This window comes from Mya arenaria, chromosome 6, assembly GCF_026914265.1.
Source record: "Mya arenaria isolate MELC-2E11 chromosome 6, ASM2691426v1".
In the NCBI taxonomy this organism is placed as follows: domain Eukaryota; kingdom Metazoa; phylum Mollusca; class Bivalvia; order Myida; family Myidae; genus Mya; species Mya arenaria.
This window is the reverse complement of record NC_069127.1, coordinates 58,891,081-58,952,028: the sequence shown is the minus strand read 5'-3', so window position 1 is coordinate 58,952,028 and position 60,948 is coordinate 58,891,081. Positions and strand designations below refer to the sequence as shown.

Genomic DNA, 60,948 nt, shown 5'->3' with positions numbered 1-60,948 from the left:
TCTAAAATGTCACTGAAACGTTACTATAATGGCGTTGCGATGTTTTCCAAATGAATTCAAAGTCAAAATGATTTAACATACGCAAAAATAGTTTTGATGACATATTTTGTAATTATGTGTTGGATTTTTCCATTGTCCTATGAGATGTATCCATTTAAACAATCCGAAAACAACATGCTCATAATAGTATGTAGAATTCCGTTTAGAATTATTCTGAAACATATTTCAGTATCGATATGTTTGTCAATATATTTCATGTATTACTTCGGTCAAAGTCACTTTGACCTCCAATATGATTCCCTTTTCGCTGTTAATATGTCCAATATTTCATAGAATTTTAGTGTTACAGAGCCTTATGTGTCTAACTCGGAGGCGATGGTAAATGATGAAAGCTTATCATTGCCTCGTGACAAAACTAACACTCCCCCATGCATGAGGGAAGCATCCATTTAATGGTTTGCGACTGTGTTCGATTTTTTTTATTAAATGTACCATGAAATTATTATTTTGGTGCAACTCTTTTTTTCTTTTTATCAAATCTCTGAGTAGATGCATCTTAAAGCGATAATTACAGCATGAAACAAAAGAGTGTTGCGTTTTTACCTTCAATTTTGACGGGGGGGGGGCAAATATACCCACGAGGACAAACTTACATCTGGGTTGGATTTTGATACGTTTAAAAGGCGGTCGAGAAAATATTTTTCTGAACAAAAATCGAATAATTTGCGGTGCAGAAACATTCACTATATTTTCTATCAAACATCAATTAGAAGATTGTTAGAAAACTTCAAATTGCATCTGTATATGCATTACGCTGTTTACATTATCTGAAACAAAGTATAACGTAGTAGGTTAAATGTGTGCATCTGATTGGATTGCCGTCGCTTATTGCATATTGAAAATGCTGTACAGGTGCGAGTCTCAAGTAAGACCATGAAAAAAGAGAGTTTAAACGTCATTCCCATTTTTAGAATGATTTGCAGAAGTTTGATTGCAGTATTTTTTTAAATCGGTAGTTTTTTCAATACATTGATCATGCAAGGATAAAATTCATTTTGAAAGCCCCCATATTGGTCTGGATAATTAGCACGTAAAACTTTTACAGAAATTTATTTGTTTCTTTTTTGTTAAATTTGAATTTGCATTTATGGGCAAGAAAAATCATGCTCTTGGTAAGTTTTAGTAAAAATTGCTACGTTGAAACTTCGCAGACATAACAACATTTGCAAACTAAACATGATGTCTGATATCTGTAAAATAACATATACAGCTTTGATTACAGACGGCTTTCAGGCATATATTGTATATTTTTGCATTTTCTACTTGGGAAGTGTCTACGGATAAATTTAGTTATGTAAGCAAAATGATTTTTTGTGATAACAACTCTCTGAATCATTTAACTGTGTTAAACCTTTTAAAACGACATTTAACATGCATGAGCCTAACTGTTAAACGAATTTATTACCGCCCCCCCCCATTATTTTCCGATGTTTGTATTTCGCTTATCGCCGGTCATACGAGATCGTTAAGCAATGTATTTGCCTTTTGTGAACTTGATTAATATACATGATATGGTAGCAGAAAGCATGTGAAAATATACGGGTATTTTGCGAATTATAGTTCATGTATTCGATAAAAAATAAGTTCAAAAACACGAATGAACTTGACTTAAATATAAAACTTTTTTTTTTCAATTTACATGTATACTACTATGCTATGATTCTCTATCCGAACATATCCGAACATATCCGAAGATATTGCATTTATCGGAAAATATTCGAAAATGCCATAAGGCAGGTTAGTTAACAATGGAAGTTAAGGTGTAAGTATTTGCAATTTACGCTAAAATAATAATAAAAAAATAATATACAGGGTTGAAATGACGCAATAGTTTCTATGATCTGTTTCTTTGATTGAAACCAGGAGACACACACATTTGAGCTATTGCCGAAAGTTTGGAAAACTTGTTGATTTACTTGAAAGAAACTCTCCAGGTAGAAACATGCGTTCTCCTATCACGTGAAACATAACAAGACTTATATTAAAATTTACAGGTATTTCATCAAGTACATTTGACGTATAACTTTTGGTTATCCACTGACGAAGAACAAAGAGAGACAAATACATTTGTAAACCATTAATTGATATTAAACACCTCTAGGTATTCATTTTGAGGTTATTTTTTTTTGAAAGTTTATTTGGAGAGTGCGACGTAAACAAAACTAGAAGCCTGGATCAAAGTGTTTAATATACTCTTAAGTTTATGTGTTAGGTGCCTGGAACAATAGAAAAATACTAATTAATATTCTGCTCGTGGTCTTAGTCTAGCCAACGGACAACTTGAAATGAGTCGACGGATTTGTATGCGTTCCAAAGACTGCTAAGAAAGATGGACATATACATAAACAAATAAAGGACTGACGTTGGAGATTTTTTAAGTAAAGAAAATGTCTCAAAAACGGTTTACCGGGGCTCGAATTGTGTTACTAGGGGCCAGTGGTGTCGGAAAAACAGGTAAGATAACGTTAATTTATTTATGAATATATCAGTACTTCCATTTCGTATCAAATGACTTTAATAAAGTAACAGAAATATATAAAACACATCTTACAACTATCTTTTATAATTATTGCTAATTAATGCATTTGATTGAATATTAAGCATCGATGAAAATATTATTTTACTTATTTCCAGCGTGATATTATTTTCTGTATAGACATGAATCTTATAAATATTAGATTTTTATCTGTTTAGATCATATCATTGGTTAAATTAATTATTATGCAACCAATTGTACAAAGGTGGTTTATTCTAAGAGGTGGTCAATGTAAGCCGAAAAGTTGATTCATTGGTAAATATTTATCCAATAATTTCTTTTAACCAATAAACATGCAAACTAACCGATTCGAATGGTAATTTGTGAACAACTTAAACATATTTTATACATTAGCTTCAGATAGTTTGTAGCTGGTTTAAAAGAAATGCCATCTTCTGAAATCAATACATTATTTTGGCCCTCATACGGAATTTGATTACATATACAACTTAATCTAATTGATATAAAGTCGTTGTTTTGAATATTTCGTCGGCAACTTATGCTGGACTTTGTACCTGGATGCAAGTAACATACTTGTTATATTTCCTGTCTTAGCAATTTGCCTTAGATAGTTTTCTAGAATAAATAAGCCATAAATGCACATGTTTAAATAGGAAAGTCAATGAATGATTACAGAAAGTTTTATACTGATACATATGTTTAAAAATGGTGTATTGGTAAAATGCTTCAAATAATATTGTTTCTAAACTGTATTGTTGGATTTAAAGACTACACACATTCAGAGCGTCAATGGCGCTAATACATCACGGTGCATGAGCAATGCAGTGCTTCACGTGTTTGTTAAAACAATTCAATACTCAACTCAATATGAATTAAGCCTATCAATGACAACTTTCTGTCCACTTTGCAACGGTTATCCATACTGTATTACACATCTTTGAGACATTTGCCAGACAAACCAAACTACATATAAGGTTTGTATCGCTATTGTACAAGTAATAGAAAAAATGTTCATAATTTGATTAATTTCTTCAATATGTTTGTATATATTAAATCATTTGAAAGATCCTTGAAAATAACTGCATACGAATAAGAATAGTTCACCCGTTTTTTAACTACTTGAACGCAAACGATGAAAATATCTCCGCCGAAAAAGACCCACAATGGATTAGATCATATTTAATTTATATACATATTCACTAACTCTGTACATTTTTCCATTTTCAGCTTTTGCAGTCCGATACATTACTAAGAGGTTTATTGGAGATTATGACAGGGATAAAGGTAATATATGATCCGTAAGATACATATACATATATAACCTAAATACCTTAGATACATTTAATGGATACAACAACTTGTTTTACTCGTCGAAACTGCGATTGCGGGATAATATCGTTGTTTATCGACCTGTGTAAACACAAGGAAATGACATAAATAGTAAATAAGACTGATATACTATTGGTTAACTGGTAAATGCCTATTAAGACGTGTAATGAATATCAACTATTATAAGTGTACGCTTCACGTCGAACTCGCTGTGTAAACACGTATCGAGGCGTCATACTATACATGTTTATACACATTATGGGACTTGATAAAGGTCGTCAGAAAAGTTAAGTGAAAGCTTAACAATATTAGTTTTTCTTGGTTGTGGTGATATAAAATCGCCGTTATACTTATAACGTACTTTCGTTATTTCAGTAAATATTCCTTTGGTCGTATATTCGTATTTTCGCGACAAAAGTGTAAACATACAACATGGAAGAAATTAATCACATTGATATAACAGCTTTTAAAAAACAGCGTTATGCTTATATGCAATGCTTATACGTACACTTTAGGAATTATGTCTAAGTCTGCAAGATATTATAAAAAAACATCCATACTTTATACCAATAATTTTGCTATGATAACGTGAAACGTTGATTAACAACTAACGCTCACTCGAAGGAACAAGAGTTCTTTGAATCTTCTCAGAAAAACAATACTACTTGCCATATAATTGCAGTTTTCATTAAAACCATATTAATGAGTTAGTGCTTTCAAAAACATATCTTTATTGTATTTCTTGAATTACTTTGGTAGACCTATTTAATATCACACACTATTTGCTGTCAAATAATATTGTTATATTGAGAAATCATTCTTATATCAATTGTTGTCAAAATATGGCCAAGATCGACCAAACTAATCAGGTGTAACATAGCTAACTAAGCTTGGGTTACATGGCATACTATTTGACTTGTAGTTTGCAAGACATCACCTAATCGTGTGCTACATGATTTCAATTATCCGGGGGCGATTATAAACCTTGGAAAGATTTTTAAAAGGATTACATTGCATTGTTGAAAGTCTGCCCTAGGTTCGAACTCATTCCTGGCATTTGGATGAAACGGTCCGCTGGCCTTTTTCGATTGTATACTGAGTATTCAATTTTATACTCATTACAGCTGTTTTAACGATTTGATAGTTCTACGGTGCGTGAATGTTTGACTGCAATAATTACGACATAAAACAGGATCAAACACTATAACCTTATACCTACATTTAACTTGTGAACTTGTTATAATAATGCTTATTATCACAATATTAATAAAGCTTTCTTCAAACGGGCTATCAAACAAACTTACATACATGCCATTCCACATCAATATCAATCTAATATTAGACTTTGCTTGAACTTGTCCTAAGACAGAAGGTTCTTATCGCTTTTTACGATATTTATCAATTAAACGTCGGTGGGTTAATCAACGCTTTTTTCTATCACGCGTTTAAATCTTTTATACAAACAAAAAAAACGGAACATAACCCAGAGAGAAGTACTCACCTGCTAAGCGAAAAGCGCTTACATATAATAAAGTTTTTAGTGTCTTAGTTTTCATTGTCTATAGAAAAGCACTCAAAAAGTGCACTTATAATAAAATGAAGTAGAACTGTTTATACTACAGTTGAGAAGACAACAAAATTCACATGTTGCCAACATTGAAGTGTCAACTGATTTATGATGTTTGAAGATACAACTTACATCTTTAATTGAAATGGGGCGCTGCTGTTGTCTTTACTTTCTTCTCCACTATGCATTAACAGAATTGACCTATTATGAATGCTTCGAACGAATGTAAAGAAACTAGCTGGAATCCAACATATCTGCCATACAATAAACATCTTTTTAGTATCCATTCACGCTTAACTGGATTAATATGATCGAGTTTTACCTTATACAAAACACATAGATTTTCTTTACTTTCTATTCAAACATTGGTAAATTTATTAGTGATACCCGCCCGCATTTGAGAAACCAAGAAACAAAGGATGTTAAACCCCACTAAAAATGGTATTTGTTTTAGGGGTACACTATAGGTTGAACCTTTTTTAATTTTAATACATTACAATGATTAACTTATTGGCATTTTTTTATCAAAAAAAATTCCCCATTACAAGAGCGCCAAAATATCCCTTACAGTTTTTTGTATGTAAACAAATCAAATGCTTATCATTATTTTGATCATTAAACAACATATGTTGTGCCCCTTTGAAACATTCAAGATTTCGAAGTGAATGCACGCAAACCTTATACATTCAAATACTTTTAATCACAAATGTTGTTTAAAAAACACAACTGAACTTTCTCATATACGTAGATTTGTTTTTAATATCATATCATTCCCGTGTTTGTTATGACGAACCATTTATGTCAAATATCGCCTTTAGCCGATAGTGCTGCCGCAATAAAAATGTACCTCTAAATTTAGATTTATTTATGAGATAAAGGTGTACATTTTGACACAGCGGAGTAGCTTTGTTCATGAAAAAGAGTTGTGCATCTGTGATAGCAGTACACTTCTCATATATGATATTGCAAAAGAGGTATAACACTAAATATACAAGTGCCCATTTTTATACATAACATATATTAGAATGAGACCAAAATGGTATGTCATAGCTTGTGAAGTTGTGAGTCGCTTGTTGGCTACTTTGTGACTCCGGTCCTTGCCCCTTGGTCTGAAAACTGACACCCACTACCTGTTATAACTTACAAATGTGATTATACTGAGTATAAACATATAAAGGTAGATCATAATGTCAAGTATAAAAAATATACTTATGAATATTGATTTAAGATAAAATGTGTTTTAAAAAGAAAATGATTGAACTAGCAATCGCTATTGACATTGATCAACCATTCGTATTTTTTGAAAAGAGAGCAAGCAAATTTGCCACGGCTACGACTCTTTCTTTTCTATAAACCTACAAACCAGATTGATTTTCTTTTTGAGCACAATTCATGATATAAAAGCTTCAAAAAGAATGTCTAAAAATCATAAATACCATTATAATTATCTTCGAGTGTTTAGCGTTCCTATGTTTAGTTTTATTTGACAAGATTGAGGAAATGACAGAGGAAACATCTCACAGAAACGATGACAGACACCACCTTGTAATAGCCCTGTCCGACGCATACACTATCCTCAGGTGGTGTTTCTACTTACATCTGTGAAAAGTTGTCAATACATTTGTTCAAGTTTGAGTGTCTGTTTTGCCCTAAAACAGAGCCTGCCTGCTTGTTCAGGTTTTTTGACTGGTTTTGTTTTGGTTTTATTGAAAAATCAATGTAGCAAAATTCTTGTACTGTTACCTATACCACTTTCTCCTCCACCCCATCACCAATATTTGTATAATTGCTTCTGCTGATACTACTGCTATTGTTATTGCTACTGCTTCTACATTACTACTGCTAAATATTTATTTTCAGAGATGGTGTACACACGTCATCTTCCTACACCAAGAGATGAAATTACCTTGGACATCCTTGACACTGGAGCAAGGGTAGGGTGAATTTCTATATGAAATTTTGTTACACCATTATATTTCTTCATTCATTCACAGATTAAAGTTAAATATGCATATTCTGAAGTGACATATTATGTAGCAAAACTCTACCAATAAAAACAAAACGTCCACTGGTGACAATAAAGAGACACCATGAAGAGTATAAACATTATTCACCAATATTAAAATATATGCTGTACCCTAGGCAGCTATTAGTTTTCACAAAATGTTAAGATTAAAACGTTATTTCCGTTGTATCTTTATTTTCAGCTGTCCTCGGAAACAATCGAAAAGCACACCAAATGGGGTGACGGTTACATTCTCATCTACTCACTCACTGATCGAGCAAGTTTGACCTACTTATCAGAGGTCAAGGACATTATTACAAAGGTTAAAGGTCGGGACTGTCCTTTGACATTGGTGGGAAACAAAAGTGACCTTATCTCTGCTCGTGAAGTCAATGACGAGGAATCGAGTGATTTTGGACAGAAATTTGATTGTCCTAAATTTGAAATATCCGTGGCGGAGACCTGTCAGGGGGTGCTGGAAGTTATGGATGAAATAATGTGTCAAATCAAGAGAGACTTTGTGAAAAATATGAATACTTCTAATCAACTGGCAATAGCTGATAATAAGCCCCGCTCAAAACTTTACAGCATGAAGAAAGCATTTAAGAAAAGAATAAATCGTAGCCATAGCGATACATTTTAGTGAAGGCAAACACATATTAAATAATGATAAAACGCTTGAATAAGTATTATAACAGTTTGGTGCCGTAAGTATTTATTAGATATATTGTATCTGCATTATTATATTCACTATGTGCACGTTCATATGTTGATTAGTGCAACCACTGCTTTAATTACAAAAACATCAACACATTTGAACAGGGTTTGAACTATAATCATTTTTTACTAAAAGTAAGCGCTGTATTTTTTTATCAAAGCTTTAGTGATGGAAAGATAAATAGTGAGAACAATACCCAATTGATATGTTTTACCTTTTTGATATACCCATGTTCACAAGAGCATAAAAGCCTTGATACAAAGATATATTTGTTTAGAAAACAAAATCGTTGAGTGAATTATTCGCTCAATATTTGTTTTTGTATTGTATCCATCATAGCAGATACTCAAAGATACTGGCTGCTGGCGTGATAAATAAAAAGTGTCAGTAATACTATATGATTATTTCCGGAAAATATAATGTATGTTTAATATCTATATGTAATCATCTTTTACTGGATTGTTTTCTTTCAATCAAAATAGAGTTTCAATACTAGGCTTACCGTTTTCAGTAATATTATTCCGAAGTCGATTAACAAATTCAAGTTCAAAGTTTATTGACAAACTCGGCACATAAATGGACATTACACCTATAGGATGGGATACAAAATACAAAAATAAATAAGTTTAAAGTGTCGTATTATAAAAATGAAAACATAAAACAAGTATATCGCAAATAATTTAATTTCCAGGGTGGGGTTTCCACATTACTGCAGCTTTTTTTTTTATATCTAACTGCATTGGACAGAAGGGAGACTTTAATATACTCGTAGAAGGCCTGATTGATTTACCTAGGAAATGAAATATTAGTATATTGTAAATGTAACGATTATACACATTAATATTTTAAACGCAATAGCAAAGACAACGACAAATCTTGAAATTAAGGATAAAACATGTAGTTGTCATGTCAGAACCGGTAGAAATATGTTGCATTTATATAAAAGTAGAACACTTTTTTTTAATAGCCTTTGATTTCAAATAACATCCTGTATCACGTAATTCGCCTACATAAAGCCATATTTAGCCGACATTATGTTTCAATTATTTTCACGTAGTACACCTATCCTACATTATATTCTCAGACAGAAAATCCGATAATACCTTAAGTTCAAGAGCTTTGTGGATAAGATCTTTTAAATTAGCTAATGATGTTTCTGCATTATCTACGTTAAACGGTTTTTCAGGGAGTATATTAATGTTTAATTTCATCATAACATCTTTTATTGGAAGATATTGAACAGTTCGAAATTATATCTCAATCGGAAAGATCTTGAATTTTTTTTGCATAATATAAATAAGTCTGCTAAGGTAAATTGATACTAAAATAAATATTTACATCGCATTCAAATAAACGCGATTTCGTCCTTTGTCGAATGTTAAAGATTTATGTTACAATTTGCAGTAACATTCAATTGATAATTTTTGTTGTACTTTCCCTAATATTTCAACTTTGCTAGGCTAAATAAATACCTTATGAAATTTTGCTACCGAATATTTGCGATACTGATTAAGGTATGATAAGTATGACAATTTACTTTCTAACAAATATTTTAACATAAAGTTTATTTTTTCAATATCTCGACAAAAAAAACCCTTAGGGTTTTGACTGACTACAACATTTAATAACATAGTAGCTATTTTACAATTTTTCTCCAAGTTAGGTCCAAATATGTACTATACATACTTCAATTCTTAACTTCAAACTAATAAGGTGTATCTTAAAGTCAAATGACTTAACATGTGCTACATGCCATAACAATTACGTTGTGTTACAAGACATCTTTTTATTTAACATGACTTTTATCATCTAGGGGCCATTTTATCTAGAATCATAGCAGCAATTACACACAGAGGATATTCTTTTTAATTAGCACAGCATTGTTAAATATCTCCTGGATGCAAAATCCGTCCTAGGACTCTGCATGAATTGGTCATTGTTAATGAACACGCTGAACGAACTACGAAAACAAGGTTGTGACATGGTTATACACGTTTCTGATTGTACAAAAGTATGCCCCGTTCGACTGATGTCCACACGTTTGAAATGTGGAGTCCAATTGGCATAAAGAACTGATTAATATTGGACTAATAAGCTAAAACTTATATTGAATATAAACATTGGTGACAAATGGTGGGAATAAGTCAAAATGCTGCTTCCAGACTCTAATCTTAACATTAAGTGGCACTTAGACATCAGGTTTATTGTATTTGAAACAATTAACTAATCTACTGATATCCGCGGAAAAATACCGCGGTTTTCTATCACGTGATTAAATGATTTATACATTTGAAAACGGACCACACAGAATTATGCACTTGTTTAACCAAAGAGTGACAACTCACACGCATGAAATAGAGGATATTTGTTTATTTCAGTGTAAGATCGTATTTTATTTCACGAGCGTCATAGAAAAAACATATATATATATTTAGTTTGTTCTATGATTACAAGTGATCTGGTTGTTGCGATATAAAAATTGCGCCGTAGTATCAAAGGTCATTGTTTTTGTTGTTTTTGTTGTTGTTAATAACACATTTGAGGAAACAGTAGATATATTGTTACCAACATTGATATTCCTACATGATTAATATTTTGAAACTACGACTGACATTCTTAATTGAAGCGTGGCTCTGTTGGTATTTTTCTGTCTACTCCTTTATGCATGATTATAAAAAATGCGTCGAAATAGAAAATGGCTGAGCGCCAATTTTTTTTCCCGTACACTTATTTGAATGTGATAAACAACACCCCATGCGTTTATTAATGCTTAATTTGATAAAATATTACTTAATTTTAACCTATCATCCCATGCGTTCGTTAGCGCTTAATTTAATTAAATATCATTTAATTTGAACGTATACAAGACACACTGACAGTTATTCATGTCTTCATTAACCTAACTGCAAACATGTGCCTTTTCCAATGTAGATATCCGGCCTTGTATCAGAAACCAAAAATAGAATGATAGTCAGCCTCACACGCTGTATGTTTTAAAACAAGGGTTCTGAAGTGAATGCACGCACACCTCACACATTTAAATGCAAATAATACACGTGTTACTATAAATAGTAACATTTTACTGTAGAAATTCGTTCCCGCATTAATGAATATCGTCTCCACCCGTGCGATTATCACGGCAAGTCACGTCAATTCAGGGCGATTATGGCATAATTGGCTCACGAAGACGAGAACGTGCACACTGTCGAAAATGAAAATGGCCACCGTGTTTCAGTAACGAGCACTACCAGAAACCGTACCGGATGTTTAAATTCGGTAAAGGCCATAAAGCAGAGTCAGAGACAAGAACATGTCTTGTTGAAACGTGTTTTTACTTTATTCGCTGAGAAATGTTAAATAGTCCAGCGAAATTGCTAGGGTCAGTCAAGCCGAGATTCTTATGAAACTGCTCCTAGGCTTGATCGACCCTAGCTGTGCTCATCTATTGAAATGAACATCACAATCAGCCGATATAAAACAGGAAATATTTGAAGAATTGAAAAATTGCAGGCTTATTATGAAATCACGAATGAAAAGGTTTGCTATTTTGATTTCCATTCACTCGATATTTCCGCAGCTAATGCCATTTAAAACCATTTTGTTATATCTCATTTTCAGACTTTATGATATGACATATCCTTCATTATTCCACAAAATCATGTTTTTAAATCCTTTTGAAATCATTGACAAATGACAAAACATATGTATTATACATATATATGGATTTAAAATCCATTTTCTGACAGTTATATGTACTGTTGCATTAATGAAACTCTGTCTGAGTAACATACATTGCCCCCAGTGAAAATAATTGCCCTTGGGCTAAAGCCCTCGGGCAATTATATCTTCCACTTGGGCAATTATCAACCAAAAGCCATGGTCAACCATGTATTATTCTATAAGTAATTAAATACGTCGTTGAAATAAATAGATAAAGTAAACGCTATAATAAACGTAGTAACGGTGAATGTAAAATGTTCTGAAACATTTGAATAAGCTCAATTGAGAGAGGTTGTTTAAAAATACATATGATATATATGTGTTGTGTATATTTTTGGAATTAATGGTTTCTGGTTTAATTTATTTAATTTTAAAATCCATTTCTGACAGTTATATGTACTGTTGCACTGATGAAACTCTGTCTGAGTATCATACATATACCGGAACATTAGCATTTTGGCAGATAAATTACAGAACATTGATCTTAATATTTTATGTTATTTTAAGATAGTTTAAAGGACAGGTTGTAAATCTGGTAAAGCCGAAGCAAGTTAGAGGATTAAATTGGCATAACGTAACTGCCATCTGAAAAAGAAAATCCAAACAAGACCAAGAAATTAATTTTATGTTGCATGCTTGGTCACTTTACAATGATGCACAACCTCCGATCAGGCTTCAATAAAATCGGTGTTAACCCCGTTATAGGAAGTAGACAGTAAGAGTGAGTGAGATTGACTGTTGATTGGTCTATAGTCAATGGTAAAAACGGCGAGTATTTCGCTAATCTGAATGGGAATGCGGTCTTCTTATACTGTATGTATTTTTTATAAACATAAATACATGAACATTAATACATTAATATACAAACACGCTTCATAAAAGTCATACCGGTAAAATTGAGTTATATGTAATGTCAATATATTCCCTTTATTTCCCTTGGCTTTGAAAGCATGTAGTTTTTACGTAATTTTACGTGATTTGTTACGATATAGGACTGGTGAATGGTGGGGGGGGGGGGTGTACTCGACGCGCGGCTAATGGCAAAGGTTTTATGATTGGTTTATGTCAATATAATTAAAAAAATATGTATATATTTCACCACAATGCACCATTTTGGTAAACGAAAACACAAATTGATATCCTAGATTTTCTAAGTTTTTGTTAAAATCTGTTTTTTGCTGGTATATTTTGTTTCTTTTAATCCTTGTCTTTTAGCCTGTAAATCGAAGATGCACAAAATGGGTTTGCTGTTTTATGTTGAAACCATAACAATGTTAGTCACAATGGTAGTCTAAACAACTACGTTGAAAGATGATTAATTGTTTGATTTTTAAAATTATATACTTTTAAGAATTTAAAGTCACCGTTATTGAGATTTATACAAAAACGCTATTACTAATAATTAAAAAACGGCAAAGGGACAAAGTCTTTCCATTCATGTTCTTCAACGAATATTTCTCGAAAACGAGAAAATGGGACCTCATCAACAACGCCGTTATTTTATATTCATTAGGCGTTCGTAAAAGCCCAATAAGCTTAATTACTCGTGCTTGATGATTTAGATGGCAAGCTATAATGAAATGATCGTAGCTTGCAATAATATTAACAAGCCGACAAGATATCTCACTTGATAGAGCTTACAGGAATATGTCAAATTGAGTGACACTGAATTAGAATCACCCAACATATTATGAAAATTAACATATACCGTTTTTCACGAGCGAATAATATATTTAATGGATTTACCATACGTCGTTTAAACATAAGTATAACGCAAACACCGTATATAAATATATAAAAGTTCTAAAATTTATTCTAAAAATAAATTATAATGTCCAATAAGTAACAATATCTTTCAATAATTGTTCAGTTCCGTATTTATATATTTTAGTAGTAAAACGGATGTATTAATGTGTTGATCTTAATTACAGAACAATTTTCTTTTGAATAGTGTTTTACTGTAACCGTTTTTTTTGTTAGTTTGTGTTTGATATAACAATAGCAACTTATAGCGAAGCACATATTTTACCATATACGTTTAGTATTTGTTTGTCAACGGTCATATTTTATGCGATATATTTTGGTACTTCAACGATTTGCTAAAAATGACAAGAACGATGATGATGATGATGATGATGATGATGATGATGATGATGATGATTCGTGCCCTTTGTTACATTGCCAAAAGATCGTAGTTTTTTAGTGCAATGTTTTTTTTAAATACACGTAGCTAAATCAGCCATAACTTTTCGCATAAAACCAATGTTGAAATGCTGTAAATAAGTTTCGATATGTAGATTTAGCGTGCACATATGGCACCAATCGTTAATAAACCTTCAAACACAATCATGTGCTTACTTAGACATATATTGTGTATTTCTATGTAATTCACACTCGAGCCCTTAGTTCACTACCACTGTGAAATGAAGAAGAGCGTTTGTTTTGGTCACACGAACAATGTTGTCCAATATGCCTTCAGATATATGTGTTCGCCGGTAGTGTAAATACTTGAACATGAAATTTAACTGATGTAAATATAATATCACAAAATTCGTAATAACTGTGCTTAAAATTGTTCTTCTTTAAAACGATTATAATAATTACGGGATATTTTGTAAAATAAACACAAACATATTTCAAAACCATGAACATTAACTTTGTACAATTTTCGGTTTTCCTAACAGCTTATCTGTTGTTTTTCTAAGGATATCCACCTTTATAATATTATTATATTATATTATTAATATTATTACAAATACAAGCTTTTTCGCGTAACTTAACATAAAATGAATAAAAAAGTTGTTGAAAGTGTTTGCTAATCGTAAATATAATAGTAAACCAATATTGATTGTTAAAATGTAACATTTATCAGAACATCATCATTCGCCAAATTTGTGGTAACAACTCTGGCAAGGTTGGTAAAAGTAAGAACTCATTTGGTTTAAATTTGATTACAAGCATTCAACCTCACATTAAGTTTGTTTTCATTAACATGTCCAAGCGCATCGTAAGATTTCGCGATTAGTTGCGAGTTTAAATGTAAAGAGTATATAGATAACATATATAATAAGCGTCTGGGTAATAAAACTAAAATTTAATGCAAATTACAAGAAAACCTGTGAGAAATAGTTTTCGCATACGTCTCTTGGTGATGCTTAAAAAAGTAATTTCTCGGTATATAACACAGTAATGCAACGTTTACGATATAAAACACGTATATCACCTGCACCGGTGAAAAATCACCCGCAATAATGGCCAAGCCAGACACAATAAATCATATTGTTACAGTAAAACTTAAATCCCAAGATAACAAAACCATACCAAGGGGTCGTTGTAGATTCAAGAAATGACTGAGCAAACATTTTGCATTTTAACTCCCCCCAATGAACAAATGTACCTTATAATCGACAGAATGAAATATTTTTAAAAACAGTAATTGGGACCTTTTGATAGATTTTCATGATTTGGGGTGAACACTGTGATAAAACAAATTTACTTAAAGATAAATTAACCAAATTTCAAAATAAACACGTTTCATAAAGAGTAAAGACGAGAGTGAAATTATAAGAATGAAAAAATAAGTAAGTATTTAAGACACAGTTGTTAAATTTCAATGGAATGGTTTCTTTATTGCATTGCAGCTATTATTAATCTAGCTACATTTAACAGAAAACCTATTTAAAGAAGGCCAGAATGTAGTTCTTAGTTAAGAAAATCTTACTCTATTGTAAATGTAACTTATAGACTGAGTTGTAAATTATTTCAAATTTTAACCAGCAATGGCATAGACAAAGCCAAATCCTCAAACAGAAGGGTAACTTTTCGCTTGAAAAGTATAAGCCAGGCAAACTACTTTGTTAAAACCCTGTTTCCAAAGCTATCATTTCAATATGTTGGGATCCAAAGACCATCTTTATAATACAATTTTCAAATGTTTACCATTAATTTAATACCAACATGTCAGAACCGGTATAAATCTGTTGCTTTAATATAAAGAAATTAAGCCGTATCTAGTAGCGTTTATATTTTAATTAACATTCCGTAACTCGACCATCTTACATAATATTCTCAGACAGAAAATCAGATAATACCTTGTGTTCAATAGTTCTGTAGATGAGATATGTTTCTTGATAAACTAAGTAAACAGTTTTTTTGGGAGTATTTTCATGTTTTAGTCATCATTACATCTTTAATTAGGTGATATCTCACGGTTGGAAATTAATTTAAAATTGAAAGATCTTAGAAATAAATTTGAACATTATAAGAATAACTCTGATACTTTGATCAATAATTACCATACACTCATAGAAACGCGATTCCTCTCAATCTTTTCGAAATCAAAATCATTTATGATTGCAATGTTAAGCTTTCGTTTTCGTTTTATTTTGATAATGCATTATGAATTACAGGTTTTACGTAATAACGTTGAAGCGCATGGTGGTAGAGATATTTTGTCTGTTTGAGATGTCAAGTTTTATGGATTTCTAAGTGTGTTTGAAATAGATTTGTTATCAAAATGTTCGCTTGATAAAGTCGTTTACTTATTATTATTTTCTTGTTTAACAAAATATTATTACAGGAAGAATCACTTTCCACTCCCCCGACCAAAGCTATGTTTGAATTATTGACTGATACTTAAACCATTATTATATCAATTCATATCAAAAGAGGAACAATATGCATATTAAATCTAGACTTCAAATTAATTAGGTGCAATATTGGTATATTGAGAGACCATGTTATTGTTATGCAAACAATAAAAAAGTGACATTTTCAGGGTTTGGGTTATCTACAAAAACAAAGTAAATCCTTTCTTATTCGAACATAATTTAATTTAAAAATATTGACAAGATATAGGTATTTTCCACAAGACCTTATAATGTGAACCTTAATTTGAACTGACTTACCTTGTAGTGCATGGCATTATAGTTATCGTGTGTGACATTACTTTAACTTGTGCTACATGGCTTAGATTTTTTAGGCCATTTTATCAAATATCTTAAAAGCGATTTAATTCCTAGGAGATGTTCTAAACAGTAGTACAACATTATTGAAATGTTGCTCTATGTACGAAATTTTTCCTATGATTTGTGATGAAACGACTCTCTGGACTGATTTTTTCCGTTTGGAACTGTTAACAGAAGCTGGAGAACCCCAGAAACCTAACAGGCAAACATGCTAACAAACAAATCACGCATACAACCCAAATCTTACCAATTTCAATCAAAGAACTGGTAATACTGCGATAACAAGGCTCTTACACAAGGTTTCATATATAAACGGACCAAGGCCGAAACGGACCCGGCATTACGCACTTGTTCAAACGAAAAGTGTCTAACGAAACAAGAGAAAAACTATGGACTTATAACGTGCGATGGTCAATTTAAGATGTAGATTGAACAAATTATTCATAGTGTTTTAAACCAGAAATCATACCTTCTGTAAGTAGTTACAGACACAAATCTTTCAATTTTCGTCTCATTGATACCACCCCTCAGTCTCTGATAACCCAGTCCATGAGGTAAGTGTGTTGCTATTCCAAGCTTTAACTATTTGGAAGATTATAAAAATAATATTCATAAATCAAACTGACGTATCTTTCTAAATGAACGGTTAATTCAAAAATCTTGTTTAAACATGAAATCAAAATTTACATCAGATGTTTATCTTTGAGATCTGAATACGTTCTGATAAATACTTTATAAAACTAGGTTTGCTCATTTGCACATAAGAAGGGAAAAACATTCTGATGAAATACATGTGATCGAAGTATGCCATTTCATTAGATTAAAAACATAGATGTTTTCCAATTGCTAACAATTTCGAACAAAGCAAAACGTCATGTAAATGTTCATTAAAGACATAAGTTACATTTAGAAGCCTACCTTGATTTTGAAAAAAAAAACACGAGTAATATTATACAAAACTTCAAAGGATACCCGAGGATCATATAGTAAATATAAAATCTTAACTGGACTCTGCACAGTACGGCTTAAGACAAGAAGGTCATTTATATTATTTACAATATTCAAATAATAAGGTTCGGGACGGGCGGGGACAAATCTGATTCTAGGGACCCGGTTTGGACTCCTACAAATACATAAGCTATGCGCCTTCTGGTTTAATACAAAAAAGGGTTTATCAGTTGTATTGGACAGTAATATTCTTAAAGATTAGATTTTTACTACATGTTAAGCTCTGGTAAGCATTTTTCACTAAACCGGTAACCGTATGATAAAGTTTGAGAACTTTATGCATGGAAACTTTAGACTAAATTTCAAAAAATGGTCAAGCGTTTAAAGTGTTTTTTAAAATTTATGTTAAATTTGATATCATCGAGACCAAAGCTTGACCCTTCACGTGGTGTTTTGTGGTGTAGATGAACGGCTTTCACACCGAAAAGTGCAATGCTGTTGTAATATACGATTGTCATTTATAAATACATAACTAGTTGTATAGTGTAAACTTTCATATACTTCAGAAATCTTAAGTACAAAGAGATCTTATTGCATCTCTCGGTCACATAATATGTAATATTTTATTTCGGTACGTTGTTTTCTATCATGTAGTACTAGTTTAACGCCGATGCACGAAAATAAGACGCCGGTACCCAATGACGGCTGATGAGGTTGTATTCATTTATTTGTAAAAAAAAACCGTTACGGCGTGTTTAAATTGATGCAGTTAATTTCTTTAGTTTAGCTTTGACTACACAGTTTTATGTGTCTTACAAACATAAGCATAGAAATGTTACGTCCATCGTGTATCACTTTTTTAAAGAAAATTATAAGCACAGTGCGCTTAGATATATTCGCTCTTTTATGTTTTTCATTTGGACTTGGATGTGTTGTTTTGCTAATGCAAAACAGGATAATAGCTTCATTAAACGTATATAATAGTAGAAATCCTGCACCAGTATGTAACTGCATTTCAATGCATCTCAATGCCGTCCCGCACGATTTACAGAAAAATAATTGGCTTTGCTTCAGCAAACTCCATTTTCCGTAAATCGCCGATTCGAACACTAACATACATTCAGTTATAATGTATCCATGAATTACCTAAATCTATAAAATCAAGCTTGAATTCTTGGACGAGTTTTGATACATCTGCGTGGGGTTAGGGGTGTTATTTTGAATGTTTCATTGCCATGTAATTCGGTTTTCAATTCGATAAACAATTAAAGATTTTGGTCGCTTTACACATTTGTTCAAAGGCATAGGTAACATATGGACGGTTTACAATGTCAGAATGATTTACATTTAATTACGCTGCAAGTAGATCGCGTACAAAATCAAATAATTCAGTTACAGAAAACACTTGACTCTGTACTGCTTTGTTATTTTCGCCCGACACATCAAACAGTACAGGTACAATATGTACAGGCAGACACAAACTAGCGGAATTTGACTTGTACTTTTTGAACTTAGGACTTGACATAATCGTTATCTCCAACTAGATGGACCTTTGCAAATAAACAATTGGCATTTTTCGAATAACCTTCTGGCAAATTCACGAAAAATAACGAAATATAACAATGTTTGCAACAAAAACACTTATGTGTAGATGGGTCAAGAGACGAAAAGGCGTATTATTTACACCTCTTGACTAAGCAATATTTGGCGCGTGAGCTCTTCACATGAGTATCTTTAAACCATATAACAAGAAAAATGTGAAACTCCAGCGATATTCGCAAATAACCAACTGAAAATGGTCAAGGAACTTAATATCAACATCAACATCGAACTACTATGCAGTTGAATATTCAAATCCCCAACTTGCAACTAGCAGGTTGTTGAAAAATTCGAACAACAAACTACCGAATAGCAGGAAGGTAACTGCTCGAACCCCCACCTATCAACCACAAACTACCAACTATCTCCCAATTTTACCGTCATAACAGATTGTATGAATTAATCTGGTGTAAATTCTTATCATATATCGATTAACTAGGAAAGGGCTTGGTGCGGTTTGTAATGTCAAATACCTTAGAACAACAGAAGGTTATGAGCTTCAAATTAGAATCCCATATTAGAGAAAGAATGTTCTTTAAGAACCGTGAATATTACGAAAATCGATGAAAGTCCATTTTCAAGGTAACCATACCATCCCCTCTCTTTCATTCTCAGTAGCATTCGATCAATTTTAATATTATCGTGCCCGAGGCCGAATTATATGTTTACCAAACATTGTGATTAAAACGTAATATTCATGTTATCGGTGAGAAAACGAATAGCAAAAAAGATCTCAGTGTTGACTGAAGTTGAGTGCCAAAGTGACACTCGTATAAATATTCGAAGTTCATCGTATAGTAAATACGTAATCCAATGAATACGTTGCTGTTAGAACGAGTTTAAAAACGTTTTAAAACAATATATTATGCAACGTTATCAGAAACACGATTCAAAATCACTAATTAACGTTTTAATATGTCATTGAACGTTATCATAATGGCGTTACAATGTTTTTAAATTGAAATGTTTTTAAAATTAATTCAAAGCCAAAATTATTTGACATATGGTATACTGGAAAACAGTTTTGATGACATATTATGACGTCGATGGTGAAAATTAGTCTTGTGAGATGTAATTCTCTAATCAAATCCGAAAACAACATGATCATGATATTATGTAGAATTGCCTTTAGGATTGTTTTTAAACATATTTCAGTATCGCTCTAATTATTGTATCCATATCAGACTTCTTCAGTAAAAGTCGATTTGTCCTCCAAAATGATTCCGTTTTCGCTGTTAATATGTCACATATTGAATAGTGTTTTAGTGTTACAGCGCCTTATGTGTCTTACGCGAATGCGATCTAAATAATGACAGCTAACAATTGGCTCGTGACAAAACTAACCATCCTCATCCTTGCGGCAAACCCAACTGCATGAGGTCAGTATAGCATTTAATGGTCTGCGACTGTGTCCGACTTTTATAATCATTTTGAATTAAATGAACCATGAAATTATTACTTGGGTGTAACTCCTTTTTGTTTTTTAAATAACCGAGTAGATATTGCATCTTAAAGCGATAATTACAACATGAAACAAAAGAGTGTTCCGTTTATACCTTCAATTTTTGACCGGAGGGGAGGGGGGGGGGGCAAATATACCCACGAGGAAAAACTTACATCTGGCTTGGTTTTTTTATGCGTTTATAAGGCAGTCGAGAAAATATATTCCTTAATAAAAATCTAATAATTTACGGTGCAGAAACATACCCTATATTTTTTATCAAACATTTATTAGAAGATAGTAATAGGTTCAATATATGCTGCTGATTTGAGTAAGATTTAGTAAAAATTGCTACGTTGAAATTTCGCAGACATAAAAACATTTGCAAACTAAACATAATGTGTGATATCTGTAAATTAACTAATACAGCTTTTATTACAGACAACTTTCAGGCATATATTGTATATATGTTTGCATTTTCTAATTGGAAACTGTCTAATGATAAATTACGTTATATAAACAAAAATGATTTTTTTTAAAAACAATTGTCTTACTCATTTAACTGTGTAAACCTTTTTAAACGGCATTGACCTTACGGTTAAAACGATTCCCCCCACCCGTTTTTTGCCGATGTTTGTATTTCGCTTGTCGAGGTCATACGAGATCGTTATGTAATGTATTTGCCTTTTTTGAAATTGATTAATATACACGTTGTGGTAGTGTATAGCATGTGAAATATTTGGGTAATATTGCGAATTATAGTTTATGTGTTCGCTAAAATACATCAGTTCCAAAAACATAAATTTACTTGACTAATTTAAATTAAGGTGGTATAAAATGAAAATTCAAAGCTTAATTCACACGACATTACTGATTAAAATGTAGGCCGAAAAGGACAAGGCCGAAATGATTACTAGGCCGAATCGACCCGGGCACCAGTGAATTCGAACGATGACAACGCAAAAAAAACATTCCGCGATTACGCATGCCGGAGATGGCAGAGTAACTACAATTAAGAAAGTTGTGTGACTTTTTTCCTAACCAATAATGTATCGCCATTTTGTCGTGTGATAAATCCGTCACAGTTCCGATATTAGCGTGTTTATTCGAACCGTTTACAAAATATTGCGAAAACCAATGGTAACAACAATAAACATATATCAATAAAACCCATTCAGTCGGATCTCTGATGCCACGCATCAACATTATACTGGTACAACTTTGAGGTTGTTCACAACATTATAAATATTTGTGTTTTCAATTGAATAAAGTTTAGATTTAAATGAAGTTTGTAACAAACGTCGACGTTAAAATAGCTGATCTCTGATGCCAATGACAAGAAGTCAGAAAGCTAGTCGAAATGTTTTTTCGTATGTCTCTTGGTTAAAGATTAAATGTGATATCTCGGTATATTACACAGCAATGCAAAATTTACGCTATAAATCTTGTTTATTACCGGTGAAAATTCACTTGCAATAATGGTTACGGCAGATACAATAAATTATATTTTTTCATTGTTCCAGTAAATCTTAAATTCAAAGATGATAAAGCCAAAACGAAATAGTGTGTGTTTTATATTTATCAGCTGAAATATTATTGATATATTTTGCATGGCACGGATTGGCGAAAATATTTCGTTTAAACTCTTTCCAAAAACACTCGTTTCTAAAAACCGACAAAGCAAAACTATGTAAACTGAATAGTTCACTTTGTTTGTTGTCTTTCGTGATTATAAGGTAGACACAGTGAATTGACAAACCTCTCTAATGTATATGAATTTATTTTAGATGAATAGTGTCTTTTACGCTACACTGTTTCATGTATCTCATTCACATTACCCTAAATATAATACCATTTGATTCCTACGTTTTGCCGCGTTGTATGGTAAAGCAAACTCACTGAAAACAAACCCATTAATCAGTAGAATATCATTTCAGTGATATTAAAAACAGAATAGTTTTTTAACTTATAACTAAACATTACTTAATAATATTGTTTTAATAAAACACTTGATAAGACATCATTTGATTCAGAAATAAACTGCGGAATTGATGTCATTTTCGAGGTATGAACGCAGTCGGGCTATTAAATTGTGTGGAGTCCGTTATGACTTCAATCACGCAATTCATTAATTACATTTACACAAAATGTTCATTATTTCATTGATTAACTGTTTAAAAGTACTTCAATTTATTTAATAAAACCCACATAAATTATTTGTAACCCATTCTTGAATTAGAACGACCCGACCGTTACCGGAAACATTTTATCGTATTACGTCTCAATAACGCGTGAAAATAATCGCTTCAAATCACTTTTAAACGTAAAAGTGAAACGCTAATGACAATAATGCATTTAACATATCATAAATTAACACTCTCTAACAGGTTGATTTAAGGTGTTCGTGCCCTGTTGGCACAGTACAAACAATAACAAGATTAAGGAGTCTATAGAAAACAATGTCATAATCTTGAATAACGAGTCCATTAAACTTAATAACGAAAGCCTATTCTATGAAGATTGGGTTGAAAGAGGGATTAAATTTATATGGCAACTATCTGATTTTCGGTCAAAAGCATGGTATGACTTTGAAACATTTCAATCAATAAATCAAGTGAATCAACACGACTATCTAAAATATTTGTCCCTAATACATAGCATTCCAAATGAAATAATGATATACTTATCTACAGACAATTATCAAATCCCTACCAATGACTCAAAATCAATATTGAACAAATTAAAGTGTTGTAAAATACCTAATAAGTTTCTATATGCAAAGACTATCCCATCAACTGACACATGTTTATCTATTAAACAGAAGTGGATACAAAAACTAGGTTTAAATGAAATAACAGATAAAGAGTTGGAAAATATAAATTTGAACACGTATAGATGTTCCAATGACACAAACATAAGAAGTTTTCAATATAAATATTTAAACAGAATCGTTCCTTGTAATGAATTCTTTTAAAAATGTAACATGAATGAAACAAGTTTGTGTGACTTTTGTCAATCCAATATAGAAACACTGGAACATCTTTTCTGGGAGTGCCCAAAAATACAACCGCTATGGAGTAGACTTAACCAATTCTTAAAAGATTATCATATTAATTTAAATTTAACGTTAAAAAATATTACCTTCGGAATAGCCAGCAATGAAAAACACACAGCGATTAATAATTTCTTAATTGTGCTGATGAATTTCAACATCTTTGGTTCAAAGTATAGAAAAACAACGCCTCAATTTAATCAGTACAGGAAATACGTGATAATTAGACATAATATGGAGAAACAAATTGCCTTGATAAATGATAAAATGAAGCAGCATGATAGTAAATGGTTTTACATTCTTTCTAATATTAATCAGTCTTAATAATCACCTGCCCAAATCCTTTTTTTGTGTTCATAATTCTCTCATTTTTTATAATAAAAGCACACACAGAACAAACTATGACAAACTTTGTTCTACATATTTCATATTTTTTCATATAATTTAGTCATCCAATGATTATGAAATATTTATTGTGAAATGAAAAATGCCCTTTTTTGGTAAATGTATAGCCAACAAGTTCGAATATCCACCTAATCAATTATCAATTTCTTCAAGATATTTACATATTGATGTTCTTCTGCACATCATATTTCTGTTATATTAATTTAAATAAAAAACGAGATTAACACTTTTCAATTTACATTTATTTTAATATGCGATGATTCGCAATCGGAACATATCCGAAAATGTTGCGTGCATCGGAAAATATTCGCAAATGCTTAATGACAGTTAATTTAAAGAATGAAAGATGAGGTGTAAATATTTAAGATTTCGCTAAAATAAGATAATTTACAGTGTTGAAATGAGGTCCTAGTAGCAATGATCTGTAACGTTGATTAAAACCAGCAGACACGCAGACCTAAGTTAATGCCGAAAATTTGGAAAACTTGTTGAACTATTTGAAAGAAACTCTCTAGGTAGGAACATGCGTTCTCTTATCAAGTGCTACAAAACAAGACTTATATTTTAATTTACAGGTATTTCATAAACTCAAAGATTTAGTTGACGTATTACTGCTGGTATTCTACTGACGAAGAGCAAAGACAGACAACGAAATTTGTAAACCATGAATTTATATTAAACATCTTTAGGTATTCATTTTGAGTTTTCTTTTATTTCGAAAGTTTATTTGAAAAGTATGACTGAGGGCAAACCTAGAAGGATTGGATCAAAGTGTTCACGGAAAAGAGATCAGACCTGTACAGAACCTCGATAGTTTCAGAAATTGCTCAAAGACTGGGATATTATGAATGCAATACTTATAATGTGAATAGGAATTAAATTGAAGGAAAGGTAGACCTCAATGGTTTTTGCATTCTATTTTTTTTACAGCCACTGGACATTTATTTTGTATGGATATATTGTACACGGCATTACTATACAGTTACGTTCATGTGCTAGGGTGCCTGAAATAATAGCAAGAACTAATTAATATTCTATTCGTCGTCAAAGTATAACCAACGGACGTTTTTAAATACATCGACGCATTTGTATGCCTTTTAAAGATTGCTAAGAAAGTAAGACTGATAATCCAAAAAGATAACGGACTGACTTTGGAAATTGTTTCAGTAAACGAAATGTCTCAAAAACGCTTTACCGGCGCTCGAATTGTGTTACTAGGGGCCAGTGGTGTCGGAAAAACAGGTAAGATAGCGTTCATTTATTTATAAATGTATCAGTAGTTTTAATATCCATTTCGTATAAAATAACTGAAATATTTACGTTGTGATAAAAATATACTAAAATGCAATCACAGTTATCTTTTATAATTATTGCTAATTGATGCATATGACTGAATATTAAGCTTCGATGAAAATATGTTTTGATTTATTTCCAGCGTGATTTTTTTTCCTGTATAGACATATAAACCCTTTTTTATCAATACTGTATTACCCATCCTTAAAGCATAGACAATAGGCACACAAAACGCCCTAGGTAAAGTCTTATCGCTATTGTATAAGTAATAGAAAATACATTGATTACTTTCTTCAATATGTGTGTGTATATTCAATTCTTTTAAAGATCCTTGAAAATAACTTGCATAGGAATAAGAAAAGTCCACTCATTTGTGTTTTAAATACTTGAAGGTAAATGATGAAGTATACGAAGTATGTCCTCCGAAAATATTCTTCAATTGCTTCGAATTACATTAACCGAAAAATTGATTCAAGATAATATTTAATTAAAATAAATATTCACTAACTATGTACGTAAATACAGTGTTTTTTTTCAATTTTCAGCTTTTGCAGTCCGATACATTACTAAGAGGTTAATTGGAGACTATGACGGGGATAAAGTTAATACATGATCCGTAAAATACATATAAAACTGAATTTGATAAATTTAATGGATACAAAAAATTGGTTTACTCTTCGACAAAGCGATTGCTCTATAGTATCAGTGTTTCACGACCTGTGGAGGTAAATCAATAGTAAATCAAACATAAATACTTTTAGGGAACTGGTCATGAGGCATTAAGACGTGTTTTAGGTAAAGTTCTCGTAGTTGGGGTCCCCGAGTAATAAAATAAATAAAATCTATTACGATAAGACACTTGTCAGACAGCTGGTATCACGTCGAACTCTTTGTGTAAACACGTTTTGAGGCGTCAGACTTAACATGTTTTTACACATTAGGCCACACCAAATTGATATTTCGTTCCGCGGATTTACCGCTCCTATTTTTTTGAAAATGTAATTTATTTATTTTTATTTTTTTTGTGCGCCCGCACCTCCATTTTGATCGCCAAGCAGATTTTTTTCAGGTAATAATTTATTAAAAGGCTAAAAATAATCAAGTATAATTTTTCTACGCTAGTTTTCGTGTTTTTGTAAAGGGAAGTTACCGATGGGTAGTGTTTTTATACTGTATATCGATCGGTTTAGCATGGGTTTCAATAAATTCAATCAAAATGGCCGCTTCCGGTATAAACAATGTGGCTCGAAGTTTGGAAATTAAATCTTATTTTTGACAATAAATATGTTTTGAGCATGCTTGAAGCCATTGTTGATCGTCTCATGCACTAAAGGATCATTATTTAAAGCAATCATTATGCAATAAAGCATGTGTATCTGAGACTGGTAATGATTATATTGCGTAATTAGTGACTCGTTTTGAATGGAAATCGGAATGATCAACTTAGTACTATTTTATTCAAGTCATAATACAAGGGACCAAACTTTTACCTCGTTACGACGATGCTGAAGATGTCACAGGTCAACTTAACTGGAATATGAGTCATTGTTTGGTCCAAATTGATGTATCAATCTCATTTTTGATCAAATTCTGATATAACAACAGTTATGAACAAATATCTTTTCACAGATAGCGATATAAACACTGGTCTGGATATACCTCAACATAAGTAAGCCTAAGTTTATCACCTAATATATATATTTTGTTTTTATTTGCAACATAATCCGGGATTGTAATGCACCAATTGTAACCACTGCCCCGCCCACCCCTCGCCCTTGTTCCAGGGGTATAAGGGGGACAGCAGAGGCAATGGGCTGTGTTTTTACCTTTCAGGTGCCCCCGCAGTGCCTAGTGAATGTGTTTTTGTCTTCATATTGAAAATAGTCGGGAATGGGCCTCACATAGGTATTCGGGGTTGCGGGGCCATTTGGCAGGGATTTTACCAGCAGTGTGTCCCTGCAGGTCGTGTATTTTACCCGGGTTTTGAGAGACTGGAAGTCAAAGTCCCCGCTATTCAGGACTTAGGGGGGGGGGGGGGCGTATACAATAAAAACATCTAAATAACCAAAAAAGTACTCTGAAAAATACCCTTGTTCTTTTTGCTTTAATAAGCACATGTCATTGCATTTCCTGTGATGATATAAACAAAATTTAGTCTATGTATATGGAGTCTGATGTTTGATGATGCCAGTAAGTGATCATTTTTTACAAATCCAAAATCAATCCTAAGTTATGTCTAAATACAGTTGCATATTATGTTAAACTGATTTAGGTAGATTTATATAAGTTGTTTCAAACTTTTTACTAAAAGCAGGGTTATCTATTATTATGAATGATCGTCATATTAAAGTATGTATTAATTATATAAGAAATTAGATTTATCCATATAATGTTTGTACTAAACACGGATGAATAAATAGTATGATTTCCGACATTTTCCCAATGTCCATTAGAGGTTCAGTTCAAGATGGCATTAAAATGAGTTTAAGAGCAATTATTTTGAACAATTTTTCTTATTTATATTGAATATAAGGAAAAAATATATGTTTCGCTCTTCGCTCGCCTCGGTTTTTATGCAAACTGACAAAAATTATTTTATTTTTTTTCGCTCTCTCGCTCCATTTTTTTTTGGCAAAAACCCGAGGAACTAAACATTAATTTGGTGTGGCCTTATGTCATCAAAAAAGTTAAATGAAGGCTTAACTATTTCATTTTTTTCTTGGTTGTGGCGATATAAAATCGCCGTTATACCAATTACGTGATTCCGTAATTTCAGTATAAAAATTGTTATTCGTTTTGTGGTATATTTGTATTTTCTCGGCGAAAGTGCAAACATACAGCATGGCAGAAATCAGTCACCGTACAATAGACTGCTTGTAGAAAGCGGCGTCATGTTTATACGTAAAGCTTATACGTAATGCTTATATATAATCGAAAACTAGAGTATCGGGATCTTTTCACTACCAGATACGATAAAAAATACATATATAGGATTTCATACAACACTTAAGTTGAATGTTCTTTCATAACACTAAAACCAACATCTGTTACAGCAAAATCTCGTTGACCGTTCAATTAATTTTACCAGGGTAAAATATTCAAGAAATAAGTATATGTGACTAGATACGACCAAAAGTGTTTCGGATGAAACCTTTAGTAAGAGAAAGAAAATAAGACAGAACAAACCCAATAAATAATTTGACTATTGACTGAAGAGATGAAAGAAACATATGTTAAGAAAAATATATCATTGAATAAAGTATTTGATCGTTTGTTGTTTTTGTATTTTATCCATCAATGCAGATACAGAAAGATAGCTGAAATAGTTTTTAGACACCGACCGGCTGCCGGCGTGATAAATCAAAAGTGTCGGTAATAATATTTTATTATTTCTTACATATGATAATTTATGTATAATTTCGATGTGTAACTCCTATGCTGGAGGTTTGAAATATTTCGTACAAGAACAGAAGCGTTTCGATATTCGGGTAACCGTTTTGAGGTGAATATTATTCCATGAGTAAAAGCGCACTATACAATGCCTATGACTTTTACAAGCAAACGCGACATACATCATATAAACATATAATAGTATTACAAGTAGTAAAACAACAGTGAAAAACGGAGTAAAGAATCTTAATTGTATTGCACTTTTGATGTAGAAACATTTAGCAGTCTTATCGCTGAGGCGGATCATAACAAAACATCAATATTTTAGAACGTCTGGATGTATTACCTCGAGAGTTATGTTTAAGTCAATTTCAAATTTGACGATTATAGAAAGAGTTGTAAATGTTTGCAAATTTAAGATAAGCAATGACAACTCTTCAAAATGAAGGGTTAATATTTCGTCGGAAAAGTATCAGCAGATGATAGTAGAACAGACATAGTTATTTATTTAATACTCTCATTTTATATCTGTCATTTCAATATCAATGGTTGAATCCAAAGCAGAATGCGCTGTCCTATGAAATATTTGTTTATAGTAATTATTTACCACACAGTAACTTTCTAACTTTAAAGAGTAAATTGGTTTAGGAAACTGATTGTAAGACGTCAAATAATACACACAAATTCTGTGATTGATAATCTTCAACCACATGAATGATCTGATACTTAATAATATGGAATATAAGAATGTATAACTTTTTGAGAACCGACAGAAATATATTTCATTTATATGCCATATTAAATTGCCTAATATTTCAATTAACATCTTTATATCGCGTAATTAACGTACATAAAAAATATATTCAGTAGCATTTATATTTCAATTAACACCACGTGCTACGTCAATCTTACATAATATTCTCAGACAGAAGATCAGATAGTACTTAATGTTTAGGATTTCTGTGGATGAGATTTTCAGATATCAAACTTCTAGTTTATCTAAGATAAACGTTTTTTCAGGGAGTTATATTAATGTTTTAGTCATCATAACAACATTTATTGGAAGATATCGCACAGCTAGGAAATATGTCTAAGTCTAAAAGATATTGAACAAAAATCCATTCAGACTTCATACCAATAATACTGCTAAGATAACGTAAAACGTTGATCAACAACTAGCACTCACTCAAAGGAACAAGAGGTCTTTTAATCTTCTCAGAAAAACAGCAATAATTGCAGTTTTCATTTAAACCATATTAATGAGTTAGCGCTTTTAAAAACGTGTTTTTATTGTATTTGTTGGCAGACCATTTCAATATCACACAAAATTTGCTGCAAATAATACTGTTATATTGTGAAACCATTCTTTATCCTTACACAATATAAGATCTTTACAGGAAATAACTTTTTTGATTATAGCCTTTATCATTCTTTTATCAATTGTTGACAAATTATAGCCAAGATCAACCAAACTAATCAGGTCTTACACACATAAAAAACTTGTGTTATATGGCTTGTTATTTGCAAGACATTACTTAATCGTGTGCTTTATAATTTAATTATCCGGAGGCGATTACAAATCTTGGAGATATTTTAAAAAGAATAACATTCAGCTAGCATTCAGATAAAACAGTCCGCTGGCCAATTTCGATTGTATAATGAGTTTTCAATTTTGTACTCAATACAGCTTTTTTACGATTTGATAGTTCTCCGTAGCGTGAATATTTTTCTACAACGTTAACGGCATAAAACAGGGTCAAACATTATAATCAAACACTTACAATTAACTTGTGAACTTGTAATCATATTGCTTATTTTCATAAGGTTAACGAAGCTTTCTTCAAAAGGGCTATCAAACAAGACTTATATACATGCCAATCCACACCAATATCAATCGAGTTAAAGACTTTTCTTGAACTTGTCCTAAGACAGAATAATTATCGAATCGAACGCTAGTTAGGAATTAAAAGTCGGCGGGTAAATTAACGGTGTTTTCTATCACTCGTTTAAATATTTTATACAAACAAAAACGGAACAAAATCCAGGGAGAAGTATTCACCTGCTGAGCGAAGAGCACTTACATATAATCAAGTTTTTAGTGTCTTACTTTTCTTTGACTCTAGAGAAACACTCAAACAGTGCACTACAAATATGAAGTACAACTGCTGATAAAACAGTCGAGAAAGCAAAATAAAATTCCAATGTTGCCAACATTGATGTTTTAACATAACTATGATGATTTTAGTTACGACTTACATATTTAAGTAAAACGAGGCACTGCTGGTATCTTTCCTTTATTCTCCACTATGCATGGACAAAAGTGACCTCATATACGTTGATTTTTTTTTAATATCATATCATTCCAAAATATTTTATAAGGCTGTAATCCTTAATTGTGCTATTATTGACATGTGGTTGTCCAATTGAGCGGTTGGGTTAATCTTCAAGTGAAATCCTACTTAACTGACCGTTCTAAAGCGGTGGGTTCCTGCATCACTTACCGTACAAGGATAGCAGCAACTTGTCTAACTGACCGTTCTAAGCCTGTATTCGTCCTTTCTCACTAACCGTTTAAGGTAAGGTGTTTGTGTTGTCTTTTGATGTTTGGTGTCTATGGGGTATCGCGACGTTGTGTGTCTATGGTGTTTCGTGAAGTCGTCTGTCAATGTTATATCGTGACGATGTGTGACTGTTTTGTATCCTTATGGCGTGTTTATGTTGTATCGTGATGGTGTTTCTATGTTATATCGTGATGGTGTTTCTATGTTGTATCATGATGGTGTTTCTATGTCGCATTGTGATGGTGTTTCTATGTTGCATCGTGATGTTTTTTTCTATGCTGTATCGAGATGGTGTTTCTATGTTGTTTTGTGTTGGTGTTTCTTAATTGTATCGTGGCATTTTGTCTCTCTCTTAACCTTTAATCAAAGTCATTATTAACTATTTGCAATATTAGCAGGTTCCCGCAGTTCAAATAGTATTCTTGGTATAGACAAGAGATATTTATTCCGGTAGTTTTCATTATATTCTAAGCATTGTCAAGTGGAAGTTATATTATACAAAACACAGTGCAAACTTCAGGGTACAATAAAAACAGCACTACCAAGTGATTATCGAATGAGCGATATTCAGTACAACAATGTATACAAAACACATATTAAAAATCAGTTTAATGTATGTTTATCTAGTAAACCATACTGGAATTGTTGATGTATGAATTTTGAGGAGTAGTTTTCAGATATATCAGTTTTTTTGATAAACAAAATTAAATGCTAACTCACAATATATAATCTGTGTTTGTTATGAAGAACCATTTATGTCAAATATAGCCTTTAGCCGAAAGTGTAGCCACAATTGAATTGTATCTCTCTAAATATGGATTCATTTATGATATTGATGTACATTTAAATAAAGCAAGGTTCAGTAAGAAGAGTTGTACATCTATGATAGCGGTGCACCTATAATATATGATATGACAAAAGTGGTATAACACTACATATATACATATATAAGTGCCCATTTATCTTATACTTAAAAAAAACTATTAGAATACGAACAAAATGGTACGTTATAGATTGACTACCTTGCGAGTTTTTGCACCTGTAGGGTACAAACTGTCTCTTTCTACCTGTTACTTACACATGTGATTACACTTAGTATAAACATATAATAATTCATATATTTATATATTTATGTTTTGTAAACAAACTCATGTCTGTTCTCCAATTTATTGATATTGATTTTGGATAAAATGTGTTTTAAAATGAAAATGATTTAGAAGTTAGCAATGTGCACTTTCGGAAGACACTTATCATTTGATAATGAATGAATCATTCGTATTTTATTGAAATACAAAAGGAAGCAAATTTGCAGGGGTTATGACTCTTTATTTTTAATAAACCTAGAGCCCAAATTGATTCAATAATTTAAGTGTTTTTTTAACATACATTCCATTATATAAAAAAATTAAAACAGTGTCTAAAAACCATCAGAACCATTATTATTATCTTTGAGTATGAAGCGTTCCTAGTTTCATGTTCAATTCTTAAAACTTAGTATTGCTTGCATAATATATAATTGTTTCACAGATATAGAATTTTAAAAATGATTAAAGAAAATTGAGCAAAGTGTTAGAAATTATTTTTAAATATATAGGGATCATACCTTGTGTTCTCGTTACATGATTCGAGAAGTTTTCACTTACCGTTACAAGATTATTACAAACACATTTACCCATAGCAATAATGTACTTCATGAGTAAGACTATTTCGTCATGTGAGTTTGTGTGTCTATCGCAAAGTGTTTAGTGGCCTTGATCCAAGTGCGTTTTAATATGTTAACAATTACTGGGCTTGTATTTTTGAAGTGTTGAGATTACCTTTAAGCACATACATAATAGGTTTCCTTTTCATTAAAATCATAAGATGTTCTTTAGACAAATTTGTTATAAGATTAAGTTGAAAAAAGATACTGATATATTTTCCCAATTTCTTTAAATTTTGACTACCTTTATACCCTTGTACACAACAATTACTGTCTTGCTGGACCCATTGGGGGAACGTTCACATTAATAAGCAATATGATAAAGGGAATTCGACACATAATTCCGGGGGCTACTACATATACCACTACGTGAATAAGACATTGTTTCTAATAAATAAACTCTTTTTTTCATATGGTTACGTGTTTGCTCAATAAACGTTAGGGTTATTCTTAAGCCTGACGTTGATCAGTTGGGATTGACAATCTATAACATGGCATTGACTCTTTTTCGGATGTTTAAATGAGCTTATACCATGTATAACGTCTAGATTTTCCTGTCCTAGCTGTTGGGATGCAAGTTCTTAGGTAAACCCCTAAAGTGCACCCCTTCTACATTCAGAACTTTGATTAGTCCATGTTCTATTTATGCTTTGAAAACAAAATCAAAGGAGAAATGCATGGAAAGGTTTATATACCATTGAATGATAGCTGAACAGTGATGAATAAATTTACACAATTGCTCACTAGTTTACTTCTTTGCCCACGTCTTGACTTGTAATTCATTTCAAAACATTTCTTCTTCAAGGTTCATTGTTTTTGAAGTATTCCATTTTTTTGAAAATATTGCATATCTGCTTTCTCCATTTTTCCTGTTTCCGTTAATGATATACCTGTTTGGAAGTCTTAATGCCACATGAAGTTTGCCTCTGCTATCTGGTAAAACAAAACATTGATTGACTGAATTGAGGTGTTCAGAGCTTCATTTGAAAGCAATACTTTGCTGGTATACCTTCTTTCTTGTTATGTTCGTTAATTAGGAAAGCACAAACTGCATTGCTGGTTTATTGTTAGATTAATCACACTTTTTATCACGAATACAGTCTAAAGAACTGCGAGAGAAAGAGATAAATTGTTAGACTTAAGATTTCGTTCTTTAAAAAATGCAACATATCAATTGAAAGTATTAAGGCCTTGCAAACAACGTTTTGTTTTCGAATTATTTCATAATGATATTATCATAAACGTCCATCATTCTACTAATATCTGGAAACACTTAAATACATATTTTACTTACGAATCCGATAATATGATACGCAATTTTGTAACAATAAAACATATTTGAGTCAAAATTGCAGACATTACCTATTTCATCATAGATGTGATTCATTCAAGGTACTTTACAAGTCGACGTTTCTCCGTCAGTACAATGGAATATATATGGTAACATGGTATATGAGGTAGCCAGAACATTTATGTTAGTTTGATTTCATATCCTTTCACTCAAATTTTGCACGATTGCATTCAATTTATAACGGGTCTGATTATTGGAATTTGCTACTGAGCTTGTTTCTGTAGCTTTTCGCATAAATATTTTATGGAATACATCTCCCCTTGTTTTTCAAAGTCGAAAAGAAAGCGGTGCAAAATCTATTGCAAACGAAATACAACGCGGCTAAACAATAAATGCCACACAGATCATCAGATGGCTTCTGTCAAATATAATCATGTGTGTTCCGATAACATAGAATACAAAGCTATGTTGTTGTTTTTTAAATAAGATTGAGGAAATGACAGAGAAAACATCTCACAGAATCGATGACAGTCACCACCTTGTAATAGCTTTGTCATTTAGACAATTTTCTAAGCATACACTAGCATCAGGTGTTTCTACCTATAGCTGTATAAAGTTTTCACGACATTTGTTTAAGTTGAAGTGTATGTTTGGCTCTACGAGTTTGTGTCACTGATCTTGTTTTTGTTTTATTGAAAAATTAATGTAGGAAAATGCTTCTACTATTACCACTACCAGTTTCGTCTCCTACACCCCACCACCAATATTAGGCCTAAAAAAAATAATTGTTTGGTTAGGGTTACATCCTTTTCAAAAATAGGTAGGGTAGGTAGGCTTTTTTTTTTTTTTTTTTTTTTTTTTTTTAGGCTTTATATAAGAATGTCATTTTCATCATTGGAGAATGGTGTTAAAGTTATCTTCTATATAAGCAATTAAGGTTTTAAACTACATATTGAAAAGCAAAAAAAAAAAAAGAAAAAAAAAATATTTTTTTTTTTTTTTTTTTTTAGTTTTTCATTTTTTTTTCCAAACTGACTATAAAAACGTTAGGGTCGGCGCCTATTCCGTAGGTAGGGTCGGGTAACCCGAACCAAATGTATTTTTTTTTTAGGCCCTAGTATAATTGCTTCTGCTTCTACTACTGCTACTGTTATTGCTACTGCTTCTACATTACTTCTACTAGATAGGAATATAATTCTCTTTCAGAGATGGGGTACACACGTCATCTTCCTACGCCAAGAGATGAAATTTCCCTGGATATCCTTGACACCGGAGTACGGGTAGGGTAAATTTCTATATGAAATTTTGTTACACCACTATTCTTCTTCATTCACTCACAGATTAAATTAAATATGCGTATTCTGATTAAAATGACAAGTTATGTAGCGAAAGTCTGCCTATTAGACCAAAACGTCCATTGGGGACAATAAGGAGGCAACATAAGGAGTATATACTTTATTCACCAATACTAATATATATGATACAATGACTAGAACACATAAATCAGCGCTAAAAAGATATATCCTTAAGCAGCTTTTAGTCTTTATCAAATATTAAGATTAAAACGTCATTTCCGTTGTACATTTAATTTCAGCTTTCCTCGGAAACAATCGAAAAGCACACCAAATGGGGTGACGGCTATATTCTCTTCTACTCCCTCACAGATCGTGAAAGTTTGACATACTTATCAGAGGTCAAGGACATCATTACAAAAGACAAATGTCGCGACTGTCCTTTGACTTTGGTGGGAAACAAAAGTGACCTAATTTATGCACGTGAAGTAAATGATGAGGAATCATGTGATTTTGGGCAGAAATTTGATTGCCCTAAATTTGAAATATCCACTGCAGAGACCAGTCAAGGGGTGCTGGAAGTTATGGATGAAAACATGTGTCAAATCAAGCGTGACTTCGTGAAAAATATGAATACTTCTAATCAACTGGCAATAGCTGATAATAAGCCCCGCTCACAACTTAACAGTATGAAGAAAGCATTTAAAAAAAGAATAAATCGTAGCCATAACGATACATTTTAGTGAAGACATACACACACCATTTAATGCCAAACACTTGAATAACGGTTTGATGTCATACGTGTTTATAACTTATTGTATCTGCATAATTATGTATAATATACGCTCGTTCATCTGTTTATAAGTGCAACCACTGCTTCGATTTCAAAAACAATCAACACATTTAAACTGTGTTTGATATATAACCATTCGTTTTTATGCAAATTTTGTGCTCTATATGGTAATTGCAACTTGTATCGAAGCACATTTTTGACTATATTTTTGTTGTTGTTTACTTTAAAAAAAATCTCACAGTTTTGTTGCTATTTGTCTGTCAATACATTTTGCACAAGTTTGATATAAATAGATTTTTGACATTCGAAATTCGATGTACAGAATGCTGACGATTCCGACGACGTCGATGACAACAACGTTGATGATGATGATAGTAATGATGATTATGTTGATGATGATGATGATGATGATGATGATGATGATGATGATAATGATGATGATGATGATGATGATGATGATGATGATGATGACGATGATGAGGCAGTATTCTGATCTTTGATTTAACTGGCGGGCTGGCGTATTATTTGGGACTGTATTTATTTCAAAAATGTAAGTGGTAAATACATCCAAATTTTACAAAAATGTGAAATCGCATTTCAGCTTCTAAACCTTTAAAAAATTAAAACACATGTAATTGATTCAGACTTAAATATTTCCACAATTGAGTTTTTTAGATTGCTTGATTGTCACCAAGTCGGACAAGTTTTTTTCCGTGTTCTCCGATGTCCCTTTCAACACAATACTACACTCTCTGACAACATCATGCCAACGAGAGTGACTGAGTATAAGCTAATGTTTCTTTCTTCACAATCGTTGTGAAAACACAAACTTTAAAATAAAACAAAACGCAAGTTAGATATCAGTTGTTGGCTGAAGTTTAAGGCCAAAGTGAAACTCGTAAAGATCTTTTAAAGTTGATAGTTTCGTCAAAAGGAAGCTTACAAATCCCAGGAAAACGTTACTGTAAAGGTTAATTTAATGTCACGTTTTTAAAACAAATCAACGTTTAGTTTAACCTTTTGCATGATCTCAAACACGATTCTAACCAAAACGTAGTTGACGTTTTAAGACGCCATGATTAACTATTTTGATAGAGACGTTGTGATATTTTTTCTGAATTAATTAAAATCCAAACATTTGCCCAAAATTCTTCAAAAACTCTTAAGCGTAAAACGAGTAAGTGTCTTATTTCATTTAGTCAGACTACTTAGTAATAATTCAATTGCATTTTACAAAGTAACAGATCAGTTCCACAAAAGATATGCACGTATGCCAAACAGTTCAAATCTTGAATCTTTCTAATTCCACAACTGGTAAAGCAAACATAAAAAAGAAAGCTTAATATTAAAAAAAATATTCTTGAATAAAGCATGCATAACTTGGTATTACTTAAAATCTTTCGATTTCTTTATTGAATTAGATTCTCTTTTATGGAAGTAATACATGTCAACATCTTCAAAAAGAGTACATATAAAGATAGACGAGTAAATTGCCACTAACGGCCGTTTTTTTAAACTGTACGGAATTACTACGCTGTCAAAGCATCCTTAGGTAATAATATAGCACAGGCATTTAGCTAAAATGCTATACAGGACCGTATATTCCCAAAGTAATATGTGTTTCTTGCAAATGGAATACCCGATGTAATAAAATGTAAATGTTCTATGCAAATGGACCATGCAAATATGGCTCCAGTCTTTAATAGATATTAAATCATGTAATAGATACAGACGGAGTTTTTCTTCATAATTGTCGTCTTACAGACCTAAGAAGCCGTTTTGCTTGGATGGAGTTTTGTCCGAGACAAAGCCGAATGCACGCACAAGCCGCACATATAATAAGTACGATTGATAACATACGCTGTTGAAATAAAAAATAAGTAAAATTTATAATACACGTAGTAACGTTGATTTCAAACTATTCTGAAACATTAGATTTAGCTTCGTTGAGAGAGGTTATATAAGAAATGTTTAAACTACAAGTGAGCTCCTGCTTCACTGACCAATCCAAGCAGGTCCAGTCTCAAAGACCGGGGTAGCCAAATTATATCTTGGTCTCAGATTATCAAGCAGGTCTAGTCTCAAAGACCGCGCTAGCCAAATTATATCTTGGCCTCAGATTATCAAGCAGGTCCAGTCTCAAAGACCGCGGTAGCCAAATTATATCTTGGCCTCAGATTATCAAGCAGGTCTAGTCTCAAAGACCGCGCTAGCCAAATTATATATTGGCCTCAGATTATCAAGCAGGTCCAGTCTAAAAGACCGCGGTAGCCAAATTATATCTTGGCCTCAGATTATCAAGCAGGTCTAGTCTCAAAGACCGCGGTAGCCAAATTATATCTTAGCCTCAGGTTATCAAGCAGGTCTAGTCTCAAAGACATCGCTAGCCAAATAATCAAGCAGGTCTAGTCTCAAAGACCGCGCTAGCCAAATTATATCTTGGCCTCAGATTATCAAGCAGGTCCAGTTTCAAAGACCGCGGTAGCCAAATTATATCAAAGTCTCAGATTATCAAGCAGGTCCAGTCTCAAAGACCGCGGTAGCAAAATTATATCATAGCCTCAGATTATCAAGCAGGTCCAGTCTAAAAGACCGCGGTAGCCAAATTATATCTTTGCCTCAGGTTATCAAGCAGGTCCAGTCCAAAAGACCGCGGTAGCCAAATTATATCTTGGCCTCAGATTATCAAGCAGGTCTAGTCTCAAAGACTGCGCTAGCCAACTTATATCTTGGCCTCAGATTATCAAGCAGGTCCAGTCTCAAAGACCACGCTAGCCAACTTATATCTTGGCCTCAGATTATCAAGCAGGTCCAGTCTAAAAGACCGCGGTAGCCAAATTATATCTTGGCCTCAGATTATCAAGCAGGTCTAGTCTCAAAGACCGCGGTAGCCAAATTATACCATGGCCTCAGATTATCAAGCAGGTCCAGTCTCAAAGACCGCGGTAGCCAAATTATATCATGGCCTCAGATTATCAAGCAGGTCCAGTCTCAAAGACCGCGCTAGCCAAATTATATCTTGGCCTCAGATTATCAAGCAGGTCCAGTTTCAAAGACCGCGGTAGCCAAATTATATCTTAGCCTCAGGTTATCAAGCAGGTCTAGTCTCAAAGACATCGCTAGCCAAATAATCAAGCAGGTCTAGTCTCAAAGACCGCGCTAGCCAAATTATATCTTGGCCTTAGATTATCAAGCAGGTCCAGTTTCAAAGACCGCGGTAGCCAAATTATATCAAAGTCTCAGATTATCAAGCAGGTCCAGTCTCAAAGACCGCGGTAGCAAAATTATATCATAGCCTCAGATTATCAGGCAGGTCCAGTCTAAAAGACCGCGGTAGCCAAATTATATCTTTGCCTCAGGTTATCAAGCAGGTCCAGTCCAAAAGACCGTGGTAGCCAAATTATATCTTGGCCTCAGATTATCAAGCAGGTCTAGTCTCAAAGACCGCGCTAGCCAACTTATATCTTGGCCTCAGATTATCAAGCAGGTCCAGTCTCAAAGACCGCGCTAGCCAACTTATATCTTGGCCTCAGATTATCAAGCAGGTCCAGTCTAAAAGACCGCGGTAGCCAAATTATATCTTGGCCTCAGATTATCAAGCAGGTCTAGTCTCAAAGACCGCGCTAGCCAAATTATATCTTGGCCTCAGATTATCAAGCAGGTCTAGTCTCAAAGACCGCGGTAGCCAAATTATATCATGGCCTCAGATTATCAAGCTGGTCCAGTCTCAAAGACCGCGGTAGCCAAATTATATCATGGCCTCAGAATATCAAGCAGGTCCAGTCTCAAAGACCGCGCTAGCCAAATTATATTTTGGCCTCAGATTATCAAGCAGGTCCAGTCTCAAAGACCGCGGTAGCCAAATTATATCTTGGCCTCAGATTATCAAGCAGGTCTAGTCTAAAAAACCGCGCTAGCCAAATTATATCTTGGCCTCAGATAATCAAGCAGGTCCAGTCTCAAAGACCGCTCTAGCCAAATTATATCATAGCCTCAGATTATCAAGCAGGTCTAGTCTCAAAGACCGCTCTAGCCAAATTATATCTTTGCCTCAGATTATCAAGCAGGTCTAGTCTCAAAGACCGCGCTAGCCAAATTATATCTTGGCCTCAGATTATCAAGCAGGTCCAGTCTCAAAGACCGCGCTAGCCAAATTATATCGTGGCCTCAGATTATCAAGCAGGTCTAGTCTCAAAGACCGCGCTAGCCAAATTATATCTTAGCCTCAGATTATCAAGCAGGTCCAATCTCAAAGACCGCGCTAGCCAAATTATATCTTGGCCTCAGATTATCAAGCAGGTCCAGTCTCAAAGACCGCGCTAGCCAAATTATATCTTGGCCTCAGATTATCAAGCAGGTCCAGTCTCAAAGACCGCGCTAGTTGAATTATATCTTGGCCTCAGATAATCAAGCAGGTCCAGTCTCAAAGACCGCGGTAGCCAAATTATATCTTGGCCTCAGATTATCAAGCAGGTCCAGTCTCAAAGACCGCGGTAGCCAAATTATATCTTGGCCTCAGATTATCAAGCAGGTCCAGTCTCAAAGACCGCGGTAGCCAAATTTTATCTTGGCCTCAGATTATCAAGCAGGTCCAGTCTCAAAGACCGCGCTAGCCAAATTATATCATAGCCTCAGATTATCAATATGTTTTGTGTATATTTTGGAAGTAATGGTTTCTGGTTTATTTATTTCAAAACCCAGTGTCTGACAGGTATATATAGTGTGGCACTGATCAGAATATGTCTGGGTAACCTACATATACCGGAACATTAGCATTTTGGCAGATGAATTACAGAACATTGATCTTAATATTTTATGTTATTTTAGGATAGTTTGAAAGACAGGTTGTAAATCTGGTTATGCCGAAGGAAGTCATGTGATTAAAATGGCATAACGTAACTGCCATCTGAAGAAGTCGGACTTACGTTAAATAAAACAAAGAATCCAAACAAGATCAACAGATTGGTTTTACGTTACATGCTTGGTCACTTTATTAATAGCCATTAATGTAAGGTAGAGTGCGCAATCTTCGATCAGACTCGGTGTTAATCCCGTTATAGGAAGTAGACATTAAGAGTATGGTTTGGCTGTTGATTGGCCTATGGTCAACGGTAAAAACGACGATTATTTCACTAATTTGAATGGGCATGCGTTCTTTTCATTTTGTTTGTATTAGCTTATGTTTAACATAAACATAAATAAACGAACATTTCTACATTAAGATACATGCGTGCTTCATAAAGGTCACAACGTTAAATTGGACAGTTATATGTAATGTCAATGTAACTCCTTTATTTCCCTTGGCTTTGAAAGACTGCTTTACATTTTCACGTAATTTTTTATGATGCAGGACTGGTGAAGTGGGGTGGGGGCGTTTATCGACACGCGGCGAATGGAAAAGGTCTATGTGATTGGTTTATGTCAATATAATTTATAAAATATGTATATATTTCACCACAAAGCACCACTTCAGAATAAAATGAGACACCAAATATTTAATATACATGTTCTCATTCTTTATTGAGGGATGCACATTTTAAGGCGAGTCCCAACATGCGCTCCAATAACCTCCAACCTTAAGACCATTCATGTCTCCTATTCATGCTATTAAAATGCAAAATTCAAATGAGCAATGGGTTGAAATATTAATATTTTATTGAGTTAGAACTAAACACTCATGGTTTCATTTAAATCATTGCCTTAACTACTGCTTTACATGATATAATTCATTTCAAACGTTTCATCATGAACGTACAATATTTTACTGCTGATTTTTGAAATAATGCATATTGGCTGTTCTATTTTTTGTTTCAGTAAATGATATGCCTGCTTGGACGTCTTTATGCCAACTAATGCTTGTTTATGTTAACTGGTAAATGAAAACACTGATTGATATCCTAGGTTTTCTAAATTTCAGTTAAAATATGTTTTTCCCTGGTATGTTTTGTTTCTTTTCATGCTCATTTGTTACCTGTTAATCGAAGATGCACGAAATCGGTTTGTTTTTTTATTGCTAAACCCAAAACGCTTTTAGTCACAATGGCAGTCTAAACAACTCCGGGAGAAGATGATTAATTGTGAGTTTCTTAAAGTTATAAACTTTTGTCAATTTAAAATCACATTTATGAAACCTTATACAAAAACGCTACTTGCCAATAATTAAATAAACATTAAATGGGACAAAGTCTCTCCTTTGTTGTTGTACAATGCATACGACACGAAAAGGAGAATATGAAACCTCATCAACATTGCCGTTATTCTATAAAACAATCGTTCGACCTTGTAAAGGCTCATGAAGCTTATTAACTAGTGCCGCGTTTGATCCCGGGGTTTTAGATGGCAAAGCCATAATGAAATGGTCGTAGTTTGCGACACTGAATTTGAATCATACGGCACCTAATGAAAATTAATATATAACGTTTTTCACGAACGAATAATATATTTAATACGTCGTTTAAACATAAGCATAACGCAAACACCGTATATAAATATATTACAATCTCTTTTTTTAAGACTTAATTATGATGTCCTATAAGTTACAATATTTTCCAATAGTTGTTCAGTTCAGTATTTATATATTTTAGTAGTAAAACGGATGTATTAATGAGTTGGTCTTAATCAAAGAACAAACATCTTTCGAACAGAGTTTTACTGTAACCGTTTTTTTTTGTTACTCTGTGTTTTATTTTAAATAGATACTTATAGCGAAGCACGTATTTTCCCATAATTTTTTTTGTATTTGTTTCTCAACGGTCAAATGTTATGCAATATATTTTTGTACTTCAACGATTTTGCTAAAAAAGACAAGAACAATGATGATGATGATGATGATAGTGATGATAAGATGATGATGATGATAGTGATGATGAGATCATCATCATCATTCGTGCCCTTTGTTATATTGCCAAAATACCATAGTTTCTTGAGTGAAATGTTTTTGAAATAAACGTCACTCAAACAGCCATAACTTTTCGCATAAAACCAATGTTGAAATGCTGTAAATAATTTTCGATATGCAGATTGAGCGTGAACATATGGCACCAATCGTTAAAAGATCTTCAATCACAGTCATGTGCTTACTTAAACATATTTTGTGTATTTCTAGGTTATTCAAACTCGATCCCGGAGTTCACTACCACTGGGAAATGAAGAGGAGCGTTTGTTTTGGCCAAACGAACAATGTTGTCCAATATACCCTCCTGCAGATATCTGTATTCGCTGGAAGTGTAAATACTTGAACGTGACATTTAACTTATGTACATATATTATCACAAACTTCGCAATGACTGTGGTAAAAAATGTTCTTCTTTTAAGCCATTAAAGCTGCACTCTCACAGATTTACCGTTTTACTTATACTTTTTTTTATCTTGGAAAGAGCAAATGTTTGCGTAGATATCTGCAAACCAATGATAAAAGATTGCTGACAAAAGATCAGATCGCAGATTTTCATATTTCCGTTCGAAAATTAATGTTTTCTGGCTTAAACCGTTACTAACGGATTAAGAAAAAAAATGCAATGCAACAACTATCAGAACATCATCATTCGTAAAATTTGAGTAACTACTCTGGCAAGGTCAGTTCAGCTAAGTAAGTGCTCATTGCGTGTAAACTTGATTACGAGCATTTAACCTCACATCATGTTTGCATGCGCTCATCGTAAGATTTCGCGATTAGTTGTGATTTTAAATGTAATGAGAATAAAAATAAGATAATAATCAGCGTCCGGGTAATAAAACTAAACTTGAATGCAATTAACAAGAAAAGTTTTGAGAAATAGTTTCCTCATACGTCTCTTGGTGATGCTTGAAAAAAGTTATTTCTCGGTATATTACAAAGTAATGCACCTTTTACGCTTTACATCACGTATATCACCTGCACCGGTGAAAATTCACCCACAATAATGGCCGCGCCAGACACATTTAATCATGTTGTTCCAGTTAAAGTCAAATCCCAAGATAACAAAACCATACCAAGGGGTCGCTGTATATTCAAGACACGGCTGAGAAAAAAATGCATTCAAACTCACCCAATGAACAGATCCTTATAATCGACAAAGAGGGTATATCTCTCAAAAAAAGTATTTGGGCCTTTTTGAGGTTTTCATGATTTAAGGTAAACACTGTAATATAACAAACTTCCCTAAAGGTAAATTAAAGAAATTTCAAAATTACCTAATATCATAAAGAGTAAAGACGAGTTTGAAAATATAAGAATGAAAAAATAAGTCAGTTTTTAAGAAACAGTAGTTAAATTTCAATTTGTATTGCATTGCAGCTTTTATACATCTAGCTACATTTCACAGAACCTTATGTATAGAAAGCCAGAACGTATTTCTTAGAAAGGAAAATCTTAGTCTTTTGTAAATGTAACTTAAAGATTGAGTTGTAATTTTTTTCAAATTTTAACCAGCAATGGCATAGACAAAGCCAACTACTCAAACAGAAGGGTAACTTTTCGCTTGAATAGTATTATCCAAGCATACTTTGTTAAAAGCCTGTTTTTAAAGCTATCATTCAATGTGTTGGGATCCAAAGACCCTCTTTATATACTGGAATATTCAAATGTTTACCATTAATTTAATATCAACATGCTAGAACTGGTATAAATATGTTGCTTTAATATAAAGATATTAAGCCGTATCTAGTAACTTTTATATCTTCATTAACATCACGTTACTCGACCATCTTACATAATATTCTCAGACAGCAAATCAGATAATACCTTGTGTTGAATAGTTCTGTAGTCGAGATATGTTTCTTGATAAACTAAGTTAAAAGTTTTTTGGGGGAGTATTTTCATGTTTTAGTCATCATTACGTGTTTAATTAGATGATATCTCAAGAATAGAAATTTATTTAAAATTGAAAGATCTTAGAAATACATTTGAACATTATAAGAATAACTCTGATACTTTGATCAATAATTACCATACACTCATACAAACGAGATTCATCTCAATCTTTTCGGAATCAAATCATATATATAATTGCAATGTTAAGCTTTCGTTTTCGTTTTATTTTGATAATGCAAGTGAATATGAATTACAGGTTTTACTCAATAACGTTGAAGCGCATGATGGAAGAGAGATTTTGTCTGTTTTGATGTGTCAAGTTTTATTCAACAAATTTCAGGAAAACTCGATGGATTACTTAGTGCGTTTAAAATAGATTTTTAATAAAAGTGTTCGCTTAATAAAGTCGTTAGTTTTTATATTATTGTTTAACAAAATATGATGACAGGAAGTATCACTTTCCTCTCTTCCAACCAAAGCTCCCTTTGCAGTATAGACTGATACTTAAATCATTATAAGGTCAATTAATATTAAAATAGGAACAATATGTTTATTAATTCTAGACTTCAAATTAATTAGGTGCAATATTGGTATATTGAGATACTATGTTATTGTTATGCAAACAATAAAAGAAGTGACATTTTCAGGGTTTTGGTTATCTACAAAAACAAAGTAAATCCTTTATTATTCGTAATTTCATTTTAAAATATTGACAAGATATAGGTATTTTCTACAAGACCTTATAATGTAAACCTTAACTTGAACTGACTTACCTTGTAGTACATGGCATTATAGTTATCGTGTGTGACATTACTTTAAATTGTGCTACATGGCTAAGATTATTTTTAGGCCACTTTATCAAATATATTAAAACCGATTTAATGCCCAGGAAATGAACTAAACAGTAGTACAGCATTATTGAAATGTTGCCCAACGTACGCAATTTTTCCTACGATTTGTGATGAAACGACTCTCTTGGCTGATTTGTTTGCATATTGAACTGTAAACATAAGCTTGAGAACCCCAAAACCCTAACTGGCAAACATGCTAACAAACAAATCACGCATACAACCCAAATCACACAAATATCAATCAAAGTGCTGGTAACAAGGCTCTTAGACATGGTTTGGTATATAAACGGACCAAGGCCGAAACGGACCCGGTATTACGCACTTGTATGAACTAAGAGTTATCAAACATACTCGGTGTTTAAGTGTCTAACGAAAACAGTGCAAACACAATGTACTTATAACGTGCGATGGTCAATTTAAGATGTAAATTGAACATATTATACATAGTGTTTTAAACCAGAAATCATACCTTCTGTAAGTAGTTACAGACACATATCTTTCAAATTTCGTCTAATTGATAGCACCACTCAGTTTCTGATAACCCAATCCGTGAGGTAAGTGCGTTGCTATTCCAAGCAATAACTATTTGGAAGATTATAAAAAAAATATCAATAAATCAAACTGACGTATCTTTCTAAATGAACGGTTAATTCAAAATTTTTGTTTAAACATGAAATCAAAATTTACATCAGATGTTTATCTCTGAGATCTGAATACTTTTTGATAAATAATTTATAAAACTAGCTTTGTGCATTTGCACATAAGAAGGGAAAAACATTCTGATGAAATACATGTGTTCGAAGTACGCCATTTCATAAGATTAAAAACATAGATGTTATGCAATTGCGAACAATTTCGAACAAAGCAAAACGTCATGAGAATGTTCATTAATTACATACATTTAGAAGCCTACCTGGATTTTGAATAAAACAAGAGTAATATTATACAAAACTTCAAAGGATACCCGAGGAGCCTAAAGTAAATATATAATTTTAACTACACTCTACACAGTACGGCTTAAGACAAAAAGGTCATTTATATTATTTACAATATTAAAATAATAAGGTTCGGGACGGGCATTGACAAATCTGATTCTAGGGACCCGGTTTGGACTCCTACCAAATACATAAGCAATGGTTTAATACAAAAAAGGGTTTATCAGTTGTATTGGACAGTTATACTCTTAAAGATTAGTTTTTAAGTACATGTTAAGCTCTGGTAGCTATCTTTTTCAATACACCGGGAACCTTATGACCAAGTTTGAGAACTAAATGCATGGAAGCTTTAGACTAAATTTTAAAAAGGTCAAGCGTTGAAAGTGTTATTCAAAATTTATTTAAATTTTATATTGTAGAGACCAAAACTTATAATTTCATATATTACAGAAACTTTTGGTACAAAGAGATATTAATACCTCTCTCGGTATCTAAATATGTAATATTTCATTTCGGTGCGTTATTTACTATCATTTAGTAATATTTTAACGCCGATGCAGGAAAACAAGACGTCGGTACCCAATGACGGCTAATGAGGTTGTAGTCATTTTCTGTACAATTGTTGAAGTTAATTTCTTTAATTTAGATTTGAGTACACAGTCATATATGTCTTAAAGACATAAGCACAAAAATGTTACGTCCATCGTGCATCACTTTTAAAAAAAAATATAAGCACAGCGCGCTGAGATATATTTGTTCTTTTATGTTTTTCCATTTGCACTTGGGGGTGTTGTTTTGCTTAGGTAAATCAGGGTAATAGCTACATTAAAGCTGCACTCTCACAGATTGAACGTTTTGACAATTTTTTTTTGGTTGTGGAACCAGCCAATTTTTGCGAAAGTCCATGGAAACCAGTTATATAAGACTGCTGACAAAAATAGACCACAGATTTTTATATTTAAGTTCAAAAACTAATGTTTTATGCATTTTTCTTAAACCGTTAGTAACGCTTTAAGCCATACAACATTCATTTTCGAACCGAAATATAAAAATCTGCGATCTGATTTTTTGTCAGCAATCTTTTATCATTGGTTTACAGATATTCGCGCAAAAATTTGCCCTTTCCAAGACAAAAAAAGTAAAGTTGTAAAAATGGTAAATCTGTGAGAGTGCAGCTTTAAACGGACATATTAGTGATAGTCCTGCACCAGTATGTAATTGCATTGCACCGTAGAACACTTTTTATGAATAATACAAACAATTCCGTCTCGCACGATTTACAGAAAAAGAATAGGCTTTACTTCAGCTAACTCTATTTTCTGTAGATCGCCAATTAGAACACTAACATATATTCAGTTTAAATGTATCTATGTATTATCTAAATCTAGAGAAATTAAACTTGAATTTGAAGTTATTTGAACAAGTTTTGAAACATGTGCGTGGGCTTGGGGTTGTTTTTTAGTTGATCCATTGCCATGTAAATGGGTTCTAAATTCAATAAACAATTAGAGATGTTTGGTCGCTTTACCCATCTGTTCAAGAAATGACGTAATCATCAGTTGTCATTCGTTGCCCAATCGGAGCAACTCGACCATTTTCCTTTAAAACTACCTAGGATTTATAAGGAAGGTTTACAATGTCAGAATAATTTACATTTAACCACGCTGCAAGAAGATCGCGTAGTAAATTTAAATAATTCAATTACAGAAAACACATGACCTTGTGCTGCTTTGTTATTTTTCATGCCAGCATTTCGCCTTTCATATCAAACATAAAATACAGGCAGCCTCCAATTCGGAAAATTTGACCTGTATATTTTTAACCTAGGATTCGACATAATCTTAATCTCCAACTAGATAGACCTTTGCAAATAACCATTGGGAAATGTTCAAATAACCTTCTGGCAAATGCACGAAATATAACTAAATGAGAAAAGTTTTTGTAACAAAGGCGCATATTTGTTAATGAGTAAAAAAAACGAAAAAGCGTATAATTTATAAATTAAATTTAAAGCTCTTGACTAGAGAAGACGTTATACTGGCAGGTAGTTCGTTATTTGCGAATTACCAATTGCGAATAATACTAATATTAAAACCGTGTTTCTAAGGAAGATACATCTGTGTACATGCATAAGAATACATTTGGCGCGTGGTTTCTTCACATGTGTACCTTTCAACCATAAAACAAGACAAAATGTAAATCATGAACTACCAATTGGTTGCTAGTTGGATGATTGCATATAACCAACTGTAAATGGTCAAGGAGCTAAATATCAACATCAACATCAAACTACTATGCATTTGATTATTGTAATCCCCCAACTGGCAACTAGCAGGTAATTGAAAATTCGAATAACCAACTACCGAATAGTAGGTTGTTAAATGTTCGACCCCCCACCTACCAACCACCGATTACCAACTGTCTACCAATTTTACCGTCATAACAGCTCCTATAAAGTAATCTGGTGTACATTCTATTTTATATCGACTAACTAGGAACGGGCTTGGTGTGGTTTGTGATGTAAAATGACTTAAAGCATCAGCAGAATCTGATCTTCACATTAATATTCCATATAATGGATATAATGTTCTTTAAGCACCGTGAATATTACAAATATCGATGAAAGGCCATTTGTCAAGGCTACCTCACCAATCCCCTTCTTTCATTCTCAGTAGCATTCGATCAATTTTAATCTTATCGTGCCCGAGGCCGAAGCATATGTTTACCAAACATTGTGATTAAAACTTTATATTCATGTTATCGTTGCGACATTAAAAGCAAATAAGATCTCAGTGTTGACTGAAGTGTTGACTGAAGTTGAATGCCAAAGTGACACTCGTATTAACATTTTGAAGTTCATCGTACAGTAAAAACGTATTCCAATAAAAACGCTGTTGTTAGAACGAATTTGAACACGTTCTAAAACAATATCTTATGCAAGGTTATCAGAAACACGATTCAAATCCTGTAATTGATGTTCTTAGATGTCATAGAAACGTTACCATAATGGCGTTGCGATGTTTTCCTAATTCAAAGCTAAAATAATTTAACATATGTAATACTAGAAATTAGTTTTGATTACAGGGAAAAACAGTTTTCCCCCTTATATTTTAAAGATACTTGATAATGTAAAGGTAATTTATAGCGTTTTAATAAAGAAAGTAACTGGATAATTAGACTCACTCGATAAATCCACCGCCTTGCCAGATAAACTTTCTCCATCCACGGCACTAACCTAGTTAGTTAGTCACTATTTATATAACATGACTTTAATTATCGTGAGGCCATTTAATCAAGGATCCCCAGGAGAGATTCCAAATAAGGGATTCAATTTTAAATCATTGTTCTGAATATCTCTGGGTTGCGAAATCCGTTCTAGGACTCCATATGAAACGTTCGCCTGGACACATTAAATTTCGGTGGAGAACTATTTCAAAATACGTCATGGAATGTGTCAACATTTCAATCTATGGCATCAAAGGTTAAAAAACGTAGTAAAGGCCAACATTGTCAATCAAAGCACTGATTGAACAGCGATAACAGGGATTTTAGTGGCAATAGTATATACGTTTCGGATTGTAAGAAAGTTTGCTCCCGTTCGATTGTTGTCAACACGTTAGCAATTTTGATTCTAATTGGCATAAGGAACTGACTAATATTGGAACGTTAGCTGGAACAAATATAAACATTGGTGGCAGATGGTAGGAAAGAGTTTAACTGCTACTTCTAGAGTCTAATTTTTACTCGAACGTGCCCTTAGACATCAGGTTTATTGCATCTAAAATTATATACTCATCTACTCATATCCGCAGACAATGATCGCGCTTTCTTATTACGCGATAAAATGTTTAAAATTGTCGAAAACGGACCACTACCGAAACTGACCATACATAAATGTCCAAAGAAAAACGCATTTATATCCCCCAAAAATGCCCTTATAATATGCGACGGTCTGTTTCGTCCCAACTTCATACTAGATTTGTGGGGCACGCTTTAATCATGGTTCGTTCTGTCTTTGAATTGATCAAAGGAATACGTCGGTTAGTTATTGAGTTTTATGTGATTTAAGTTTACCGTTTTATTGGCGCCTTAGGAAGACAGAGTACATTGAACCTTCCATCAGGCCAGTTTTAATGAAGACCTTAAGGTCGTTAAGCGAATTATTATAGGGTTATCTTTTCATATTTTATTTTAAATATCTATTTTTGTTCAATCTCATAGTCAAATCTTATGCATAAATATAGAGAATGCTTCGAAATAAAAAAAGAGTTTAGTTATTCGTTAATACTACCATTTATAACTCATCTTAGATTGTTAAGAAGACTTACTTGTGGTTAAAGTTACTGGTTAGAAATCATAGTATTCCTAAAAAAAACAGTCGGATCCCTCGCACTGAGATCTGATCTGGTTGTTAAGATATAAACAAATCGAGGTAGTAACAAATCAAGGTCATTCTTGTTTTTTTTTTGTTTTTGTTGTTGTTAATAACACATCTGAGGAAACAAAAACAATACATAAATTGTTACCAACATTGATATTGATTTGAAATTACGACTGACATTCTTAATTGAAACGTGGCTCTGTTATTTCCGTCTACTCCCTTATGCATGATTATAGAGAATGCTTCGAAATAAAAAAAGAGAAATCATGGCTGGGAGCCCACCTTTCTTCTCCTACAATTATTTCAATGCACAATATGTCTTGATTATTGTAACTGCAAACGTATGCCCTTTCCAAAACATATATCCGGCCTTGAATAAAAAAACAAAACCAAAATGATACGCAGCCTCACTTAAACGCTGTATGTTTTAAAACACTGATTCTAAAGTGAATGCACGCAAACCTCACGCAGTCAAATACAAGTTACTACATAGGTTGTTGAAATAAATAAATAAATAACGTTATAATAACCCTAGTAACGTTATATACATAACATTCTGAAATATTTGATTAAGCTTAACTGTGAGGGTTTGTATAAACATATTTTTTAAAATGTTAGTGAAATGCTGTTTCACTGGCCAGTCCAAGGAAGTTGCCCCCTGTCTCAAAGACCGTTCTAACGCGGAAGCAAAATAATATCCTAGCCTCAGATGATCAATATGTTGTGTGTATTTTTTTGGAATTAATGGTTTCTGGTTTATTTTATTTTAAAAAGCAATGTCTGACAGGTATATGTAGTTTGGCACTGATGAAAATCTGGCTGAGTAATGTACATATACCTGAACACTGGCATTTTTTGCAGATGAAGTACAGAACATATTTATTTAAAATTGATCTTAATATTTGATGTTATTTTAAGATAGTTTGAAAGACAGATTGTAAATCTGGTATAGACGAAACAAGTAGGGTTATTAAGTTGCATAACATAACTGCCATCTTAAGAAGTCGGACTTTCGTAAATTGATAAAAAAATCCAAACAGGATTAACAAATTGATATTTCGTTGCATGCTTGATCACTAAGCCTTTAATGTTAGGTAGAGTGCACAATTTCCGATAAGGCTTAAATAAAATCGGTGTTAACCTCGTTATAGGAAATAGACAATGAGAGTGAGTGAGATTGACTGTTGATTGGCCTATGGTCAACGGTGGAAGCGACGAGTATTTCGCTAATCTGAATGGGAATGCGGAATGTTCAGTATGTTTGTATTAGTGTATGTTTTTTACATAAATATATGTACATTTATACATAAATATACAAACATGCTTTATGAAAGTCATACCGTTACATTGGACACTTATATGTAAAGTCAATGTAATCCCTTTAATTCCCTTGCCTTTGAAAAAATGCTTTACATTTTCACTTAATTTGTTATGATGCAGGACTGGAGAAGGGGGTGGGGATTGGGGGTACTCGACGCGCGGCGAATGGAAAGGATCTATATGATTTATTTATGGCAATATACTTTTTAAAATACGTATGTATTTCACCACAATGCACCATTTTATAATAAAATGAGACACCAAGTATATAGTCTACGTGTTCCCTTTCTTCATGGAGGGGCGCACGTTCTAAGGCGAGTCCCAAAAGTGCGCTCTAACTACCTTCGGCTCTTGGACCGTCCATGCCTCCTGCGTGGAAAGATTAATATATTATTGAATGAGATCGAAACACTTATGAATTATTTTTTTCAATTATTATTTAAGATACTTATTCGCTTGATTTTATGACATGTTATTCAGTTAAGCACATTTCATATTGAAGGTACATTGTTTAACTGCTCATTTAAAGAAAGTATTTCATTATTTTTGAAAATAATACAAATTTGCTTTCTTTGTTTTTGCGTCTGTAATTGATACTCCTGTTTGGACGTCTTAATGTCAACTAATACCTGTTTTTGTTATCTGGTAAAATAATACAGTGATTGGTTTTCTGTGTTTCAGTTGAAATCATTTTTCGCTGGTACATTTGTTTCTTTTCATCCTCGTCTTTTGACCTGTAAACCGAAGATGCACAAAATATGTCTGCTAGTTAATTGCTTAATCCATTACCCTTTTAGCCACAATGGTAGTCTAAACAGCTCCGGGGGAAGATGATAAGTTGTTAGATTATTAAGCTTTATACTGTCACTGTAATTGAGCCATATATTAAAAAAACGCTATTTGGTAATACATAAATAAAAGTTAAATAGGAAAAGGTAAAATGTAAATTGTAATTGTAAAATAGACCTCATCAGCAACGTCTCTTTTGCAATAGCTCATTCATAATAAATGTCCAATAAAGTGCACTTAAGTCTATCATTTCATTTTGGCCTGGAAACACATGTATGGCATTGGCAAGTAAAACATAAGTATCAAAATAACGTATTATCTGAGTCTAAATTACAGTATCTATTTTAAAATAAATATATGACTTCTAGTAATTGGAAAAAAATGACGTTTCACAGTCTACACAATGTACTATACTTGCTTATCTTGTTGGACTGAATAGTGATCAATAGTTATGTTAGTATTGTTTCAAGTAGTTTCAAATAAGTTGTGTAAAGCTTTAGCCAATGTTACACATTTGCATTTAATGTTGCTTGTTAGTAAGAAATCGTTCGTCCTTTAAAAAACTCAAAAGGCTTAGTTACTCATGTTTCTTTAGAAGGCAAGCTGTGATAAAATGATCGTAATTTACGATAATACTAACATGGCGACAGGCTACGCATTTTGTAGAGCTTTTAGCGGAATAATTCGGCGGCCAGTGACTCGAGACCCACAACCTGCGCATTATGTTTTACGAATAAAATATGTAAATGAACACAAATTTTGATGAGCTATTACAGCATTAGGTCAAATTTAGATACACTGAATTTGAATCATACTGCATTTTATAAAAATATACATATAAACATATGAGCCGCACGGCGCAATTTTTAAACCTTCTGACATTCGTTGGCCTGTCTTAATTTAGTGGGTAGTTGAATCAAATGACATTTCAGGAAGCAATACTGAACATATCAAGATGAGATCAATTATATTGCGAATAGATACCTGTTTACATGTAAGACCATGTATTCGGCATTTAGAAAGCTAAATTTGACGTCAAGCTCATTAGTCCAGTCATATTGTTTGAAAATTGTGCACATTGGGTTAAAATTGGGTACATGACGTCCTTATGAACGTACACAACTGAAATGATGTGCAACATTAACGTATCAATATTACAAATAGCGTATAATTTTACTTGTTTTCCTAATATGGAATCTTTATGGAACATAAATGAAGAAACATTTGGTGATTCATTTTTGTATTTTAATCCAATGGTCATTTTAAAACACCGACTATAATGCAGTCAAAATAAGTTGGGACAAAACCCGTGGTTGCAATGGAAACAAGAGTAAATATATGGTCATAAATCGTCAAGAAAGTGATTCGCCAATGACAATCCTTTTATAGAAAGTAGTTAAGAAGAAATTTATATACATAGAGAAATCATTTTTTTTTTTTTTTTCATTTTTATTGATGATTATTTCATTTGTAATAATTTGTCCGAAGGCTCATAATCGCGCGATGCATCTCATTTACAAGTAGGATTGCCAAGGGTATCTAGAGTAAACTCATCAGTTCGTGTTTCAGTTCCGTATTGGCCAGATGTTCACGGTAAAATCAAATTTCAGTAGGATTTACATTTATTCATCAGTAACTTAGTCCAGAACCCGTATGTATATTTAAAAACATATACATACTGGTTTTGTACTATGTTACTAATGGTTAAATGACATAGGGTAAGTTCTATTGTAATTTTACCGTTATAAAAATGATAGAATATGTCATAATATGTATATAGTAGGTGACCCTTGATGGGATAAACGGGAAGCAAGAAAATATACCGGGTGAGGGCGTACCTCAAACCTGAATTAGGTTTTCTGCGCCCAATATATCCCATATCGGTTCACCTACTAACCCCGTAACGAATATTTTACGTCGATTAACTCGCCAATATAATCTGGGCAATGCTTCATTTTTTCATGGGAATCGAAAACAAGACGCCATTTTGGTACCATATAAATATTAGAGACCCACTATGGAGAAGTATCGGGTCACTTAAGATTAATTATATATTATTATACATTAACGCGTACAAGTTAGGATCAGGTTAATATTTCCGGGCAGCAATACTATGTTACATGAGTTTGGCTTAAATTGTGTATAGGTGTAGATATAGCCCGTGTAACAGCAAAGCACAGGAGGCTACCTCAAAGGTTATAAAGGGAACATGTAACAGCAAAGCACAGGAGGCTAACTCAAAGGTTACAAAGGAAACATCTGTAATACCTAACGCAATAAGAAATTAACATGTGTTTCTTGTTAATACTTATCCCCAATTAATGAAATGCGATATGCAGGCTGACCGTAAACATTTAGCACTCATCTCCAATAAATGTTTAAACACAATCATGTGCATACATAAACATATAATAAGTATTTCTACCCTAAGTTCACTACCACTGTGGCATAAAGACTAGCGTTTGTTTTGGCCACAATAAGAATGCTGTCCACAATGCATTACTGCAGGTATCTGTGTTGGCAGATATGTATATGAACATGTAATTTGTACAATTTTTAATCTGTACATGCATTATAAATAGATGCGTTTTCAATGTATTGAATAAATAGATGACGTTTATAACAGGCGTCGTGGTAAAAACCATTAACTTTCATGCTAATTATAAGAACGGTTGTGAGTAATGGTTTCCTCTTACGTCTCTGGTGATGCTTGAAAAGGTTATGTTAGTTCACAGTATTTATCACAGCAATGCAACGTTTATGCTATAAATCACGTATATCACCTGCACCGGTGAAATTTCACCCGCAATTATGACCATATCTATTTTAAATATATTTCTAAAAACGGTTGGGCAAATTATTGCTTATAAACCCTCTCAAAAAACATAAGTACCCACTGACCGACAAATGAAAATTATTAAAACAAAGAATGAAAGTGATTTTTGTACGTTTTCTTGATTTCGCGTAAACACAGTGGTTTAAGAAACTTCCATAAATATAAATTTATGAATTTCGGGTGAATATGTCATCAAGGCCACACCCATTGGTAAATTCCTTCGGAATGATTACCATTTTACTCTTACTTTAGGGCCAAGTGCTTTGGGTTTCTTATCATTTATTGCTTAAGTTTTTATTTTTATTGAAATTAAAACATAAACGAAAGAAACGAGTAAATCATTTGATCAGGAACGCAACAGGGCAAATGAATATAATATACCGTTCTAAACCTATACAATTTTTCAAAGCTTTGAATTTAAAAAGGATTGAAAACAAATGGTTATAATGATCTATTACGTTCATCGAAACAAGGAGACACGCACAATTGAGTTATTGATGAAAGACTGAAGTTATTTGAAAGAAACTATCCAGGAATAATCATTCCCTCTCTTATCATGTGATAGATCAAACTTCTTTCAATCTATTACTGGAAATTCATTTGACGTTTAACTGCCTTTATTCACAGATAAAAAACAAAGACAGAAAAATAAATGTGTAAATCACTTATTATTATCACTAGGTGTTCATTTCAAGACTTCTTGTTTATTTCAAAAGTGAAATTGATGAGTATAATCAACTGGAATAATTTGATCAAAGTGTTCACAGAAAAGAATTAATGCTGTTGCTTAGTAATATCGTTGTTTAAAAGTCTGTGCATATTAAGGAAATAGCATCAAAGAAAATAAATTGAAATACTTTTGGTAAACTGGAGTATATATATTCAAATGTGTGTGAGGCAAGGAGCTCGTAGTCCGGGTATCCGGCTTATCAAATGAAATATTTGTAAGTTATAAATATAATATAATATGATAAGACGCTTTTATTGCGCTCTGTATCACGTCAAATTCGATGGTTTAGCACGTATCGCAGCGTACGCATGTTTGAACACAGTACGAACATTAATCAAGGTCGTCAATTAAAGAAGAAAAAACAATTGTATTATTGGTTGAAGTCATTGAAAACGCCGGTATACTAAAAACCTACTTTCTTTAGATTAGCGTATTTGTATTGTCGTCTATTCGTATTAACGCGGCGTAAATACGAATAAGCAGAATGGCATAAATAAACCACCATAAACGGCAGCTCTCAAAAAAGCGGGAAAGTGCTTATACGTAAGTAGCGTGATGTGTTTACAATCCGATTGGAAAACTGATATGAATAGGCATGCATAAACACTAAAATTATCTTCCTCCATACTACTGAAAGCAACAATTGCTAGTAAAGTTTCATTTGACTGCTCAATAATTTTAACTATCTTAAAACAATTAAAGGCATATAGAAATGTTATTATGTTACAATCAAAAGTAGTTTTGATGAGTGAAAGAAAATCAATGAGAAAAATACCCGATTAATATTTTGACCTTTGCATCTGTTCTCAATATAAAACATGAGATAAAAGAAACAAATGTTCAGTAGAAATTTCATTGAGTAAAGTAGATGTTCGGCTTTTTTTTGTATTTTTTATATCATGGCAGATACACACAAATAAATGAGATAAATCTCAGGTTCAGACCAGCTGCAGGCGTAATAAATCAAAAGTGTCGCTTAAAATAATGTATTTGATTATATCTGGCAAATGATAATTTATGTTGCGATGTAAAAATAACATTTGCTAGAAATTCGAAATACTTTTTTTAATCTAGAGGAGTAGCGTGGAACCGTTTTATCAGAAGATATCAAACGGTTAGGAATTATCTCTTTATCTGTAAGCTCTTTAACAGTAGATATTTACATGATGTAAATAATTCGGCTCAGTCTCACTGATACTTTGATCAATAAGTCCCACACACTCAACGAAACAAGAATTATGTGTATATTTTCCAGCTAAATTGATCGTTACAATATTGCAGTTTTTATTACGTATTAATGTTGATAATGCAATATTAATTACAGGTTAAACAATATAGAGTTTAAACGCATTATATATATATGCAAAAAGCTTTAGAAACATGCTCAGTAGCAAAATGTTTAAACATAAACCCGGTTTAGACTAAATCTTACATATTAATATATGTTAATATGTGGTATACACATTTTTAAAAACCGTTTTAATATACATTTGGCGTGTGCTTTCTTTACATGTGTACGTTCGAACCATAAAACAAGACGAAGTTAGCCTTAGTTTTGAATACAGTTTTCCTTTACAAAATACAATGCAAACTTCAGAATTCGAAATGTTGTCTATTGAAAGAGCGATATTCAGTGCATCCTTTATTAGAAAACCGTATTTTAAAGCGTTTAAATGTATTTTTGTCTTGTGAAACAGTCTGGTCATTGTCGATTTTCGAGAAGCAGCATTTAGTATACAGAAATATTTAATGGATTTTTTTTTTTAATATTTTCAATATTTACATACAATATATTATTTGTGTTTGTTATGGTGTACCAGTTATGTCAAACATCACATTGGCCGACAGTATTGCCGCAATCGAGATTTCCCTCTGACTATAGGTTCTTTATGGAATGAAGAGGTGAGCTTCCAACGCCAAGAAATGAACTTACCCCTATGGCACGGGAGACTCATATGTTCAATGGTTACAAACAAAAATAGTTCCCAGAATAATACGGTCAAAATCTTTGCTATATAAAATGAAATAAGTTTATGATAAGCTATATTATTTTTGTGAACGCTGTGAAGAATCTCTGCTTCATTTTTGTTGGTATTGTAAAAGAATACAGCCTGTGCTACAGCATATTTGACAAAAAGTGTATCCCATTGATACAAATTTTGTCACAGTATGTTTATTTTGCTATGGTCTGGAAATAATAATTATTTCAGGTATGACTAATGTTGCAATAATAAAATACTGATGAAAAGCGGACTTAATGCTAAACTGTTTTGGTCTGTGTTTCTGTGTCGGGATCTTTTATTCTTTGAAATTTTTTGTTTTCATATAATTTTCACAATGAAAACATTTGGCACTTAGTTTGGGTATATTTACAAAAAAAAAATAATCAAAAATAGTATGGACAGGTTTAAATGTTTGAAACTAAACATCTTTCGAATCCATATTTAACTGCGGAGAGGGAGACCTTAAACCAATTTGGAAGCAGCACTTAAAGATGGAAAAAGGCGGTACTAATTACTGCCAAACTAATATAGGGTTCCATGAAGTTCCATATAGTTTTACCTTTTTGCATGTTAGAAATGTTAGAATTTATTAAATGAAATTAGAGATTCAAAATGTAATCATATATTTTCTTTTGAATTATTATTAGTATTATAATCAGAAAGTATCATTATAAGTTTTTTTTTGTTGCAATTTAAATTAAGTCAACAATATATTGTATGTTTTGCAGAAAGGAGGCAATAACTGCCAATCAGGACATGCAGAGAAGCCTTCTGTGTGTGCCTCGTTATTCCAAATTCAATATATTGTTGTTTTTGCATTTCAAAGGTAAAGAAGCTTGGAACGAGTACCTACATGTAGATTCTACAACAAGGTGTGCAATAAAAATATTTTGAATGTTCATGAACGTAGAATATTAAACCCTAAATGGCAAAGATGTATTATATATTTTTTCAAAAGATAAATGCGATTTTTAAGCACAATGCCCGTCCCACTTTTTAAAAAAGTTACACATTTGTATAGCAGCCAATGATTATAAGAGAACAGGGCTGATAAAATGTTCTATATAACATTTTGCAAAAACACTTGATCCAAATTATGGAATATTAAAAATGGTTTAACCACATCTATAAATAAGCGGGTTACCCGTGGCATACTTCGATCAATCTAATAGTGATAAAGTGCTTGCATTTGTAAAGTAAAACGGCTACAAATCTCCTTTTGTCTCCGGAACATGGAGTTCTGTAATGAGCTGTCCCAGGTTAAGCCCCTGGCAGAATTACTCTGAGTACACAGTATCAGTGGCCTGGCTAGATGAGTGCTGACAGGCTGCCAAACATTCTTTAGTAACTGTTGAATATGTTAATGACAAAGGAAAATATACCCTGTTCGAAAGGGTAAATTCTGTCTTTTGCTCTTTGCATTTCTAAAACATGTTTTCTTCCCTTTAACAACCTTGCTCTTGATTGGTGTCGGTTTTTGAGTTGCGTTGAACAAAATGTGATATTGCATGCAACGATTTATCTGTATTGTTCTTACATTCGTGCATCATTTTATTTTATCATCTCATGTGATTTATATAATTTAACCTGTAAAGTGTTAGGTAAAACGAAGGAGATAAATCTTTAATCGGCATTTAACGCCTGTGGATAAACATGGCAATTTTTAATGCTGTTTACATTTG

General features: G+C 32.7%; 2 protein-coding genes across 2 annotated transcripts; both read left to right on the top strand.

Annotated features, from left to right (window-relative positions):
* Positions 1-2,025: 2,025 nt before the first annotated feature.
* On the top strand, positions 2,026-10,631 carry LOC128239104 (ras-related and estrogen-regulated growth inhibitor-like). Its single transcript, XM_052955572.1, has 4 exons — positions 2,026-2,514; positions 3,785-3,841; positions 7,314-7,387; positions 7,661-10,631. Exons 1-4 carry the CDS (start codon positions 2,448-2,450, stop codon positions 8,099-8,101), a joined length of 639 nt encoding a protein of 212 aa, XP_052811532.1. The 5' UTR covers positions 2,026-2,447; the 3' UTR covers positions 8,102-10,631.
* A 14,301-nt stretch (positions 10,632-24,932) lies between these two features.
* LOC128236654 (ras-related and estrogen-regulated growth inhibitor-like) lies at positions 24,933-36,781 on the top strand. Its single transcript, XM_052951663.1, has 6 exons — positions 24,933-24,997; positions 25,476-25,550; positions 26,147-26,202; position 27,916; positions 35,752-35,825; positions 36,140-36,781. Exons 2-6 carry the CDS (start codon positions 25,484-25,486, stop codon positions 36,578-36,580), a joined length of 639 nt encoding a protein of 212 aa, XP_052807623.1. The 5' UTR covers positions 24,933-24,997; positions 25,476-25,483; the 3' UTR covers positions 36,581-36,781.
* The last annotated feature ends 24,167 nt before the right edge of the window (positions 36,782-60,948 follow it).

Bases quoted from the DNA above. Each gene is read 5' to 3' on its own strand.
- LOC128239104 (XM_052955572.1), top strand. From the start codon at position 2,448: ATGTCTCAAAAACGGTTTACCGGGGCTCGAATTGTGTTACTAGGGGCC. The intron at 2,515-3,784 runs GTAAGATAACGT...TTCCATTTTCAG, and splicing joins CAGTGGTGTCGGAAAAACAG to CTTTTGCAGTCCGATACATT. The intron at 3,842-7,313 runs GTAATATATGAT...ATTTATTTTCAG, and splicing joins AGATTATGACAGGGATAAAG to AGATGGTGTACACACGTCAT.
- LOC128236654 (XM_052951663.1), top strand. From the start codon at position 25,484: ATGTCTCAAAAACGCTTTACCGGCGCTCGAATTGTGTTACTAGGGGCC. The intron at 25,551-26,146 runs GTAAGATAGCGT...TTCAATTTTCAG, and splicing joins CAGTGGTGTCGGAAAAACAG to CTTTTGCAGTCCGATACATT. The intron at 35,826-36,139 runs GTAGGGTAAATT...ATTTAATTTCAG, and splicing joins TCCTTGACACCGGAGTACGG to CTTTCCTCGGAAACAATCGA.